The sequence below is a fragment of the Zingiber officinale genome, chromosome 8A (assembly GCF_018446385.1).
Source record: "Zingiber officinale cultivar Zhangliang chromosome 8A, Zo_v1.1, whole genome shotgun sequence".
In the NCBI taxonomy this organism is placed as follows: Eukaryota; Viridiplantae; Streptophyta; class Magnoliopsida; order Zingiberales; family Zingiberaceae; genus Zingiber; species Zingiber officinale.
Window position 1 is genome coordinate 43,684,964 of NC_056000.1, and position 68,165 is coordinate 43,753,128.

At 40.9% G+C, this 68,165-nt stretch overlaps 9 protein-coding genes and 1 pseudogene across 13 annotated transcripts; all 10 read left to right on the forward strand.

Moving 5' to 3' along the window:
- The first annotated feature begins 10,278 nt into the window (after positions 1-10,278).
- LOC122008726 (remorin 1.4-like) lies at positions 10,279-11,828 on the forward strand. The gene is made up of 6 exons (XM_042564560.1): positions 10,279-10,487; positions 10,563-10,627; positions 10,686-10,943; positions 11,022-11,301; positions 11,360-11,441; positions 11,534-11,828. Exons 3-6 carry the CDS (start codon positions 10,733-10,735, stop codon positions 11,723-11,725), a joined length of 765 nt encoding a protein of 254 aa, XP_042420494.1. The 5' UTR covers positions 10,279-10,487; positions 10,563-10,627; positions 10,686-10,732; the 3' UTR covers positions 11,726-11,828.
- Positions 11,829-11,915: 87 nt separating this feature from the next.
- LOC122008723 (rho guanine nucleotide exchange factor 8-like) lies at positions 11,916-15,849 on the forward strand. 2 transcript variants are annotated; one of them, XM_042564555.1, is made up of 12 exons: positions 11,916-12,550; positions 12,632-12,748; positions 12,851-13,005; positions 13,091-13,165; positions 13,242-13,430; positions 13,597-13,972; positions 14,058-14,174; positions 14,307-14,431; positions 14,515-14,589; positions 14,666-14,938; positions 15,038-15,358; positions 15,445-15,849. In XM_042564555.1, the coding sequence occupies exons 1-12, from the start codon at positions 12,310-12,312 to the stop codon at positions 15,448-15,450; spliced, it is 2,070 nt and encodes a 689-aa protein (XP_042420489.1). In that variant the 5' UTR covers positions 11,916-12,309; the 3' UTR covers positions 15,451-15,849. The 2 variants fall into 2 exon arrangements, with proteins under 2 accessions (XP_042420489.1, XP_042420488.1); XM_042564554.1 differs by having other exon boundaries at positions 11,917-12,550; positions 15,451-15,849.
- Positions 15,850-16,284: 435 nt separating this feature from the next.
- Positions 16,285-23,511, forward strand: LOC122008724 (cyclin-A1-4-like). Of its 2 annotated transcripts, none has more exons than XR_006119356.1 (11): positions 16,285-16,663; positions 18,081-18,447; positions 18,659-18,789; positions 21,932-22,024; positions 22,111-22,244; positions 22,319-22,394; positions 22,470-22,546; positions 22,628-22,661; positions 22,772-22,889; positions 22,995-23,129; positions 23,205-23,511. XR_006119356.1 is itself a non-coding variant. In XM_042564556.1 (11 exons), exons 1-11 carry the CDS (start codon positions 16,463-16,465, stop codon positions 23,316-23,318), a joined length of 1,512 nt encoding a protein of 503 aa, XP_042420490.1. In that variant the 5' UTR covers positions 16,285-16,462; the 3' UTR covers positions 23,319-23,511. The 2 variants fall into 2 exon arrangements, 1 of the variants encoding a protein (XP_042420490.1); XM_042564556.1 differs by having other exon boundaries at positions 22,740-22,889.
- Positions 23,512-24,184: 673 nt separating this feature from the next.
- Positions 24,185-28,755, forward strand: LOC122008725 (sulfoquinovosyl transferase SQD2-like). 2 transcript variants are annotated; one of them, XM_042564559.1, is made up of 11 exons: positions 24,185-24,522; positions 25,729-25,795; positions 26,000-26,070; positions 26,988-27,105; positions 27,188-27,261; positions 27,378-27,433; positions 27,505-27,588; positions 27,667-27,754; positions 27,826-27,903; positions 27,972-28,028; positions 28,110-28,755. In XM_042564559.1, the coding sequence occupies exons 1-11, from the start codon at positions 24,398-24,400 to the stop codon at positions 28,621-28,623; spliced, it is 1,332 nt and encodes a 443-aa protein (XP_042420493.1). In that variant the 5' UTR covers positions 24,185-24,397; the 3' UTR covers positions 28,624-28,755. The 2 variants fall into 2 exon arrangements, with proteins under 2 accessions (XP_042420493.1, XP_042420492.1); XM_042564558.1 differs by having other exon boundaries at positions 27,505-27,754.
- Positions 28,756-31,633: 2,878 nt separating this feature from the next.
- Positions 31,634-34,301, forward strand: LOC122008727. Its single transcript, XM_042564561.1, has 8 exons — positions 31,634-31,775; positions 31,851-32,175; positions 32,807-32,974; positions 33,050-33,114; positions 33,173-33,430; positions 33,509-33,770; positions 33,830-33,911; positions 34,004-34,301. Exons 3-8 carry the CDS (start codon positions 32,949-32,951, stop codon positions 34,193-34,195), a joined length of 885 nt encoding a protein of 294 aa, XP_042420495.1. The 5' UTR covers positions 31,634-31,775; positions 31,851-32,175; positions 32,807-32,948; the 3' UTR covers positions 34,196-34,301.
- On the forward strand, positions 31,694-32,101 carry LOC122010736 (Bowman-Birk type trypsin inhibitor-like). The gene is made up of 2 exons (XM_042567228.1): positions 31,694-31,775; positions 31,839-32,101. The coding sequence occupies exons 1-2, from the start codon at positions 31,694-31,696 to the stop codon at positions 32,099-32,101; spliced, it is 345 nt and encodes a 114-aa protein (XP_042423162.1).
- Positions 34,302-34,451: 150 nt separating the features above from the next.
- LOC122008728 (rho guanine nucleotide exchange factor 8-like) lies at positions 34,452-35,448 on the forward strand. Its single transcript, XM_042564562.1, has 2 exons — positions 34,452-35,013; positions 35,095-35,448. Exons 1-2 carry the CDS (start codon positions 34,773-34,775, stop codon positions 35,259-35,261), a joined length of 408 nt encoding a protein of 135 aa, XP_042420496.1. The 5' UTR covers positions 34,452-34,772; the 3' UTR covers positions 35,262-35,448.
- LOC122010737 lies at positions 35,265-36,892 on the forward strand (annotated as a pseudogene).
- A 393-nt stretch (positions 36,893-37,285) lies between these two features.
- LOC122011913 (cyclin-A1-1-like) lies at positions 37,286-39,875 on the forward strand. The gene is made up of 3 exons (XM_042568345.1): positions 37,286-37,656; positions 39,068-39,434; positions 39,645-39,875. The coding sequence occupies exons 1-3, from the start codon at positions 37,456-37,458 to the stop codon at positions 39,854-39,856; spliced, it is 780 nt and encodes a 259-aa protein (XP_042424279.1). The 5' UTR covers positions 37,286-37,455; the 3' UTR covers positions 39,857-39,875.
- Positions 39,876-44,510: 4,635 nt separating this feature from the next.
- Positions 44,511-45,155, forward strand: LOC122011448 (Bowman-Birk type trypsin inhibitor-like). Of its 2 annotated transcripts, none has more exons than XM_042567840.1 (2): positions 44,511-44,663; positions 44,739-45,155. In XM_042567840.1, the coding sequence occupies exons 1-2, from the start codon at positions 44,579-44,581 to the stop codon at positions 44,987-44,989; spliced, it is 336 nt and encodes a 111-aa protein (XP_042423774.1). In that variant the 5' UTR covers positions 44,511-44,578; the 3' UTR covers positions 44,990-45,155. The 2 variants fall into 2 exon arrangements, with proteins under 2 accessions (XP_042423774.1, XP_042423773.1); XM_042567839.1 differs by having other exon boundaries at positions 44,555-44,663; positions 44,727-45,155.
- The last annotated feature ends 23,010 nt before the right edge of the window (positions 45,156-68,165 follow it).

The following is a 68,165-nucleotide window of genomic DNA, read 5'->3' on the forward strand; positions in this document are numbered from 1 at the left end:
CTTGTTGGAATCATCCAAAAGTGTCCCAAGAATATTATCGCAAACATTTTTCTCAATGTGCATAGGATCCAGATTATGTCTGATCATATTAAATTCCCAGTACTGTAAACTAAAAAATATGTTTTTTTTTCTCCACATTTGTTCGATCGACCCTGTTTTTACTCGTGTAGATGGTTTTGATGCATTCCTCTTACCATAAACCATATTTATGTTTTGGGTCATTTGTAGAACTTCAGTTCCAGACAATGGCTTCAAATCTAATTCACGTCGCTCTGGCTTACCATAACTTGCCATTGTTCGAATTTCTGCTTTTGGGGGTAAGAACCGACGATGCCCTCTATATGACCATTTCTTGACATGCTTTAAGTATAATGCATCTGTCTTATCAGCACATGTTGGACATGCATTCTTGGCATATGTGTTCCATCCAGACAAACATCCTAAACCAGGAAAGTCACTAATGGTCTAGAGTAAAGCTGCCCACATTTGAAACATTTCTTTCTTGCATGCATCATAAGTTGCAATCCCATTTTCCCACAAGTCTTTCAATTCAGTCAATAAGGGAGACAAGTAAACATCAATGTCATTTCCTGGTGCTTTTGGACCAGGAATTAAGGCGGATAGAATAATAGAATGAGATTTCATGGATTCCCAAGGCGGCAAATTGTACGGCATCAGAACAATAGGCCAAGTACTATGCGAAGTACTTTGATTTCTAAATGGATTAAACCCATCTGTAGCGAGCCCCAAACGTACATTTCTAGGATCAGATGCAAATTCATGATGTCGTTCATCAAATGCCTTCCATGCTGGTGAATCGGCTGGATGTCTTATATTCCCATCCTCAACTCGCCCCTTAAAATGCCATTGCATACTTTCAGACATCTTAGATGACATGAATAGTCGCTGCAATCTTGGTTTTAATGGAAAATACCAAAACACCTTGGCCGGAGTTTTCACTAAAAGATGCTTTTTTCCACCGGTACGTGACCTTTTGGGTTGTTTCTGTAAGTTTTTCCATCTTGAAAGGTTACACACTTTGCAAGTCTGTTCCTTCTCATTCCCCCCCCCCAATAAATCATGCAATCATTCGGACATGCATGTATTTTTTCATAATGAAGTCCTAATTTAGAAATCATTTTCTTTGCCTCATAAAAAGAATTAGGCACTTGTGCTTCAGGTGGTAGCACTCGTCGCAGAAAATCCAATAATGCTGTGAAGGATTTATCACTCCATTTCCCACTCACTTTTAACTGAAATAACTCAACAAGAAATGTCAATTTAGAAAACTCAGAGCATCCGACATATAGCGGTTGTTTCTCTTCATCTATTAATCGATAAAAATCTTCTACATTTGACTCCATTGGCATATGACTTGTCGATGCACCAGAGTAATTTTCATTACTTGTAAATAAACTTCAGGCATCCCAAATGCTTCAACTAATGTTTCTTGTGCCATGGGCATATGGTTAGTCATCATAGGAATATGTTCCAACGAAGTCTGAAGCCCACTGTCCATGCTTTCGTGAGATGCTGTAACAGGTGATTTTTCTCCGTGATAATCCCAAATATGATAATCTCGTAGTATACCATTTATAATCAGATGTTCATGTATTGTTTCGCGATCATGATTCAATGAGTTTATACATTTGTAACAAGGACATGGTTGCGTGCCTGCAAGAGTTGTATCAGCAAATGCGAAACGTAAAAAGTGTAGTACTCCCACTCGGTACTCAAGACTATCATGGTGGCATTCCATCCATGCTTTCGACATTATGCAATCCTCTTCAAATATTTTTAAATTAAAAGAATTATAAATTAACAAATAATTTCAACAACAACTAAATAATCTAAACTATTACTCAAAAAACTATATATATCTACATTATGAATTTCATGTTCGATTACAAGAACAACTACCATAGATCTCATGTTAGTGTCTTCGTTTCTTAAACCAAAACATGCAAGGTAACAAAATTTTCTTCCTATAAAACCATCTCTAAAATCAAATATTTGTTATAAATGGGAGAATTTATTTTCATTTTTTTCAGATAAGATAATACAATTTCACCTACAATCACTAATAACTGAAAAGCATGAGATAAAACTAAAAATACAAAATTTGGTGCATGTATCTAGGTACAAAAGATCAATTCATGGTAACTAATAAAACAATAAATCTCATAATCTTTACTCTTCAAATCATCAAAATACATTAATTCAAGATTCAAGTACGATTGTTATTCTTGGTCAAGATATACAATAAATAGATAAATAAAAAATTTACTTGCTAGTCCTAATTAAAAGAAGCCATAATAAAATGTTCATAGATTATTTTCATTTCGTTTAAGTATAAATTGGCAAGTGTTATTTGAGTTTGTAAGGATTAAATTTATTCTTACTTACATTAATTGACATTCTTATTTTAAATTTTAACTAGATAAGTACTCAATTTGATCCTTGTCTAGTATCAATTAAGATCCATTAAGGCTGAATAGGTCATCTTATAATTTCACTATTGTTTCTATTACATTTATTTTGTCTAAGAAAAAAAAACTCACGTGAAATCAGATACAACAAAGTAATATACTAATATATAATATAAACGAAATGATTCCTGTGCTTACAATTTTCTTCAATGTAAAGAGGAAGAAGAAACACTGGATTCTTGGGGTCTCTCGGCGTCGCTGCTTCTTGTAGCGATTTCAACTCACAGCTGTGAAGAGAGGAGTTGCATATTAAAAAAAAAATACAGATAAGTACGCTAAGCCTTAGCTTCCAGAACCCTAAACCTTAGGATTCCAACCTTGTTGTTTATTCAAATAAGTGCACAGAAGGCACAAACGCAAAAGGATATTCATCAAATTAAAAGGAACATTCAAAAACCAAAGAATGGAGCGAGTGATAATTGCAAGGAATGACTATACCTTGTTCTATACCTTGTTCGAACGAAGGATTAACGGAGATTTAGAGCTTCTCTGTGTGAGTAGAGGAAGAAGAAGGGTTTTTCGGCGGGAATAGAGGAGAGGAAAGGTCGCGTGAGATGGGTTTGCGTTGAGGAAGTTTGGGAAAAGAATCCTAAGGAGAATAAAAATAAAAAAAAGAAAGAAATAAAATGATATAAAGAAAATTAAAAAAAAAATTAAGTACGGCTATATTAAAATAAAACAAACAATTATAAACTCATTTTAATTATTGATTAACAATTAAATAATTAAGTTGGTCATGCGTTGATTAAAAGTTTAATTATATTATAATAATTATTAACTAAATTTTTTATTTTTTTCGACAAACAAAATTAAATATTACCATATAAATTTAACTATTACGGGTAAAAAATTACACATGGTCAAATACATTTGGTTAGTAAAAAATTAATTATTACTAGCCAAATCAAATTTTAGTTAGTAAACAAATTAAATATTACATACGATCTAATTTTGATAGGTAAACATTACTTACCATATTAAACTTGCGTCAATAATAAATTAAAATTGCCTGCCAAATAAATTTTTGTCGACAATTAAAATTATTTATTAGCCAAAGTACAATTTAGCTGGTAAATCTTTTATTTACTAGTTAAATTCAATTTAGACGAAATATTTTCGCTAGTAAACACAACTTTTCCCATAGTCAAGATTGTATAGGCAGGGATGCAATCGACCCATAAAATAAATATTTAAGGGTTTTTCTGATATAATTTTTGCCGCAGTTACATACCGCTACTAATTAAATGTTCTCGTTACAGCTGTAGGAGCGGTTATAGAAACCGATTCTAAAATATGCCTTTTGTCGCGGTCACAAACCGCTTCTAATATTGATATCATTTAGCGACCACATTTGGCAGCTGCAAATTATATAATTTAGAGTCGGTTATGTGAACCGCTGCAAATCAAGATATATAGCAACGGTTTCTATAAAACCGGTTCAAGCCATAAGAGCGGTCATTTGACCGGTTCTAAAAAAACGATGCTGAAACCTCCATTTTTTTTGTAGTGAACTTCCTCGAGGAGAGAAGCTACGAGCTTGTCCTTTCGAATGGACTCAATGAAAATGTCGGCAGATAAGTGACCATCATCCTTCAACTGTTGGACGGTGCTTGTTATACCCAGGTGAAATAGCCACAGAATCTGATCGGAGAAGAGTTAGTTGAAGCCTCTGAGCGGAGGTATTTGGCCCAGAAGTCTTCAAGCCGGGCAAACTCATCCTCCTTATATTTGGCCAGTTAGGCCTTGGACGCCTCCAGCTTAGTCTGCAGAGACTTCAGCTCGGCTTCCTGATCGGCGATTTTCTACTGCTCTGCCAATCGACCCAATTACTCTTGGGCCAGAGTTGTCTCCGTCTCATTGAGTTTCTTGTCTAAAGTGAGCATCCAGGTTTTTCTTCTCCAGGTCCTCTATTGCGCAAAGTTTGCAGGTATTGGCTGATTGAACCTTAGAGTCAAAATCCTTGGCTTGCTTGTTGAGCTGCTGAGCTTGCTCCTGGCTCTTATCCTTCTCTACAGACAAAGCCCGCTTGGATCCCACTAGCTATTCGGAGGTCTTCTCCAGGTCCTCCTTCAGTCGAACAACTTCAGCGGAGAGTGCTTTAGCAGCAACCCGGGATACACTTGCTCCGCCGATCGAATCCCGCAGCAACTTGTTGCCATGCTCGAGGAACGCCAGCCTCTGGCACAACGCCAAGCTCTCCACCCAGTACTGCACAGGATATAAGTCAGAACGGCCTCGTACAGGAGGATTGTTGGTGCAACCTTAGGTCAAGGTTGACCTGGTTGACCTGACTCGAGTTGACCTGACTCGAGTTGTATTTTGATGTTTGACGAGAATAGAAAAGCTCTATTCTGATGTTTGATGAGAGTAGAAAAGTTGTATTCTGATGTTTGACAGAATACAAACTTGGGAGATTGTGGGTGTAATCTTTGGCCAAGGTTGACCCGGTTGACCCGAGGTGAGTCGACCTGATTCGGGAAATCCTGGTGAGTGAAGCCAGGTGAAAATCCTGGTGAGTGAAGCCAGGCAGTTGGAAAGTCCTGGTGAGTGAAGCCAGGCAAGGGAAATCCAGATAGGTCAAGGTTGACCTGGTGAAAAGTCCAAGCAGGGAGCTTGGCACGAGAAAAGCCCAAGTATGGAGACTTGGCACGGGAAAAGTCCAAGTATGGAGACTTGGCACGGAAAAGTCCAAGCAGGGAGCTTGGCATGGGAGAAGTCCAAGTATGGGAGCTTGGCATGGGAAGTCGGAGAGGGCTCGGCAGCTCGTTCTCCGGACTAGGTCAGAGAGGGCTCGGGAGCTCGTTCTCTGGACCAGACGAAGTCGGAGAGGGCTCGGCAGCTCGTTCTCCGGACTAGGTCAGAGAGGGCTCGGGAGCTCGTTCTCTGGACCAGACGAAGTCGGAGAGGGCTCGGCAGCTCGTTCTCCGGACTAGGTCAGAGAGGGCTCGGTAGCTCGTTCTCTGGACCGGATGAAGTCGGAGAGGGCTCGGTAGCTCGTTCTCCGGACTAGGTCAGAGAGGGCTCGGTAGCTCGTTCTCTGGACCGGATGGAGTCGGAGAGGGCTCGGTAGCTCGTTCTCCGGACTAGGTCAGAGAGGGCTCGGTAGCTCGTTCTCAGGACCAGGTAGGGTTTAGGGCTGGGAGCTCTAAACCTGGATCGGTCTGGTGATCGATCCAGTGATACGCTGGTTGACTGATCGGTCTGGTGACCGATCAGTAACCAAACAGTGTGTTTCTGTGAATTACCTGATCGGTCTGGTGACCGATCAGAAGCGAAGAAGATCGGGAGAAGAAAGAGGGGGATCGGTCTGTGGACCGATCCACCTGAGTCCTGATCGGTCCACAGACCGATCAGATAATTGGGCAACTCTCTGTGAAGCATGCTGATCGGTCTGGGGACCGATCAGCATAGGTCCTGATCGGTCCCAAGACCGATCAGAGAAGGTCTGGACCGATCAGGGTGGTGCCTGATCGGTCCGGGCCCTAGCCGTTGCGACACAACGACTAGTTTATGTGTCTTCTTCTTCGCAGGTTATATATCAAGGTCGAGGGCCTCTACAGTGACATTCTTGCCTCTTCCTCACTCTTGCGATCTGAGCTTTGCTGAGCTCCCTATTCCTGAAGCTTCGTGTGAGCTTCCCTCGACTGGGTGATCAGCTGCTGTTGACATCGTGAAGTTGCTGCTTCATCGAACTCCAGTTGAAGAGAAGGCAAGCAAAGTGTTTTTACATTCATATTGTTCTTGTTTTCCTTTCTTTATTGGTTGTACTCCATTCTTGCTGTTGCAAGAAGTTTGTGGCGAGGTTTCTCCACCCAGAAGGAGTTTCTATTAGCCGGTTTTCCGGGGTCTCATCCACCGACGGATTGATAGGCTTCGTCCACCTTACGGGCATGCCGAGGAGTAGGAGTTTCATCTCCGAACCTCGTTACATCGCTGTGCTTGAGGTTTGATTTCTCCATTTACGTTTCTGTTGTTATTTTTCCGCTACGCTAACTTGATTTGTAGAAAGAAACGAGAATTTGGGGTCGACTATTCACACCCCCCCTCTCTAGCCACGACCGTTGATCCTAACAAGGATAACTATATTTAGAAAGCATACCATGGTGAATTTCCGCGTAAAGTCGCCAACTAACTCCTCGAGTGGAATTGTCAAGGCCATGCGTTGAGCATCCGCCCAAGTTTGAGCTAAGGGACCCTGAATGTGAATAGTGTGCTCAGGCGCCCGGAGTGTGGCGTCCTCGGGAGAATGCTAGGTATCAATGGGCAGGCGGATCAGAGCGGAGATGTGTCGGCGGCCGACTTGATCGTGAGACTCTAAAGTTGCCTGACCCTAGGAGTGGGACTTCGAGGGATGGATGGTGGAGACTGGGGTCTCCATACTAGCAGGTGGTGGAAAGAAGGATACCGGTTGTGCCAAAAGGGGGCCGGTTGATAGTTCCAAAATTGATAGAGTCCGATTGGATGACGGGGACGTTGGTAAAATGATCGTCCTCATGGGAACGACAAAAGATGAGCTCTCGCCCCGCTCGGCCGGAGGTCGAGAGGTAGGTACTTCCATTGATGCTGGTGCCGAGGCGCTCGAGCGGGAGGTCCCTTTTGAGCGGAGCCTCTTCCTCCTCTGTCTCTGAAGCAGCAGTTGCCCTGAACCTGCCGAGTCGGTCGGTTGCGACTCCAAAGGCATGGTCACTGGGACCATGGTGGGTTGAGCAGACAGAAGCTCACCAGTATTAGCGGCCACACTACTTCCAGCCGCTCGACTCGCCTCATCAGCGTGGTCTGTTGAACTGCCAACCGATGAGATCCTGTAACTTTCTAGCTCGGCGGCACCACGAGCTTTGATCTCAGTGGCAAGGAGTTTGCTCTTGCCGCTCAGCAGATACTTCAACATGACTTTGGGTGCAAAAATGAAACTAAAATCAGTTAGATTTTAAGGCAATAGAGGAAGAAACATTTTAGCTAACGAGCCAGGCAGCCTTGAGCGATGGGGGCTCAGTCTAAAAATCTATAGAACGCCTTCGTGTAGCAGCTTGTGTATATGATATTTTTGATCGACCAAGTGAGCGACAACCTCTAGATAGGTCGGCTCTCAGCGATACTTGCGTAGAGTGGGAGGCCTCATTAGCTCAATCTGCCAGCCGATCGGGAAGGATTGTTGCTCGAGAAGGCGAACAAAAAAATAATATTCCTTCCAGTGCTTGTTGGAAGTAGACATCTTCTCAAAGTACATAGAGCCCACTCGGGCCTATAGTAAAAAGGTCCCCATCTAGGAAAGTTTGGGGTAATAGAAATAATGGAAGACACGAGATACGAGCAAGATACCGTATAGGCAGAATAAGATTACTACACTGCATAGGAGCCTGAAAGTGTTCGACACTAACTGGGATAAGGGAATGTGGAAGTATATATAGACAATTGAGAAGAAGGGGTGGACTGGGAAACGCAGACCGGTCAAAAACTAGTCATTAAAAAAAGTAAGGCAGTTGTCCGGCGATGTATGTGGTCGGGCATGTGCTATGGGAATAATTATTTGATGGTTATCAAGCATATGGTAGGACATTCGCATTTGCATTATCTCGTCATCATTAAAGTCGAATTTGGTGGATGTATACCATAGTCCGGTGATTGACAAAGGAGGAGGAGAAGAGGCGGCCATGGAAAACAGCAAGAAATAGAAATCGGAGGTCGACGGTCAATCAAGGAGCAAACGGAGAGTAGGAGAAAGAGGTTACTATAAAATATCGAGGGCGAAAGGTGGCAAAGAAGGAGGACGACGAAGAGCTCGCACGACAGAGAGGAAATGCGGTCCAGATGACATACGACAGTGAAGAAAGGTTTATAAACCTTGGGGGCGGCCGCTCTGGGCCATTCGATTAAGGGTTACGAAAAATAAGGACAGGATCTCGCCATGGAATTTGAAAAGGCGTCTATCATATCATTAGTGGATATCCATCTGTCATGTCAAGTGTACGGCAGTAGAGAGTGTGACACATGGCAGCCGGCTACGTGGAAGCATTAATGGGGCGTAATTAAAAGGCATGGGCGGCGTGCTCACCCATAATGATCGGAGATTTGTATAGTCTTCCAGAAATTGAGATGGTGTCAGCAACCATCAAAGGGCGCTCATCCGAGAAAGTGCCGAAAAATGGAAAATTTGCTAAGTGTTGTCGTTAGCCATCCTGATCGACTAAACTCAGACTAAGACATAGCCGAGCGAGGGCTATAAATCCATATCATATGATAGACGAGCGATGACTATAAACCCATGTCATATCACAACCGAGTAGCGGATCAAAACCCATGGAAGTCAGTGGTAGCTGAGCAGCACGTCTAAACCTAGAATGTCTGATCGAATGTGAAAGTCACCTAAGACACTACTTGTTCAGTCAGTCGGATTTCCAACCTCCTTCGACTAGATTTGAGGGAAGACTTATGATACGGTGATAGAGGGGGGCCTACCAAGTGCGGGTCAAGGGATGAGATAACAGCCAACGTGAAGGTCAAAGTCAGGACAGTCAACACCAGAGAACCGATGGGCTTGCCAAAGGTGGGGCGAGCAGAGGTCTACTGTAGTTGCCAATCGAGCATGAAGTGTCTGATCGGCAAGTTGTCCGAGCGAAACGCTTGGACAGCCAAGAGCACTACGTCCAGAACATCAAATGCTCATTAGGAAGTGGAGGAACGCTAAGGTGACCAGAGCGCTTGTTCGGTCGGGCAGAAATAATCAACTGAGCTAAGAAATTATGGAGAAGATCGTCAGGGAGGGGATCTTCGGCCGAGCGGCTCTCCTTCCCGGCTAAACAGTGGGATCCTTTTTATATCTCTTAATATTCCTTTGGAAGATAATGTCGCTGACAACGAGGCATGGTCAACAGGCAGATCGTACGACGAAAACTTCTACTGTCTCATCAAGGAGTTGCATGTCTTGTTAAGGTAAGATGTCAGAGACACTTTTCTGACAGATCCTTTTGTAGGACAATTAGGGAAGCATGCTCGCGCCTTGAGGCGCGTGCACATCGTTCACTGGGGTGCTATATAAAGGAGAATTCATGTACCGACAGAGGTATGCATTATTCACTATTCACGTCTGTGCTTATTGTTCCTCTGCTTTCTTCTATTTTTCTGATGACGGACTTGAGCGTCGAGGGTCAACGTCGGAAATCCCTTCCCTGATATTTTTTGTATTACAGAGTGAAACGAGGTTTATATCCGGTCAACTCAAAAGTTATATTCTCAGTAAATTTTCTTCATGATTTTTGGACAAGATAGTTATCTCCTGATATGAATCTAATCAGAGTCTGTCAGCCATGCACATTCATAGCCTTGTGGTGAACACAATTTATATCAGCATTGTTGTTTAGCACTCCTTTTAGCTCTTTCATCCTAAATATGCTTTTAGTTCTGATAAATTTGTAGAACTTCTGAATATTCATTTTCCCTGAATTCTTCTTGTCTACCTTAAAGTAGTTAGTTCGCTGTAGAAAGTCATCGCCGGAGCAGCTAACTTCATCCGATGCCTCCTTCCACTGCCACCGGCCACCGCAGAAGAGGAAGAAGGTGACATGAAGAGCTGCGTTGAAGACCCTTCAGTGCCCAGTGGCGGGAGCGGCCCGGACGCCCTCGTCGGCATCGGAGTCGAGCCTTCAGCTTCGACTATGATAGACCCATACTAGTTGAGGAAATACTTGTATTTCTCCAACCTTTTTGTAACATATTCTGTTGCTCCAAGATTCTAAAGCGACACACTCAAGGAACCATCTAAATATCGTAGACTGAGATTGAAAGCTATTCTGTGACAGAAACTGATGCTTTTATTCTTCGTGAAACTTGCAGATGCTCGCGAGGCCTTCCATGGCGAAGCAATACCTTGCCTTTCTTGTCCCTGAAGCCTGCCCAAATTCTAACTGACTCGATCGCTAAATAAACTTCCCAGATTTCGTCTCTAATAACAAGCTCGAACTACTGTAGCACCTGAATGGACAGTCTCTTCAAGCAAATAAGGTCGGCTTTCTTCCCAACCGCTCAAAGGTTAGATCAGAATTTCAACTGAGTTCTCCTCCTCTTGTTCATTGCCAGGGTGAGATTTTCTGACTCAGGAGAAGAACGGATAGCACCGGAGAAGATTGCATCACTTAAAGAAGGTAATCCATGTTGCATATCACCAGCTTTGGAGGTTCATCCATGGTCGTTGTTTTGTAGGGAAGAAGAGGAACCGTAACTAGTTCCAGAGGCCATTTCCTGGGGAAATGAGCGGCATCGACGAGACTGCCGATATTGAGTTTGCAGCTGCGGCTGCAGCGGCTACTTACGCTGTCGCTTTACTGGACGAAGAAGAATCGCTCGATCAGAACAAGAGAACCATGAAGGTAGAAGACAACATGAACAAACCCCCTGAATACAGCAGAATAACCAGATGGTTGACTGGTAAAGATCAGAAGGAAGATGAAATTCAATCAGGTACTTTTTCTTGTTCTATGCTCCTCCAATTTTTCAGAGGTGAAGAAACTTAAAATTTTCTCACGTTATCCATGTCAGGAGGTTCTTCAATGAGAATCGGAGTAAAGATGCAGGATGACTTTGGCATTGGCCAGAATCTATCAAAGGAACCCAATCTTTCCTTGAAAAAGAAGCCAACTTTCTCTGACAAGACAAGCAGCAAGAAACCAGAGCAAGAACGAAGTCAAACAGGTCCGAAAACCCTCAGACCTATAGACTCGATTTCTAGAAATGCAAGCAGGAAGACAACTTATACCCCCAAAGACGAAACGAAAGTAGATGCATGGGAGAGAGCGAAGATGGAGAAGATAAGGAAAAGGTAAAGTGTACCTTTATTTTTCTGGCGAATGTATTCTGTTGATGTATCTGTTTTTCAGGTATGAAAAACTGAAGTCCTCGATTGCGGAATGGGAGGACGAGAAGAAGATGAAGGCAAAACGTCGACTGGAGCGCAAAGAGGTTTACGATTCTCATAAAATCCTAAAGCACTTAAATAATCTACAGAGAAGTATGAGGCAACTTACATGGTTTCATGTGGGATCGATCTGCAGGGGTATCTGGAGCTGCAGCGTGCGAGAGCGGTACAAGAACTTCGTGATGAGATGGCGAGAATAGTCAAGATTGCTGGTGGAGCAAGAGCCCTCGCAGAAGAAAGGAGAAGAAATGATGAACAGAAGACGAAGGGAAAGGCGAGGAAGATGCGATCCACTGGGAGTTCTCCTCGTTCCTGCTTTGGTTTCTGACGTATCCTTGGATGCGTGAAACGTCGCTCGCTGTAAATCTGTATAGTTTGTATAAAACAGCAAGAAAAAGGAAAATAAAAAATAAAAAATAAAAAATCAGTAGTTGGAAATGATATTGCTATTTCTTCTTTCTTTTTCCATTTTTAGAACCACATCGGTCGCTCCTCTTACCAGGCTTCCCCTCCGATGAGCGCCACCCGTTCGATTTCTTCCTGGGAAAGCGCCGCACCTCAAATCTGCAAGATACCTTATTTGGAAGCTAAATCTATCTTCTTAATCCATTTCCACGTGATTTGGATCAATTTGCCTGCATCTTCGTCGACAAAGATGGAAGTGCATTGATCGTTTTGCGCCGGAAAAGATTGAATCTTTGCCGACGTTTTGAGTCGGCAAGTTGCAATCTCTAGCTTCCGTTAGGCGTCTCTGATATCGGATTTTAGGGTTTTCAGCAATCCGTCAAAATTCCGCCGCGAAGGCGATCGGCGTGCTCCCCTTTCCTCCACCCTCTGATCTCCCGGAGAAGCGGAGATGAGCTGGTGCACCCCCGGCATCTGTGGACCAGGGTCCGCACGCTGAGCCTGCTGATGGTGCGGTTCCTCAAACGGGGGCACGGCGCCGGGAAGCCCTACGATGAGGAGCGCGACGAGGGGTGCGGCGCTGCCGTGCGCCAGGCGGAAAGTCCGATACTGGAGGACGCGAGCTGGGATGTCCCGGCTTTCGACGACTACGACGACGACGACTACGGCGTCCTCTTCCAGGACCAAGGGGAGCCCGCCGCCGGCCGCCCCCGCAAGGCGCCGCTTATCGGAGATGAAACGCCTTCGGGTAAGCCTCAAAGCTCCGGTCAAGCTGAATCTCGCCGACGATCAAATATCACCATCCGTTTCCATTGCTTCTTTTCTTCAGAAATCGAACTGTTTAAGGACAGGTACGCAAAGCTGCTGCTTGGCGAAGACATGTCCGGTTGCGGCAAAGGAGTTCCATCGTCTCTTGCACTGTCCAACGCCATCACCAACCTCGCCGGTGCTTTCCTGTTCCCTCGACCATCATTTATGCAAAAAGATTTCTTGTGAGTGATGGCAACAGAAGAAGTAACATTTTCTGTTATGCTTCTGGATCAAACAGCATCTATTTTCGGCGAACACTCGCGGTTAGAGCCGATGTCTGCTGAAAGGAAAGCGAGGTGGAGGAGGGAGATGGACTGGCTTCTATCTGTTACTGATCACATTGTTGAGTTTGTTCCTTCCAGGCAGACATCAGAGGATGGAGCTACCATAGAGGTCATATGACACTCTGTTTCGAATTTGTCGATCGATCGATCGTTCAAGCAAGCTTAGCTCATTTGTTCTTCTCCTCCAACTGCAGATTATGATAACTCAGCAACGCGGAGATCTTCAAATGAACATCCCCGCGCTTCGCAAGCTAGATGCGATGCTCATTGTAATAAGAATTCTCCCGCAATCTTTGGTAGAATGGATTGTTCTAAGCTTACAATTCTAAGTTCGTGGCCTCTCAGGGCTCCCTTGACGACTTCGAGGACCAGACCATGTTTTCGTATGTCTCAAGAGATGCTGATGAATCGGAGAAGGGAAATGCTCGAAGGGACGGCGATAAATGGTGGCTTCCTACAGTGAGAGTCCCTCTCGGTGGATTCTCAGAGTCATCCAGGAGATGGATTCAGTTACGGAAGGATTCAGCTACACAGGTACACAAGGCAGCCATGGCAATCAATGCTCAAGTTCTCATGGAGATGGAAGTGCATTGATCGTTTTGCGCCGGAAAAGATTGAATCTTTGCCGGCGTTTTGAGTCGACAAGTTGCAATCTCTAGTTCCGTTAGGCGTCTCTGATATCGGATTTTAGGGTTTTCAGCAATCCGTCAAAATTCCGCCGCGGAGGCGATCGGCGTGCTCCCCTCTCCTCCACCCTCTGATCTCCCGGAGAAGCGGAGATGAGCTGGTGCACCCCCGTCATCTGTGGACCAGGGTCCGCACGCTGAGCCTGCTGATGGTGCGGTTCCTCAAACGGGGGCACGGCTGCGGGAAGCCCTACGATGAGGAGTGCGACGAGGGGTGCGGCGCCGCCGTGCGCCAGGCGGAAAGTCCGATACTGGAGGACGTGAGCTGGGATGTCTCGGCTTTCGACGACTACGACGACGACGACTACGACGTCCTCTTCCAGGACCAAGGGGAGCCCGCCGCCGGCCGCCCCAGCAAGGCGCCGCTTATCGGAGATGAAACGCCTTCTGGTAAGCCTCAAAGCTCCGATCAAGCTGAATCTCGCCGACGATCAAATATCACCCACCATCTGTTTCCATTGCTTCTTTTCTTCAGAAATCGAACTGTTTAAGGACAGGTACGCAAAGCTGCTGCTTGGCGAAGACATGTCCGGTTGCGGCAAAGGAGTTCCATCGTCTCTTGCTCTGTCCAAAGCCATCACCAACCTCGCCGGTGCATTCTTGTTCCCTTGATCATCATTTATGCAAAAAGATTTATTGTGAGTGATGGCAACAGAAGAAGTAACTTTTTCTGTTATGCTTCTGGATCAAACAACATCTATTTTCGGCGAACACTCGCGGTTAGAGCCGATGTCTGCTGAAAGGAAAGCGAGGTGGAGGAGGGAGATGGACTGGCTTCTATCTGTTACTGATCACATTGTTGAGTTTGTTCCTGCCAGGCAGACATCAGAGGATGGAGCTACCATAGAGGTCATATACCACTCTGTTTCGTTTGTCGATCGATCGATCGTTCAAGCAAGCTTAGCTCATTTGTTCTTCTCCTGCAACTGCAGATTATGATAACTCAGCAACGCGGAGATCTTCAAATGAACATCCCCGTGCTTCGCAAGCTAGATGCGATGCTCATTGTAATAAGAATTCTCCCACAATCTTTGGTAGAATGGATTGTTCTAAGCTTACAATTCTAAGTTCGTGGCCTCTCAGGGCTCCCTTGACGACTTCGAGGACCAGACCATGTTTTCATATGTCTCAAGAGATGCTGATGAATCGGAGAAGGGAAATGCTCGAAGGGACGACGATAAATGGTGGCTTCCTACAGTGAGAGTCCCTCTCGGTGGACTCTCAGAGTCATCGAGGAGATGGATTCAGTTACGGAAGGATTCAGCTACACAGGTACACAAGGCAGCCATGGCAATCAATGCTCAAGTTCTCATGGAGATGGAGGTGCCTGAAGCCTATGTCGAATCTCTTCCTAAGGTTAACACTAAACGTAAACGATGATCCTTGGTTTCAAAATGAGTTCTGAAACAATTCAAGTTAGTATCTGACTGTTTTGGTTTTTACATCATGTCGTAGAATGGGAGGGAAAGCCTAGGAGATACGATCTACCAAAGCATCATAGACGATGTCTTCGACCCAGAAGAATTCCTCGGAAGGATGGACTTGTCGACGGAGCACAAGATTCTCGACCTGAAAAACAGAATCGAGGCCTCGGTTGTGATATGGAAGAGGAAAATGCAGGACAAAGAAAGCAAGCCCTCGTGGGCTTCAGCAGTCAGTTTGGAGAAGAGGGAGCTGTTCGAAGAGAGAGCTGAGATAATCTTGATTCTCATCAAGCAAAGGTTTCCCGGCATCCCTCAATCGGCACTCGATATAAGCAAGATCCAATACAACAAAGTAATTCAAAAAAAAAAACGCACTATGAAATCTCTCGATCTTCTTTGAAAATGTTCCTAGTGTTGGTTCTAATCGATTTCTTCAAGATGTAGGACTATCGATCCAAGAGAGCTACTCGAGGATCTTGGAAAGCTTAGCTCTCATGTTGATTTCAAGAATCGACGATATTCTTTACGCGGATTCTATCGCTAGGGGTCCAACCACCAAATGTCAAAAGGGAAGACGATCCCCGCCTAACGTGGAGGCAAAGACGGGACATGCGAAGATGCCCCCCGAAGTGAAGGTCGGCAAGAAGTTTTCTTACACGGAGCACGTAGGAGTCGCTAGAAGTCCTACCGCTCGCCATTGAGGGGGTACAAGAACCTCTTGATTGTGTTCATGGTAGATAGAGCCTTTGTAGGTCTTACGATTTCATTTACTCTTCCATGCTTGTCGGCCCACTACTGAACTGTGATGCATCATTCAATCCATTGCATCGAATGTTTTGATTTCGATTCTAGTTTATTGTTCCTTGTTTGTCAAGGGGATCGACTGAGACTTCAGCAGAAGAACTTCCCTCTTCTTCTCTAATATCCATGAAACAATTAACAATTTAATTTTCACCGATATTAAAAAAAAATTGCACCTTTTGATTTTTACCCAAATAATTTTTTCCTATTTTTTTCACATAAAAATATATGTAAAAAATGAAAGTTCATTATTAATGTGTTAACTAAAATTCTGTGGTCAGATGGACGGTTGAGATCTATTTTTGTTCAAACTAACTCTTTCCCTCCAAAATAATAATAATAATAATAATAATAATAATAATAATAATAATAATAATAATAATAATAATAATAATAATGTTTTCTGACTAATTTGGAAAGTAGCGTTTTAATAAAAGCTCTTCGTGTTCTTATTCTCGCCCTTCTCATTTTATCCACCAGACGGAGAAGGAAACTGGTACGCCTTTCCCGATTCCCTCCCTCCAAACCTAAACACTCAAGATTAGGTTTCCGAATGATCTGGTGATCGATCCTTCCTTGCTCTCCCTATCCTTGTTGCTTGATATTGACGGCTTCTGTTGTTGTAAGAATAGAGTATTGTGAGGGTTTCCGGAAGATGAATCGCCGGTCGTCCGTTTCGTCTTCTACGTCGGCAGCGATGGCCTCGTCGAAGAGAACAGAGGCGATGGAGGTTTCAGCCAAGTTTACGGCTGCCAGAGCGGCGCAGGGGAAGAAGAGGGTCGCTCTTCGGGATATCAGCAAACAGAGCAATGTGTTACGCGGTACTTCTAGCCTAGTAGGCGCTAAGGGGGCCAATGTGGGTATCCTTTCTTTTGGCTTTCTTCTTCTTCTTCTTCTTTTGGCTTTCTTTTCCTTTTAACTTGTTGGGGAAAAAAGATGCGATCTTTGAGCGGAATCTTCACGTTTCGTCATGATTTCACTGAGTTTTAGTCTTGGCAATTGTTTTTATCAAGTGATTTTTTTTCTTCAACATCAAGAATTTCGTAATTTAGTATTTCTGACCATGGTTAATCTAGTGATGCTGTAGTTTTTTTTAATGTTTTATTCGCTTTGAAAATTTCTTTTTAATAACTTTTACATACGATAGTATTTTAGCATGTCATTTTGAACAAGAACTATGAAAAGTGACTTTCCAAAATTGTTCTTAGGTTCAACTCTTATTCCATTAATTTTTGCATGATGTAACACGCACTATATATTGTTGAAAAAAAAAATCAAAGATAAAAACAGCATGAGTTCTAATTTATACGAGCAAAAAAGTAAGTAAGAAATTTGACTTTAATGTGCCAAAATATAAGACTTGAAACATCGATGGCTTTTTTTTTTCCTAAAGAATATTTTTCCCAATTAAATTACATACTCCGTGATAAGCACAAAGTAAGCAAAATATGTTATGTATAATTATTTTATTCCTCACTAAAGTCACGTGAATTTTTTACTCAGTGGAAAGAGGATCCTAGTAGAGGGGCAAAAAGTTTTAACAATTAAAATATATGTAATATTGACAGAAACTATAGTCTCTTCATTATTATCTATAAGCTATTCTATGGTTGTTCCTAAAAAGTACTTGTGAATGACTTTGATTAAATATAAGTATGGGAAATTTTTAACTTGAAGTGCACACTATTTTAGCCTGATTAAAATTCCTTAGCTGCTATTGTTTTTGAGTCCAATAGTATAGCTTGTTTTAAGTGCCTAGTTGTTCACTTTTGATGACGCTGATTTTACGATGGCATTATTTGCTTTGAGGTGGTTGTGTCAACTGTCAAGTTCAATATTTTGGAATTTTGGATACAGTCAAACTCATTCTGAACATATCTTGGGATCCTCTAATGCTGCAGAAACTGCATATATTGGCTAACTAAAATATTAAATGAGTTATTGCAGTATCTTTTTGGTGGAGGAATATTTGACTGAGCCATGATAATCACCTTTTTTTTTACATGTTACTCTCTTTTCATTATTTTTTTGCTTCTTGTTCTAAACTTTTTAATCAAAAGTCTGTTGTGGCTTAAGATGTTTCTATTTTCAATTACATTGCTTGGAAATGCCATTCTTCTTTATTTTTCTTCTATCTCTCTAGTTGATCACTAACTACTATTGTGCTTGCTTTCAATGATTGAGCATGAGCATAATATTTTTGTCATATTTTCTTTGTCCACACGTTTCTTAGTAAATAGCTAATCAGTTTTATCATGGCTATTCATAAGCAGATCAATGCTACAAGATCAATTTCAATGGTCAAGAAGGGGTCTTGCACTACTTATTGTGATTCAAGATTGAGTCAAACCTCTTCAGTTCTTTCAGCTACTATCAAACCAAATGCTATTGAATCTAGCAACAAAAGTTCCCTGCCACACAGCAGTGTGTCTAAACCTGCAGTTGTTACCTGGCTAGTACCTTGCACCGCCCTCAAGTCACCTAACTTTTCTGGGGATTCTGTTTCATCAATGTCCACATGCAACTCAATTCAAAGCCCTGAATTTGAGTATATAGACAATGGAGATTCTCAGGCTACAACTTCTTTGGAGAGGCAGGCAAATGAGGATCTAAACATCTCTGAGCATGTAGCTGTAGCAGGTGCATTTTGATTAGTTGAATTATCCAATTATGTTTGAATGCTCTTTATTTAAGGTTCATGATTCTATGAAATGGAATCACCTACTATCTATTTATGTTTTTTAGTAAAGCTCTACTTTTTTGGAGTTTTTGAAACCAAGTAGTTTAGAAATCAATCTCTAGCTGGGTTTTGTTTAATTTGTCTATTGATATTGTTGATAATATTTATCAGAGTCAAAATCAAAGAGTAATAGTTCTATGCTGATGGAAGTTGAAGTTGTGGGAGTTGATACAAACCATAATGATCCTCAGTTTTGCACTACACTTGCTTGTGATATTTACCAAAATTTACAGAAGGCTGAGGTGATATATTCCTCTTTGTTATTTATTGTTTTTATTCTGTTGTCTTTTATCCTCTTTGATATTTCCAAATATTTTCAATAATTAATGATATATACATATCTTCAGGACATTATTGTTTCTTATTGATTACTAATGATATTTTGGTATTTTAGACCACTGATGTTGATCTTGGTCATGTATGATATGCACCCTGCAGATTTATTATGATTTTTCTTGCTAATTCTCTGGATTAGTTCTAAAATTTTAATATTAATGAATCAAGGCTTTTAATTTTCAATCCGAGTGTGTAATTTGTTCATTGGATTGCCAGAGTATAAGGTACTAAGCTTTACAGGATATATATGTAGGACCGTTTAATTTACTAACAATCTTTCGATCACAATGATATTATAAGATGTGCAATTAAGTATAATATTATTGACAAAGGAATGGTAGTAGATGAAGCGTTTTGTTGGTGTTGCTCTCGATGCGGAGACTTGCTCGAAGACGATCTTGGTGTAGATAATGAGAGCACAATGTAGAAGAGTTGTTTGTTCAGAAGAGTGATCCTTGACTCTGTCCTCGAGCCCTCTTTTTATAGCCGAGCTACCAGCCGATCAAATCCCACTGATCTGGCTGAACTTCCGAATTTGGACTTGATCCGTCAATTGATCTTGATGATTCGTCGACGAAATCCATGAACCTCCCCGAGTTCGCGCCCAGCTTCTCGATCTGATTCACTGCAAAATCAGTTTGATCCGTCGACTAAACCTCTTTATCCGTCACTGCAAAATCAGGTTGAATCTCGTCACTTTAAATCTTTTCTTTTCTTTTTAAAAACTTATCGAGTATGCAGCGAAAATTGAAATAAGAAGATTAAAAGAAATGACACTTTGATTTTTACTTGGTTCGGAGCTCAACCGTCTCTTACTCCAAAAACCCATGACCCATCAGATCGTATCGATGGGTTAATTTACTAACAATCTTTCGATCACAATGATATTATAAGATGTGCAATTAAGTGTAATATTATTGACAAAGGAATGTTTGTAGATGAAGCGTTTTGTTGGTGTTGCTCTCGACGCGGAGACTTGCTCGAAGACGATTTTGGTGTAGATAATGAGAGCATAATGTAGAAGAGTTGTTTATTCAGAAAAGTGATCCTTGACTCTGTCCTCGAGCCCTCTTTTTATAGCCGAGCTACTAGCCGATCAGATCCCACTGATCCGGTTGAACTTCCAAATTTGGACTTGATCCGTCAATTGATCTTGATGATTCGTCGATGGAATCCGGTGAACCTCCCCGAGTTTGCATCTAGCTTCTCGATCTAATTCACTGCAAAATCAGTTTGATCCGTTGACTGAACCTCTTTATCCGTCAACAGAAAACAAGTTTCCTTTTTGCTGGATCTGGCTGATCAAGTGGATTTCCATGAAATCTGTTGATCCGTCGATTGATCAAGTCTATCTGTCGATGGAACACTTTTTACCTTTTCTTCTATGATCCGATCTTAGATCCCTCAATTGATCAATAGGATCCGTTGACTGATGGAAGCTATCCATTGACTAATCCTTTGTTTAAATTTTAGAACTTTGTTTGCAAAACAAAGTTAGCACAGACAATATATAATAATAGAAGTCCTGTAAATAAAGTTAGAATAGATATTAAGACAGCGAGGACTGTTTTGATCTCAATTTAGAAACCTTCGTTAGTTTCTCCTATTGGAACAACGTCTAAGGTTTGTCCCTACCGGGACAAGACCTTACTGCACTCCCACTAGAAGCTTACCTCAACTCACTTGCCAAACATCTGGTCCTCTAGACTTGTTTGGACTTTCTCTGCTCAATGCATGATTACCTGATTCATTAAGACTTTTCCTGCAATACTAAATTAGTACAATAGTAAGAATAGTAATGCAAAATAGTATTAGTAAAATTATACTTAGGTTGACCAAAATTCACTAGTCTGGTCGACCTTGCGCGATCGACCGGAAACCTTTCGGTCAATCTTGCTTGGAGTTCACTCCTCCAAGACTTCTCATTACCTAGGGTTACCTCCCCTTTCCACTGCTTAGCTTCACTCACTAGGATTTTTCATTACCTAGCTTCATTTATCAGGACTTTCGACTACCTAGATTCAATCACCAAGACTTTCACCACCTAGCTTCACTCACTAGGACTTTCACTTTGCTTGGAGTTCACTCCTCCTAGATTTCTCATTACCCTTGCAATCATTCGGTAGAGTACTCAATCGACTAGGTCAACCTTGACCAAGCTCCATTAAACATATTGTCAAACAAACATCAAAACCTTAGAGGTCGATTGCACCAACCATATATAGTGATAGAAGCATCCAAATAATCAATATTTCTCCTAAGATTTATACAGTATATGTCGAAGGAAAAAAGATTTTTTAACATACCTAGCTTGCGTGCCTTTGGTCTTGAAGTTATGATGTTCGTGTAAATTTACTTCTCAAGTTGAAGACAATTGTGATCATTGATAAAGTGGGTTGATTGCATAGCACTTGCATTAAACATTTTCTTCTTCGATCTGTGAAATACAAACTGTACTATTTCCTTTTCAGTAGTTTCCTTAATCCTGTCCTTGATAATGAAGTAACCTAGCTATTCAGTTAATGTCGGACTGGAGCTTTACCTTTGTATTTGAACTGTCTGTAAGCTAGATCAATCATCAAATGCCTTCGGTTAGGCTGAAGCCCTTGAACTTGATGAAATATTTTTATCTTTAAATGCTATGCCTAACGCTTGTTTTGTTTATAATTTTAGTTTGTGTGATTAAACTAAGTGGAAGATTATATTACAAACTTGTAATTCCCATGCCTTACTGTTTGTCAGATCGGCAATTATACTTATATGGAACAAGTCGCTTATTTTGTGCTATTGTTCTGCTGAAAGGAAACCTTTTAAAATGTTTATGTAGCAACAATAATCTAGCATGGCAAACATTATAACTATGAACTGCAAGGTATGACAATTGTTTTCAATGTTCTTTGAGTCAATTATGTATTCGTCATAATTCAGATTAATGTTCTTAGGCTTCACACTAAGTTCCTTAGTTTGGACTTGCTATCAAAATAACATTTTCATTAAGTAAACACCTTTTTCTTTCTACCGGATAATGCAGCACTATTTTTTCTACAGACTAAGAAAAGACCTTCAATAGATTTCATGGAAACAATTCAGAAGGATATAACTGCAAACATGCGCTCCATTCTGATAGATTGGCTTGTAGAGGTACCTTTGCTCCAAATCACTCCCTTCTAATAGTATTTTTGTCTTCTAACTTAGGTTGATTAATTTCTAATCCCATTTGACTACAGGTTGCAGAAGAGTATCATCTCGTCCCTGATACACTATATCTGTCTGTTAATTACCTTGACAGATATCTTTCTGGAAATGAAATAAACCGAGAACGATTGCAACTTCTTGGTGTTGCGTGTATGCTAATCGCAGCGTAAGAACTATTCAATAATGTTATGGGAATTTAGACTTGTTTTGTTCATAATAATTTGAATTCGGTGTCAACAGAAAATATGAGGAGACATGTGCCCCGCAAGTGGAAGATTTCTGCTGTATGACTGATAATACATACTCAAAGGATGAGGTGGATGTCTTTGTAACTCTAATTTACGATTCTGTGTTGCATGTTTGGGCTGCCCATTCATAACTTGGTGCGCAGGTTTTGCGAATGGAATCGGAAGTGTTGAATTACTTGAAATTTGAAATGACAGTTCCGACTACCAAGTGCTTCTTGAGGTAATACTAAGACCGTTGTATTAGCTCTTAAATGTCTGTGAATAAGTTACTTATTTTCATATCTGATGTGCAAATGAAAAGGAGATTTGTTCATGCTGCTCAAGGATCCAATCAGGTAACTACATTGTTTGCGAATGTTCTTTTTAGTTTCTTCATTGAAACGAAGAGTTCATTGTCATATTTGTTTTTCCAGCTGCCTCTATTGCAACTTGAGTTTCTTGCCAGTTATGTTGCAGAGCTCTCATTACTCGACTACTCTATGCTTCGCTATGCCTCATCACTGGTAGCATCTTCTGCTGTCTTTTTGGCCAAGTTCATATTGCAACCAGCGAAAAAACCTTGGGTACTGATTCATGCTGCAGTTTTCCCAGAATTTTACTAAAGAGAAATACTCTGAACATCATGACGTCCTTATCTAAGATTAGTTACATTGTGGTTGATGATGCAGAACGCCACGCTGAGCCATTACACGCTATATAAACCGTCGGACCTTGCAGACTGTGTCGAGGCATTACACCGACTAGTCTGCACTAGTGCAGGGAACAGCTTGCCTGCTATTAGAGAAAAGTACAGTCAGCACAAGGTAAATAATTTGGTCTCAAAACCTTGTTTCGATTCGCAGTTGCCCTGCAGCAGTCTTGATTTGTTGTTCTTCCAGTACAAGTTTGTTGCCAAGAAGTACTGCCCTGCTTCCATCCCTTCAGAGTTCTTCCAAGATAACTTTCAAGACATCACAGCCAAAGTCCAGGAATTGAGTTCAGTCTCTGCGTGACCGATGATGAAGGTTGCTCGATGATGAATGCTCGCAACAAGATGTGAATAGGTGTTCATATCCTTTGATCTAAAAGATACACTGTTGCAATTGATCTCCTAGAAATAAATAGAAATTGTACTACTGATCCTGTGAGAATGAGCATTTTTGTTTGGGTATAGCTGAGTTGATAATCGGGCAGAGTTTACTATTAGTGACGTATGATTCGATTCCCGATAAGTGATAAGTGTAAATATTATTTTGGATTATTTCGTATCTCCTTGCTCAGGAAGGCCGCTCGACAAACGTTGAATAATTTTCTTAATTTATTCTCTTTTAGAATGTGTAGGATCATCCTCGAGGGTTGACTACGACGGTAAAGGGACTAAATTGACTTCACTTTTCTACCATCCGAGGATGAACATTATTGGTTGTGAATCTATTGATTTTTGAACCAAAAAACCAAAAAGTCCCGATGTTTTGTGTTACATGGGTCCTTAAGTACGCCATGAAATGAATATTTTTTAAAAGACAAAAAATTATATTATATAAGCTTTTTATTTTAAATTTTAATTTAAACAAAAGCAATATTTTTGCATGGGTGCTGGTGGGCCCGTTACAGATCGAACTGGCTGTCTCAAAACCTGAACTGGGAGTGGATCCCCCCCTCCTCTACTCCAAAGTCGTTTCTGATACGTGGCCATATCTGATTGGTCACAGCGCTGTTCACTGGTGACGCAACACCAAAGTAAAGAATTGGGACAAGAAAGGAGAGGCACTGAACAATTTCCATTATTGACGGGAAGGACAGGTGTCAGCTCCCAATTCGCGGATGGAGACTAAGCAGAGTTATGAAAAGTTACCCAATTTGCGAAAGCGAAGGAAGCATCAAGCATATACGGCATTCGTGATGCGGTTCTTCCCTCGGGAATATACTCTTGCCGAAGAATCGACGATGCGAAGATTACAAGCTTGAATTCCTCCGCCTCTGATTCGTTTTCTATAAATTTCTACTTCCAGATCGCGATCCTGGTGGCTTGTTTCCATTCGTGCTTTCGTTTGGTGGAGAGCTGAGCTGGGTGCTGGTGGAGTGGAGATCGATGATTATGGAGGAGATCAAGGAGGCTCTGGTGGGGGAGGAGGAGCTGCCTCCTCTGCTGCAGGATTTGGAGGCCGACGCCAAGCCTCGCCGCATTGCTCTCTTCGTCGAGCCCTCTCCGTTCAAGTTAGTAAAAGCTATATTTGTTTGCTATGGCAGTCGTACTTATCTTAGTTTTGTTTGTTTGTTTCTCTCTTTTAATGCTTAGCGTTGAGTTCATGTCAGAAAGATTAGTGTCCTTAGTGATCGGGTTCTTTGTTGCTCGGAGGAGTTGTATCTTGGTTTTGATGCGCTGGTCACGACAAAAAAAAAATCCCTTTTCTTAGAAGAAAAAATTGGGATTTTGGTGCTGGTGAAGCGCCTTTTAGGGATTCGGATACGCCTGGTCATTCAATAAGTTGATTTAAGGTCACGTTGCCTTGATCTCAGTAAATGGTTTTTATTTATTCTTTCCCTGTTGCCATAACTGTTATCTTTTGTAAATTTGTGGCGTCTTTCGGTGATTTGGGTCGTTTCTGCTTCATTTAATTCGCTTTTGCTCGATGCAGCACATAGGTAGTTGAGTTGTTGCCTTATTGGGTTGATTGGTTGAGGTAACTTTTGTTTCACTCCTTGGTTGAGGATCTCCCTTTTATAGTCTTGAAGTGGGTTGAGACGATCTGTATCTTTTTCCTTTCAAGGGTAACTTGGCCATAACATTTTTTCTCAGCAAAAAAACTTGGCCACATTCACTGGTGATGCCTTTTCACTTTTTTTTTTAGGAGTATTCTGGCCCTGAAGTGGGTTATATTGGTTAGGATGGTTATTCTTGTTTGGGTGAGTTGCCTCTGTGTTTTCTGATCTGTTGATAACTTTGTTTTTCCTGTTTAATTGAACATTACAAGTTACAACCTGTTCTATGTACCGTTCATAAAATAAAAGTTGTAACTTTGCTTGAATGCTTTCATTTGAGATTTTCTGGTATAAAGTTGTCGCCACCAGCCTTTCATTCTTCTATTTCTTCCCCAGTTTTACTATCAATTTGAATGGTAGTCTCTGATAAAATGTATATCATACTTGCGCCTAACGTCTTCTTTGAAATGAGGAACATTGGGACTTTCAAGCCAGTGACAAATTATTGTGCTAGACTAGTCTAAGCTAACCTCTGTCTAGTTAAATGGATAGACTTCTCCAAATAAGATTGCTAATCACTTATTGCAATCAGGAATTTTCCCTTGATCTTACAATCCAAATCTTGGTTTGTTAGTTTGTCTATTTCCTAGCAACTGTTTGATTTCAGAATTTTTAGTATGTTGCTTTAATAAACCTACCTCTCATTCTTATGTTTGACAGTTATATCTCTGGATATAAGAACCGTTTTCAGAATTTTATCAAAAATTTGCGTGAAATGGGAGATGAGGTGAATACTTCTAGTCCAAATTTATCCTGAAATTATTTATTTTACTGTTATATTGATGGGTTGTATGAGCATTTATTTCAAAGCATAGAGGTCAAATGGTATTTATTTTGGTCTTTCAACCCAAGGAAAAATGAATATGTTCAATGATCAACGAAGATCTGCTTAACAGAAATCCAATGAAAGCCTTCGTCATGTTTGTTACAGGTAATTGTTGTAACAAATCATCAAGGTGTGCCTCAAGAGTTTCACGGCGCAAAAATTATTGGTTCAAGAAGGTAAGCAAAAATAAGTACCTTTTTGGTCCATGTACAGAAATTTTGGATAAAAATGATGCTTCATGTCAATAGAAATTCTGTTTTTAACTGACATCTCGTTTTTCAGTTAACTTAGAGGTCCTCCTACTTCTTAGTGTGGAATATTTTTCCAGTATAATCATGTAATGCTTTCAAGAATTGTTTTTCCCTTTAAAAATAATACACACAGTCTTACTTAGGTTTCTCATTTACCTATTTTACTTGATGAGGTCTACAATGGATATTTATTCAAGTTAAAATATTTGCAGCCTCATTGATTATACCTGTCATATAATCAATCAGGTCTCAAGTACTAAGTCTATACGTTATTCCAATCCACCTGCTAATTGTTCAAATTTAAGCTGTAATCTCATTGATATACAATATAAATAATCCAGTAGACTAGTCCAAACACTAATCAATTTGTATTGTTACGTTGAATTATATTTTTGGGTTACTATTGCTTTTGAGATGATTTCTTAGACTTAGTGTTACATTGTTCTAATTTGATATTTCTGTCATATGATTTGCTACTTTATCGTGTATTGGTTCGTAATTGAGTGTTCTTGTTAGTAACCAAAAATTTGAGCAAATTGTTGCTTGGTTGATATGGTACCAAACAGAATCAGCCAAGTATATAGTGTAGGAAGACCTCTCCTCTAATAGACCTTTTAATTGTATACCAAACAGATCTTCAAACTGAAGAATTTCCTATTATCTGAAGTTAATTGAGACAATCCAGACACTATTGCACAATATTAGTTTCTCTGCAGTGAGAATTGACTTCAACATATTAAATTACACATTTGAAATCTAGAGATAAAGAATAAATCTCATAGAAAGCTCTCTGTTATTTCATTCTTTTGCTTCATTCTCACGGTTTCTAATTTGTTTGCCAGCTTTCCGTGCCCATTGTACAACAATGTTCCTCTTTCACTGGCACTTAGCCCGAGAATAATTTCAGAAGTTGCAAAGTTCAAGCCAGATATTATCCATGCATCTTCACCAGGAATCATGGTTAGTTTTACCTTAAAAAATCTATGTTTTGAAGACTTCAATACCTTTGCATATATTCCATTAAAACCTTCTGGTATTTCAGGTATTTGGTGCTTTGGCAATCGCCAAGATGCTCTGCGTCCCTATAGTAATGTCGTACCATACTCATATTCCAAAGTAAGTGACAATATGAAGTGCATTCACTGAAAATAATGTGAATAACAAGTCCAGCACTTGAATCAAAATGTACATGATAGTAATTATCGGTTCTGCAATTATACATTCTTGTTCAGATACATACCGAGGTATACATGGGGCTGGTTCGTAGAGCCAATGTGGATGGTAATAAGTAAGTTCTCTCCTTTTTCTCTTTATCCATGTCCAATATCATCTAACTTGCTGCCACTCTCTCTTCTAAAGGGTTCCTTCATAGAGCAGCTGATCTTACTTTAGTACCTTCAGCTGCCATTAGCAAAGATCTCATTGCTGCTAATGTAACAGAAGGTTTGAACTTACTCGGTTTTCAAGCTTCTCAAGTTTTGTTATCCTCCATCACTTTGCTATTGCTTTCTTTTCTCATAGCTCATAAGCTACGCCTTTGGAATAAGGGTATTGACTCCAAAAGCTTCCATCCTCGTTATCGCAGCCATGAAATGCGTGCAAGGCTCAGGTATCTATCTACTACCTCAAGCAGATAGCATACGGCAAAAATGTTATAAACTCTGTTCTCTCCTTTGGCAGTAATGGTGAACCAGAGAAACCATTGTTAATCCATGTCGGACGCATAGGAAAAGAAAAGAACTTGGATTTCCTCAAAAGGTAAAATCTTTACTTTCACCATCAATCAAGTACCAGAATCACTCCTCATTTGATCTTCGTTTGGTTAGGGTTATGGACAGGCTTTCAGGAGTAAGAATTGCTATTGTAGGAGATGGGCCATACAGGTAGAACACTACTTTCCCATTCTGTTTTTGAGCAATGAATTCCGCCGCTTTGTATAGCATGGCCTTCCGCTGCGTAAACAGGTCTGAATTAGAGAAGATGTTCGCCGGCGTGCCTGCCGTGTTCACCGGCATGCTCCAAGGGGAGGAGCTCTCTCAGGCGTACGCCAGCGGCGATGTGTTCGTGATGCCGTCGGAGTCTGAGACCCTCGGCCAAGTCGTGCTGGAGGCAATGTCCTCCGGCACGCCGGTCGTCGCGGCCCGTGCCGGGGGGATCCCCGACATCATTCCGGAGGAGCATGAAGGGAAAACGAGCTTCCTCTTCTCCCCGGGCGACGTGGACGATTGCCTGAGCAAGGTCCAGCGACTGATCTCCTGCGACGAGGTCAGAGAAGCCATGGCGACGGCCGCCTGGGAAGAGATGCAGAAGCACGATTGGGGGGAGGCTACGCGAGTGATTCGCAACGAGAATTACAACGCGGCGATCTGGTTCTGGAGGAAGAACGAGTCACACATCATCGGCCCATTGCAGGCATTTGCGAGATGGGTCTTTGGGTCACCTCAAAACAACCACAGCTCTGGACCATTGAATTATTAGGGTTTCCCCTTGATGACGATTGCCACTCTCGTAAATTTCCTCAAGATTCGTTTGTACAAAGACAGTAGACAGTGATTGGGTTTGATTCTTGCTCCAAGTAATTAACGGGGATTGCGCACGCAGGTTTAGAAATTTAGGGCGCATTATATCTTGATAATAACCAAAAAGTGCGTTTATTAGGCTGGCCTTCCATTTTCAATCATTAAAGTTTTAAATGATTTTTTTTAATGATTTCAATATGCCATATCAATATTATAAAATCTCGTGGATGTGTGATTAAAATTCTAAATGAATTTTTTTTATTATATAATTCATAGCATGTAGTTGTATGGTTCTATGTATATACATTAATTTAATACAAAAGAACAGATTTAAGTTTTCACTATTATTCTTGAACTATAACCTCAAACCTTATATCTACAATGATTTAAGCTTTTTTATTTAACTTTTTTAATTTTAAAAACCTCTCACAAACCTTGCATTAGAGATGCTCTTATCCCTCTCAACTTTTTAATCTCTTTAATTTCTCCGCAACTCAGAGCATCTCCAATGTAAGATTTGTAAGAGATCTTTAAAATAAAAAAAAATTGAATAAAAAATCTTGAACCATTATAGATATGAGGTTTCAAGTTTATAGTTCAAAAACAGTAGTGCAAACTTAAACTTACTCTTTTGTATTGAAATTGATGTGTATGCATGAAATCATGCAACTACATACTATGAATTATATCATACAAAAATTCACTTAAAACTTTAACTATTAAGGATATTTCAGTAATATTTTATAATATTAACATGACATATTAAAATCATAAAAATAAATTATTTGAAACTTTAACTATTCAAAATATCGTTAGGAGCTTTTTACCAGATATTTTTCTCTATCATAAGTGTCACTGAAAAAGCTGGGTGTGAAAAGAATCCCGCTCTCCTCAGTGACACCACCACCCACCACCACCACAGAGGTCTCATCGTCTCTGTAGGCTGTAGCCCTTGCTATGCACTTGCCATTTAGGTTTTTTCACTCTCTAAATTGATCAATAATTTTTTTTTTTTACCGAAATCAACTTAATAGGCATAGGCTATTTGAATTTTTATAAATTTATACTCGGATTGAGTAAGCAAAAAAAAAAAAAAAATATGATATCAAATCCTAATTCAGATGAAGGAACACGGTTTCTGTGGTGGGCAAAGACCTAATCTGAAAGAAGACAAGACCCAACTTGATCTTAATCAGGATTAAAAAGGACCTGGTCCCCACACCAAGCTCAACCTTATAGTTTATCTCTTACCCTCAAGAGGACCCTCACCAACGCCAACAAAGACAGAAAAACCACCAACTGATCAAATATTAAATATTAAAGTCAAACATTATGAAATTCAATTCAATGGCCTCCCATGAATACCAAGCCTTTGCAATATAGTTGATCAGTACCATGTTAAATAGATATGGTGTCAAATATTTTTGAAATTAGGGAAGTAAATGCAAAACTAACGCCATGTCCATAACATTCCTTAGTAAGAATTAGTATTTGACATCATATCTATCTCCATCTCGTTATTATTCAACCCTATAGGTGTCAATTTACAGATATTCAAATAATTTAGGTCAGTAAATTTCTGTCAAAACTCGACCTAAAAAATTTAAATTTTATCCATTTCAGATTTTATGAATTTATGTGGTTGCAAAATATCGTCCATTTATTTCAGACTTTTAAAGATGTTTTGAGTATTATATTAACTTTTAGCAGGATCTGATTCTATGTTGAGCCTGATCTTGAGTAGACCTGACATCTCCACCGCCACGTTGTGTAATTAAATTATGATATTAGTTTTTAAAAATCAAGATCATTATATTCATTCAGTAAATGAGAGAAAAGGAGATTAAAAAAGTAATTTGACTGAAGTTGGAATGGAAAGACCAACCAGATAAATGTATTCGTTATAGTTACCAAAATATAATGCGCTGATAAGTTCTTAAATATGCTTTCGTTGTAAATTCTCGAGTAATTAACGGAACTTCGAAAGAGATTTTGACTTTGGAAAATAGTCAGATTATTTAAGATCGACACGTCAGTATTGACCATGCCGTGCAAATCGCCACGTAGAAACCTCACCTCCTGCCCGCCCGCCACGCGTCTTCAATTCTGATTTAATTTTATTTGATCCTTTCGCCTGTGAATAAATATCTTAGGCATCGGACCGGCAAGCAAGAAATGGAGGGTGCGAAGGAGAGGAAGGAGGTGGCGTCGGCCGAAAAGAAGTCGGCGACTGAGCTGCCGACGGAGAGCAGCCCGTACGTGACGTACAAGGACTTGGAGGACTACAAAATGAAAGGCTACGGCGCGGCCGGCCACCGGAAGCCAGTCGACAAGCCAGGCGGAGGAGGCGGCACCGACGCCCCCACTCTCGCCGGGAAAGATCTCTCTGCCACCGCTGCCGACCGCTAAGGAACTGCGAATCTGGCGTGCCGTTGACTTCGTCGCTTCTTAATTTGTAGAAGGAAATAAAAAAGAGGGAACGTGCAATTTAGGTTAAATAATGGTGGGGCCCTTCCTCCACTTAATGAAGACTTCCACGTCGACCCCGAGGCGCCGCGCTGTCGAATCTATCTCTTTTTCTCCCCCTCTCAAAATCTAAACGGATAAGGTCGCCGCGTCATGTCAATACTCGGGATCGTGTAAAACGTGCGAAATTCTACGGGCAAAGTGCAAGTTCGCCAAATTTTTTCACTTTGATCCTCGAAAAATCTCCTAGTTTTTTAGTTTACATAATTCAGTAAATTATGTCTTACCCCCGAGTACAGTGAGTTTGTATCATGTCGATGAATATTTTAGACATAATTTTATAAAGTTGAGACTAATTAAACTTTTTTTAGAGTTTGTATATTTTTTAAAAATAAGTTAGCTTTCACATAAAACGTTTCCATGATAAAAATATAATTTCTTAACTTTTTGTGAGTAAAATGTAAAACATAGAAAAATTCAAGGGTCAAGGTGAATTTTGTTCCTTTTCCCCAAATTTGTGTATAAATCTTGCACGCCGTCGACTGATCGAAGTGAAAGAAGAAATGAAGCACAATCTAGCGGTTCTCGTCATGCTACTCTCTGCTGCGGCCGCGGCCGCCACCGCCACCCTCCCGGAGCTCAAAGGTCAGCATCCAACTTCGAAATTTAGTGACTGTCCATTTCCTATTTAGGCTTCAATTTCGTCAGGGCATGAAACAGGGGCGGCGGCGGAGCAGGCCATAAGAGTCCGGCGAACGTGGCCGTGCTGCGACCGCTGTGGCGGGTGCGCCACCGGTTCCGACGAGCCGGAGTGCCAGTGCCACGACCTGGTGCGGCGGTGCCACCCCTCGTGCCGGAGCTGCGTCCGGTCGCCTCTCAGCGTGGAACCTCCCCTGTTCTACTGCTCCGACCGCATCCCCGGCTACTGCCAGCGCCGGTGCAACTCCGGCGACAGCTTGCAGATCCACTGATCTTATTTGGCAAAACAAAAAAACTGCAATGTTTTTGTTGTCAAATTCGAGATCTCATGAAGCAAGATTACATGGTTAGTTTTTTAATCTTGTGCCATATTTCTAGGAACTGTAAGAACAGATCTGTGATTGAGATGAACAGATAGATCTCCAGTTATCGTTTAAATTGTTGATTACGACTCAAACAAAATCCTTTGCGTGGCCCTTTCAACAACAACCAAAAAAAAACAGAGTGGTTGGAATTAAGCCGATAGACCATAGACCATAGACCATAGAGTGGTTGCGTGGCCCTTTTAATACGTAATTTCTTTTCATGCCCTTAACAATTAATTATACATTTTTACGAAACTGCCCTCGGAAATTTGGATCTTCCATAATACGTCTAAATATTTTTAGGCACTTGTCTTTCCATCTTCTAATAATAATTATTTGTTAGGATTAATATCTTTAAGCACTTAATTTTTTTTCTTACATGATTAATTGAGTGAAGGGTTGTTTTAGTTAACTTGAGTTTTTAAGCTTCGACTATGATAGACCCATACTAGTTGAGGAAATACTTGTATTTCTCCAACCTTTTTGTAACATATTCTGTTGCTCCAAGATTCTGAAGCAACACACTCAAGGAACCATCTAAATATCGTAGACTCAGATTGAAAGCTATTCTGTGACAGAAACTGATGCTTTTATTCTTCGTGAAACTTGCAGATGCTCGCGAGGCCTTCCATGGCGAAGCAATACCTTGCCTTTCTTGTCCCTGAAGCCTGCCCAAATTCTAACCGACTCGATCACTAAATAAACTTCCCAGATTTCGTCTCTAATAACAAGCTCGAACTAACGCTGCACCCGAATGGACAGTCTCTTCAAGCAAATAAGGTCGGCTTTCTTCCCAACCGCTCATAGGTTGGATCAGAATTTCAACTGAGTTCTCCTCCTCTTGTTCATTGCCAGGGTGAGATTTTCTGACTCAGGAGAAGAACGGATAGCACCGGAGAAGATTGCATCACTTAAAGAAGGTAATCCATGTTGCCTATCACCAGCTTTGGAGGTTCATCCATGGCCGTTGTTTTGTAGGGAAGAAGAGGAACCGTAACTGGTTCCAGAGGCCATTTCCTGGGGAAATGAGCGGCATCGACGACACTGCCGATATTGAGTTTGCAGCTGCGGCTGCAGCGGCTGCTTACGCTGTCGCTTTACTGGACGAAGAAGAATCCCTCGATCAGAACAAGAGAACCATGAAGGTAGAAGACAACATGAACAAACCCCCTGAATACAGCAGAATAACCAGATGGTTGACTGGTAAAGATCAGAAGGAAGATGAAATTCAATCAGGTACTTTTTCTTGTTCTATGCTCCTCCAATTTTTCAGAGGTGAAGAAACTTAAAATTTTCTCACGTTATCCATGTCAGGAGGTTCTTCAATGAGAATCGGAGGAAAGACGCAGGATGAGTTTGGCATTGGCCAGAATCTTTCCATGAAAAAGAAGTCAACTTTCTCTGACAAGACAAGCAGCAAGAAACCAGAGCAAGAACAAAGTCAAACAGGTCCAAAAACCCTCAGACCTACAGACACGATTTCTAGAAATGCTAGCAGGAAAACAACTTATACCCCGAAAGACGAAACGAAAGTAGATGCATGGGAGAGAGCGAAGATGGAGAAGATAAGGAAAAGGTAAAAGTGTACCTTTATTTTTCTGGCGAATGTATTCTGTTGATATATCTGTTTTTCAGGTATGAAAAACTGAAGTCCTCGATTGCGGAATGGGAGGACGAGAAGAAGTTGAAGGCGAAACGTCGACTGGAGCGCAAAGAGGTTTACGATTCTCATAAAATCCTAAAGCACTTCAATAATCTACAGAGAAGTACGAGGCAACTTACATGGTTTCATGTGGGATCGATCTGCAGGGGTATCTGGAGCTGCAGCGTGCGAGAGCAGTACAAGAACTTCGTGATGAGATGGCGAGAATAGTCAAGATTGCTGGTGGAGCAAGAGCCCTCGCAGAAGAAAGGAGAAGAAATGATGAACAGAAGACGAAGGGAAAGGCGAGGAAGATGCGATCCACTGGGAGTTCTCCTCGTTCCTGCTTTGGTTTCTGACGTATCCTTGAATGCGTTGAACGTCGCTCGCTGTAAATCTGTATAGTTTGTATAAAACAGCAAGAAAAAGGAAAATAAAAAATAAAAAATCAGCAGTTGGAAATGATATTGCTATTTCTTCTTTCTTTTTCCATTTTTAGAACCACATCGGTCGCTCCTCTTGCCAGGCTTCGCCTCTGATGAGCGCCACCAGTTCGATTTCTTCCTGGGAAAGCACCGCACCTCAAATCTGCAAGATATCTTATTTGGAAGCTAAATCTATCTTCTTAATCCATTTCCACGTGATTTGGATTAATTTGCCTGCATCTTCGTCGACAAAGATGGAAGTGCATTGATCGTTTTGCGCCGGAAAAGATTGAATCTTTGCTGACGTTTTGAGTCGGCAAGTTGCAATCTCTAGCTTCCGTTAGGCGTCTATGATATCGGATTTTAGGGTTTTCAGCAATCCGTCAAAATTCCGCCGCGGAGGCGATCGGCGTGCTCCCCTCTCCTCCACCCTCTGATCTCCCGGAGAAGCGGAGATGAGCTGGTGCACCCCCGGCATCTGTGGACCAGGGTCCGCACGCTGAGCCTGCTGATGGTGCGGTTCCTCAAACGGGGGCACGGCGCCGGGAAGCCCTACGATGAGGAGCGCGACGAGGGGTGCGGCGCCGCCGTGCGCCAGGCGGAAAGTCCGATACTGGAGGACGTGAGCTGGGATGTCCTGGCTTTCGACGACTACGATGACGACGACTACGGCGTCCTCTTCCAGGACCAAGGGGAGCCCGCCGCCGGCCGCCCCCGCAAGGCGCCGCTTATCGGAGATGAAACGCCTTCTGGTAAGCCTCAAAGCTCCGGTCAAGCTGAATCTCGCCGACGATCAAATATCACCATATGTTTCCATTGCTTCTTTTCTTCAGAAATCGAACTGTTTAAGGACAGGTACGCAAAGCTGCTGCTTGGCGAAGACATGTCCGGTTGCGGCAAAGCAGTTCCATCGTCTCTTGCACTGTCCAACACCATCACCAACCTCGCCGGTGCTTTCCTGTTCCCTCGACCATCATTTATGCAAAAAGATTTCTTGTGAGTGATGGCAACAGAAGAAGTAACATTTTCTGTTATGCTTCTGGATCAAATAGCATCTATTTTCGGCGAACACTCGCGGTTAGAGCTGATGTCTGCTGAAAGGAAAGCGAGGTGGAGGAGGGAGATGGACTGGCTTCTATCTGTTACTGATCACATTGTTGAGTTTGTTCCTTCCAGGCAGACATATAGAGGTCATATGACACTCTGTTTCGAATTTGTCGATCGATCGATCGTTCAAGCAAGCTTAGCTCATTTGTTCTTCTCCTCCAACTGCAGATTATGATAACTCAGCAACGCGGAGATCTTCAAATGAACATCCCCGCGCTTCGCAAGCTAGATGCGATGCTCATTGTAATAAGAATTCTCCCGCAATCTTTGGTAGAATGGATTGTTCTAAGCTTACAATTCTAAGTTCGTGGCCTCTCAGGGCTCTCTTGACGACTTCGAGGACCAGACCATGTTTTCGTATGTCTCAAGAGATGCTGATGAATCGAAGAAGGGAAATACTCGAAGGGACGACGATAAATGGTGGCTTCCTATGGTGAGAGTCCCTCTCGGCGGACTCTCAGAGTCATCCAGGAGATGGATTCAGTTACGGAAGGATTCAGCTACACAGGTACACAAGGCAGCCATGGCAATCAATGCTCAAGTTCTCATGGAGATGGAGGTGCCTGAAACCTATGTCGAATCTCTTCCTAAGGTTAACACTAAACTTAAACGATGATCCTTGGTTTCAAAATGTGTTCTGAAACAATTCGAGTTAGTATCTGACTGTTTTGGTTTTTACATCATGTCGTAGAATGGGAGGGAAAGCCTAGGAGATACGATCTACAAAAGCATCACAGACGATGTCTTTGACCCCGAAGAATTCCTCTGAAGGATGGACTTGTCAACGGAGCACAAGATTCTCGACCTGAAAAACAGAATCGAGGCCTCGGTTGTGATATGGAAGAGGAAAATGCAGGACAAAGAAAGCAAGCCCTCGTGGGCTTCGACAGTCAGTTTGGAGAAGAGGGAGCTGTTCGAAGAGAGAGCTGCTGAGATAATCTTGATTCTCATCAAGCAAAGGTTTCCCGGCATCCCTCAATCGGCACTCGATATAAGCAAGATCCAATACAACAAAGTAATTCAAAAAAAAAAAGGGACTATGAAATCTCTCGATCTTCTTTGAAAATGTTCCAGTGTTGGTTCTAATCGATTTCTTCAGGATGTAGGACTATCGATCCAAGAGAGCTACTCGAGGATCTTGGAAAGCTTAGCTTTCATGTTGATTTCACGAATCGACGATGTTCTTTACGCGGATTCTATCGCTAGGGGTCCAACCACCAAATGTCTAAAGGGAAGACAATTCCCGCCTAACGTGGCGGCAAAGACGGGACATGCGAAGATGCCCCTCGAAGTGAAGGCCGGCAAGAAGTTTTCTTACACGGAGCACGTAGGAGTCGCTAGAAGTCCTACCGCTCGCCATTGAGGGTAGATAGAGCACGTACAAGAACCTCTCGATTGTGTTCATGGTAGATAGAGCCTTTGTAGGTCTTACGATTTCATTTACTCTTCCATGCTTGTCGGCCCGCCGAGAAGAGATTCTACTGAACTGTGATGCATCATTCAATCCATTGCATCGAATGTTTTGATTTCGATTCTAGTTTATTGTTCCTTGTTTGTCAAGGGGATCGACTGGGACTTCAGGAGAAGAACTTCCCTCTTCTTCTCTAATATCCATGAAACAATTAACAATTTAATTTTCACCGATATTAAAATAAAAAAAAATGCACCTTTTGATTTTTTTCCCAAATAAAATTTTCCTATTTTTTTCACATAAAAATATATTTAAAAATGAAAGTTCATTATTAATGTGTTAACTAAAATTCTGTGGTCAGATGGACGGTTGAGATCTATTTTTGTTCAAACTAACTCTTTCACTCCAAAATAATAATAATAATAATGTTTTCTGACTAATTTGGAAAGTAGCGTTTTAATAAAAGCCCTTCGTGTTCTTATTCTCGCCCTTCTCATTTTATCCACCAGACGGAGAAGGAAACTGGTACGCCTTTCCCGATTCCCTCCCTCCAAACCTAAACACTCAAGATTAGGTTTCCGAATGTTCTGGTGATCGATCCTCTCCCTATCCTTGTTGCTTGATATTGACGGCTTCTGTTGTTGTAAGAATAGAGTATTGTGAGGGTTTCCGGAAGATGAATCGCCGGTCGTCCGTTTCGTCTTATACGTCGGCAGCGATGGCCTCGTCGAAGAGAACAGAGGCGATGGAGGTTTCAGCCAGGTTTACGGCTGCCAGAGCGGCGCAGGGGAAGAAGAGGGTCGCTCTTCGGGATATCAGCAAACAGAGCAATGTGTTACGCGGTACTCCTAGCCTAGTAGGCGCTAAGGGGGCCAATGTGGGTATCCTTTCTTTTGGCTTTTTTCTTCTTCTTCTTTTTTTCCTTTTCCTTTCAACTTGTTGGGGGGAAAATGATGCGATCTTTGAGCGGAATCTACACGTTTCGTCATGATTTAACACTGAGTTTTAGTCTTGGCAATTGTTTTTATCAAGTGATTTTTTTTCTTCGACATCAAGAATTTCGTAATTTAGTATTTCTGACCATGGTTAATCTAGTGATGCTGCAGTTTTTTTAATGTTTTATTCGCTTTGAAAATTTCTTTTTAATAACTTTTATATACGATAGTATTTTAGCATGTCATTTTGAACAAGAACTATGAAGAGTGAATTTCCAAAATTGTTCTTAGGTTCAACTTTTATTCCATTAATTTTTGCATGATGTAACACTCACTATATATTTTTGAAAAAAAAAATCAAAGATAAAAACAGCATGAGTTCTAATTTATACGAGCAAAAAAGTAAGTAAGAAATTTGACTTTAATGTGCAAAAATATAAGACTTGAAACATCGATGGCTTTTTTTTTCCTAAAGAATATTTTTCCCAATTAAATTACATACTCCGTGATAAGCACAAAGTAAGCAAAATATGTTATGTATAATTATTTTATTCCTCACTAAAGTCACGTGAATTTTTTACTCAGTGGAAAGAGGATCCTAGTAGAGGGGCAAAAAGTTTTAACAATTAAAATATATGTAATATTGACAGAAACTATAGTCTCTTCATTATTATCTATAAGCTATTCTATGGTTGTTCCTAAAAAGTACTTGTGAATGACTTTGATTAAATATAAGTATGGGAAATTTTTAACTTGAAGGGCACACTATTTTAGCCTGATTAAAATTCCTTAGCTGCTATTGTTTTTGAGTCCAATAGTATAGCTTGTTTTAAGTGCCTAGTTGTTCACTTTTGATGACGCTGATTTAACAATGGCATTATTTGCTTTGAGGTGGTTGTGTCAACTGTCAAGTTCAATATTTTGGACTTTTGGATACAGTCAAACTCATTCTGAACATATCTTGGGATCCTCTAATGCTGCAGAAACTGCATATATTGGCTAACTAAAATATTAAATGAGTTATTGCAGTATCTTTTTGGTGGAGGAATATTTGACTGAGCCATGATAATCACCTTTTTTTTACATGTTACCCTCTTTTCATTTTTTCTTTGCTTCTTGATCTAAACTTTTTAATCAAAAGTCTATTGTGGCTTAAGATGTTTCTATTTTCAATTACATTGCTTGGAATGCCATTCTTCTTTATTTTTCTTCTATCTCTCTAGTTGATCACTAACTACTATTGTGCTTGCTTTCAATGATTGAGCATGAGCGTAATATTTTTGTCATATTTTCTTTGTCCACACGTTTCTTAGTAAATAGCTAATCAGTTTTATCATGGCTATTCATAAGCAGACCAATGCTACAAGATCAATTTCAATGGTCAAGAAGGGGTCTTGCACTACTTATTGTGATTCAAGATTGAGTCAAACCTCTTCAGTTCTTTCAGCTGCTATCAAACCAAATGCTATTGAATCTAGCAACAAAAGTTCCCTGCCACACAGCAGTGTGTCTAAACCTGCAGTTGTTACCTGGCTAGTACCTTGCACTGCCCTCAAGTCACCTAACTTTTCTGGGGATTCTGTTTCATCAATGTCCACATGCAACTCAATTCAAAGCCCTGAATTTGAGTATATAGACAATGGAGATTCTCAGGCTACAACTTCTTTGGAGAGGCAAGCAAATGAGGATCTAAACATCTCTGAGCATGTAGCTGTAGCAGGTGCATTTTGATTAGTTGAATTATCCAATTATGTTTTAATGCTCTTTATTTAAGGTTCATGATTCTATGAAATGGAATCACCTACTATCTATTTATTTTTTTAGTAAAGCTCTACTTTTTTAGAATTTTTGAAACCAAGTAGTTTAGAAATCAATCTCTAGCTGGGTTTTGTTTAATTTGTCTATTGATATTGTTGATAATATTTATCAGAGTCAAAATCAAAGAGTAATGGTTCTATGCTGATGGAAGTTGAAGTTGTGGAAGTTGATACAAACCACAATGATCCTCAGTTTTGCACTACACTTGCTTGTGATATTTACCAAAATTTACAGAAAGCTGAGGTGATATATTCCTCTTTGTTATTTATTCTTTTTATTCTGTTGTCTTTTATCCTCTTTGATATTTCCAAATATTTTCAATAATTAATGATATGTACATATCTTCAGGACATTATTGTTTCTTATTGATTACTAATGATATTTTGGTATTTTAGACCACTGATGTTGATCTTGGTCATGTATGATATGTGCCCTGCAGATTTATTATGATTTTCCTTGTTAATTCTCTGGATTAGTTCTAAAATTTTAATATTAATGAATTAAGGCTTTTAATTTTCAATCCGGGTGTGTAATTTGTTCATTGGAGTGCCAGAGTATAAGGTACTAAGCTTTAAAAGATATATATGTAGGACCGTTTAATTTACTAACAATCTTTCGATCACAATGATATTATAAGATGTGCAATTAAGTATAATATTATTGACAAAGGAATGGTAGTAGATGAAGCGTTTTGTTGGTGTTGCTCTCGACGCGGAGACTTGCTCGAAGACGATCTTGGTGTAGATAATGAGAGCACAATGTAGAAGAGTCGTTTGTTCAGAAAAGTGATCCTTGACTCTGTCCTCGAGCCTTCTTTTTATAGCCGAGCTACCAATCGATCAGATCCCACTAATCCGACTGAACTTTCGAATTTGAACTTTATCCGTCAATTGATCTTGATGATTCGTCGACGGAATCCAGTGAACCTCCCCGAGTTCGCGTCCAGCTTCTCAATCTGATTCACTGCAAAATCAATTTGATCCATCGACTGAACCTCTTTATCCATCATTGCAAAATCAGGTTGAATCTCATCACTTTAAAATCTTTTCTTTTCTTTTAAAAAATTTATCGAGTATGCAACGGAAATTGAAATAAGAAGATTAAAAGAAATGACACTTTGATTTTTACTTGGTTCGGAGCTCAGCCGTCTCTTACTCCAAAAACCCATGACCCGTCAGATCGTATTGATCGGTTAATTTACTAACAATCTTTCAATCACAATGATATTATAAGATGTGCAATTAAGTATAATATTATTGACAAAGGAATGGTAGTAGATGGACCGTTTTGATCTCAATTTAGAAATCTTCATTAGTTTCTTCTACTGGAAGAACGTCTAAGGCTTGTCCCTACCGAGACAAGACCTTACTGCACTCCCACTAGGAGCTTATCTCAACTCACCTGCCAAACATCTTGTCCTCTAGACCTGTTTGGACTTTCTCTGCTCAATGTATGATTGCCTGATTCACTAAGACGTTTCCTGTAATACTAAATTAGTACAATAGTAAGAATAGTAATGCAAAATAGTATTAGTAAAATTATACTTAGGTTGACCAAAATTCGCTAGTCCGGTCGACCTTGCGCGATCGATCGGAAACCTTTCGGTCAACCTTGCTTGGAGTTCACTCTTCCAAGACTTCTCATTACCTAGGGTCACCTCCCCTTTCCACTGCTTAGGTTCACTCACTAAAACTTTTCATTACTTAGTTTCATTTACTAGGACTTTCCACTATCTAACTTCACTCACCAAGACTTTCACCACCTAGCTTCACTCATTAGGACTTTCACTTTGCTTGGAGTTCATTCCTCCAAGATTTCTCATTACCCTTGCAATCATTCGGTAGAGTACTCACTCGACTAGGTCAACCTTGACCAAGCAACATTAAACATATTGTCAAACAAACATCAAAATCCTAGAGGTCGATTGCACCAACCATATATAGTGATAGAAGCATCCAAATAATCAATATTTCTCCTAAGATTTATACAGTATATGTCGAAGGAAAAAAGATTTTTTAACATACCTAGCTTGCGTGCCTTTGGCCTTGAAGTTATGATGTTCGTGTAAATTTACTTCTCAAGTTGAAGACAATTGTGATCATTGATAAAGTGGGTTGATTGCATAGCACTTGCATTAAACATTTTCTTCTTCGATCTGTGAAATACAAACTGTACTATTTCCTTTTCAGTAGTTTCTTTAATCCTGTCCTTGATAATGAAGTAACCTAGCTATGCAGTTAATGTCAGACTGGAGCTTTACCTTTGTATTTGAACTGTCTGTAAGCTAGATCAATCATCAAATGCCTTCGGTTAGGCTGAAGCCCTTGAACTTGATGAAGTATTTTTATCTTTAAATGCTATGCCTAACGCTTGTTTTGTTTATAATTTTAGTTTGTGTGATTAAACTAAGTGGAAGATTATATTACAAACTTGTAATTCCCATGCCTTACTGTTTGTCAGATCGGCAATTATACTTATATGGAACAAGTCGCTTATTTCGTGCTATTGTCACACATCATCGGCCCATTGCCGGCATTTGCGAGATGGGTCTTTGGGCCACCTCAAAACAACCATAGCTCTGAACCATTGAATTATTAGGGTTTTAGGGTTTCCCCTTGATGATGATTGCCACTCTCGTGGATTTCCTCAAGATTCGTTTGTACAAAGACAGTAGACAGTGATTGGGTTTGATTCTTGATCGAAGTAATTAACGGGATTGCGCACGCAGGTTTAGAAATTTAGGACGCATTATATCGAGCGCGGATCCTCTTGCCGGCAAAACGAGACTGAGGATGTGCCATTGATGGAGAGTGATAATCCCACTTAATTTACATGTGGGGTTATCATTCTCCATCAATAATACTTGCCATTTAGATTTTTTCACTTTACCTCCCTTTAATTAATTAATTATAATAATAATAATAATAGTGGGCTCCCTGAGAGTTGACAGATTCACATTTTCTCAGTGACACTATGTTGATATTGATTTTTTTAAAATAAGAATCACGGTGATCAGGATCAATTTGATTTTAGTCTGGATTGGATCCAATGTGGGTTTGATCTTTAGGAGATTAGGCCTAATATGTGTTTAGTCTCTAGGAGAGTAAATATAAATTAATTAACTGAAAGTTAGTATACTACTAAAGCACTTCTAGATACTCTGAAATAAATAATGAAAGAAAACGTGGGACTCTTTATAATTTTAGAAATCTATCGATCCAGAAATGAATGTAATATGAACTTATTAATTCGATCAATAATTTTTGACCGAAATCTACTAATAGAGATAGGCTATTTGAATTTTTATAAATTTATACTCGGATTGAGTAAGCAAAAATAAATAAATATGATATCAAATCCTAATTCAGATGAAGGAACACGGTTTCTGTGGTGGGCAAAGACCTAATCTGAAAGAAGACAAGACCCAACTTGATCTTAATCAGGATAATTAAGAAGGACCTGGTCTCCACACCAAGCCCAACCTTAGTTTATCTCTTAGCGTGATGACATCCTTCTCAATCATTTCCCTGTTACCCTCAAGAGGACCCTCACCAACGCCAACAAAGACAGAAAAACCACCTACTGACCAAATATTAAATATTAAAGTCAAACATTATGAAATTCAATTCAATGGCCTCCCATGAATACCAAGCCTTTGCAATATAGTTGATCAGTTCCATGATAAATAGATATGGTGTCAAGAGATCTATAAATTATTTCCCCTATTTTTAAAAATAGGAAAGTAAATGTAAAGCAAACGCCGTGTTCCTAGTATTCCTTAATCACAATTAATATTTGACATCATATTCTTTATCTTGTTATTATTCAACCCTATGAGGTAGATGTAAATTTACATAAATTCAAATAATCTAGATCTATCAGTATATTTTTATCAAAACTACTGTATTCGTTATACTTACCAAAATATAATGCGCTGACAAGTTCTTAAATATGCGTGCGTTGTAAATTCTCGAGTAATTAACGGAACTTTGAAAGAGATTTTGACTTTGGAAAATCGTCAGATTATTTAGGATCGACACGTCAGTATTGACCAAGCCGTGCAAATCGCCACGTAGAAACCTCACCTCCTGCCCGCCCGCCACGCGTCTTCAATTCTGATTTAATTTTATTTGATCCTTTCGCCTGTGAATAAATATCTTAGGCATCGGACCGGCGAGCAAGAAATGGAGGGTGCGAAGGAGAGGAAGGAGGTGGCGTCGGCCGAAAAGAAGGCGGCTCCGCCGCAGGAGGAGGCGACGGAGCTGCCGACGGAGAGCAGCCCGTACGTGACGTACAAGGACTTGGAGGACTACAAAATGAAAGGCTACGGCGCGGCCGGCCACCGGCAGCCAGTCGACAAGCCAGGCGGAGGAGGCGGCACCGACGCCCCCACGCTCGCCGGGAAAGATCTCTCTGCCACCGCTGCCGACCGCTAAGGAACTGCGAATCTTGCGTGCCGTTGACTTCGTCACGTGAAGGAAATAAAAAAGAGGGAGCGTACAATTTAGGTTAAATAATGGTGGGCCCCTTCCTCAACTTAATGAAGACTTCCACTTCGACCCCGAGGCGCCGCGCTGTCGAATATATCTCTTTTTCTCCCCCTCTCAAAATCTAAACGGATAAGGTCGCCGCGTCATGTCAAAAATCGGGATAGTGTAAAACGTGCGAAATTCTACGGGCAAAGTGCAAAATCCCCAAATGTTTTTCACTTTGATACTCGAACAAGTTTCGTAGTTTTTTAGTTACAGAATTCAGTAAATTATAACTTAACCCCTAGTACAGTGAGTTTGTATCATGTCGATGAATATTTTAAACATAATTTTATAAAGTTGAGACTAATTAAACTTTTTTTAGAGTTTGTATATTTTTTAAAAATAAGTTAGCTTTCACATAAAACGTTTCCATGATAAAAATATAATTTCTTAACTTTTTGTGAGTAAACTGTAAAACATAGAAAAATTCAAGGGTCAAGGTGAATTTAGTTCCTTTTCCCCAAATTTGTGTATAAATCTTGCACGCCGTCGACTGATCGAAGTGGAAGAAGAAATGAAGCACAATCTAGCGGTTCTCGTCATGCTACTCTCTGCTGCGGCCGCGGCCGCCGCCACCGCCACCCTCCCGGAGCTCAAAGGTCAGCATCCAACTTCGAAATTTAGTGACTGTCCATTTCCTATTTAGGCTTCAATTTCGTCAGGGCATGAAACAGGGGCGGCGGCGGAGCAGGCCATAAGAGTCCGGCGAACGTGGCCGTGCTGCGACCGCTGTGGCGGGTGCGCCACCGGTTCCGACGCGCCGGAGTGCCAGTGCCACGACCTGGTGCGGCGGTGCCACCCCTCGTGCCGGAGCTGCGTCCGGTCGCCTCTCAGCGTGGAACCTCCCCTGTTCTACTGCTCCGACCGCATCCCAGGCTACTGCCAGCGCCGGTGCAACTCCGGCGACAGCTTGCAGATCCACTGATCTTATTTGGCAAAACAAAAAAACTGCAATGTTTTTGTTGTCAAATTCGAGATCTCATGAAGCAAGATTACATGGTTAGTTTTTTAATCTTGTGCCATATTTCTAGGAACTGTAAGAACAGATCTGTGATTGAGATGAACAGATAGATCTCCAGTTTTCGTTTAAATTGTTGATTACGACTCAAACAAAATCCTTTGCGTGGCCCTTTCAACAACAACAAAATAAAAAACAGAGTGGTTGGAATTAAGCCGATAGACCATAGACCATAGAGTGGTTGCGTGGCCCTTTTAATACGTAATTTCATTTCATGCCCTTAACAATTAATTATACATTTTTACGAAACTGCCCTCGGAAATTTGGATCTTCCATAATACGTCTAAATATTTTTAGGCACTTGTCTTTCCATCTTCTAATAATAATTATTTGTTAGGATTAATATCTTTAAGCACTTAATTTTTTTCTTACATGATTAATTGAGTGAAGGGTTGTTTTAGTTAACTTGAGTTTTTAAGCATCGAGGACTTCTTATATTCAAAATCTAATTTTATTGATCTAGAGTTGACAAAGCGCCGACAAGGAATCAAGAGCTTAAAAAAAATTAGGTAATTTAACCCCTTTAATTTTTTTTTAAAAAAATTATCCACTCTTAATCATCAACTCAATCATAGCTCATCTAATTCTCACGTAGTTTTATTTATTAAAATTGATACGGTGATGGCATGATCGGCTGACATACAGGTCGATTATTTATAATCGAAGTTAAATAATTATAAGTGACAGAGTCGGACGACTTAAAGATTGCGGACTAGGTCGGGTTGGCTGAGTAGGATCTTAGTGCCGGACCGCCGGTCGGTAGGTCGGGTTGGCTGAGTAGGATCTTAGTGTCGGGCCGCCGGTCGGATGTCAAGGGCCGACTAGACCGATCTATTGATCGCCCTCCATCACTTATAAATGAGATTCAACCAAATACTAAGTTATTTGGATCACCGTCCTTATCGATAGGACAGAAGGACTGATTGGACACGGTGTGCCTCTCTAATAATATGAAAACCGAGTAAGAAATAGATCAATAGTTGCATGTTATATGGCTTGGCTAGCGATATATCGGTTGAGTGATCGCTAGTCGATCTATAGCGGAACTTATATACTTGTCATTGTTATATCATATTATTTTTAAAAGTTTGTGTCGGAAATGAGAGAGAATATCTTGTCAACAAATCGTCCTTTAGAAACTTATAACCTATCAAGTCACAGCGATTTACAGATTTATTTAAGAAAAAATATCAAAGATACTTTATTACTATCATTTCTTAGGAAAGTTTTGGGAAACGAACTAATACGGTGAGATGTGTGCATAATGTAATAGTAGGAAAGTTTTGGGAAATATGTTAATATTTTGAGATGCGTGCATAACGTAGCATAAACATTATAAAAGAAGTCTCTATCTATAGGTAAAGATATGCGATGTTTCTTATTTGCACACGTCTTTTGCTATATTTTACTATTTTCTTCTAAGATCGAGAGCCATGAACGTCGGAGGACCAATGTCAGAGACCCCTTCTTTGACTCGGCACTAAGACTCCTTGTATTATAGAATAGTGTGGAGTCTTGTCATCGCTGACTTCGAACCGGATCAAAAATCATTTAAAAAAAACTCTCTTTTTTATTTATTATTAGACCCACACGGTATCCATCTCAATACATTTTTATTTTTAATAATATTCTTATTTTAGATATTGTATGACCGTTATAAAATCAAAACCGTAGGACAGTTTAACTGTGATATTTTATAACTGTTACAATATAAAATCAGTATTATGTTAGAATAGGTACGAGTATTCTATTATAAAATAGTTGAAAATAAAAGCAAATTGAGATATTATTTTAATGATATATATATTTTTTATACGATCAATATAAAAAGGAATACTACGTAACTTTTTGTCGTGTTTCCCCAGTAATAGGATTTGAGCATTATGAATTTTAAAAAATATCTCTAGGTCCGGTTGTCCTATAATAGCCAGATGATTAGATTAAAAATTTAAAATTCAAGATTTAATTATAACATATTATTAAAAAATTTCTTCTTAAGGAATAGTAAATTTGAAATTGTTGATGAAAAATTATGCGAATATTATCTGCTTCCTAATTTTTTCTCTCTATTATATTATTAGTTGCCCCTTCGTTAGCACCAAAGGTTATAAGCATATTTCTTAACTCTCATGGTCCCCCCTTTTATTGTTGTCGATTGAGAAAAAGCCTAGAAGGATCATGAAAACGACCTTTAACAAACTGTTCAAATGTCTTAGTCTTTAATCTTGCTCATTAATTATATCCACGTCCATTAATACCAACTGTATTATTATTATTGTCGTCCTAATTGATTAGAGGGTGGCCAGATGGGAGACAAGCTTAATGACATGTTACTAGAATGTATTATTATTATTGCCATTTTTTTATATAAATGATCATAATGGACCCATGCTAATTGCTAGTGGCCAATAATTGCAAAAGACCGAGCACTCGAATGGAAAAAAGTCTAGGGGGCTTTTATTTAGAAGTGTCTATCTAGAAGAAAAATCTATCGTCGATAGAGAGAGATTGAAAAGATGAAGAAAATAAGAAAAATAAAAATAAATTAGACTCATACCGTTTTATTTTTTAAGATGGATAAAAAAAGTAAATTGATTCTCTTTATAATTTGAGTTAGACGAAGGACAGTTGAGATAATATTGATATTGATGGAGAGATGATTTAGGTACATCTAGCATATGTGCATCAGAAAACGAACCCTCAAGTGGTACTCCTAGACAGTGGCAACGAGATTGGCGGTACTTTGGCTCTGCGCACACTCAGACAAGCACACAGAGAGTTAGAGAAATAAGAAAGAAAAAAGAACTGTAGAAGACGAGTGCATATGTACATGTATCCGGCTAAGGGAGAGGACCTCCCTTTTATATGATGTTGTGCATCTTCAGAGCCTGCATGTTGTTAGAAAATGTTGGGTGTCAAGACTTGTCGGGTGAAAAAGGATGTACGGTGGCTTCCTATTGGTGGAAGGAAGGTTCCATTTGCAGGCAATAGCAGACCACTGGAATATTCCCTGACGCATGACATTTATTCTCTGACAAGAAGTTATAATTCCTTGACATTGTTTGTCGCTTAGCGCTTTCTGTCCTACCCGGGTTTAGCTACGAACAGCTCGGGATGATCGTTCGGGTGTGCCCCTGGCTTGTGTCTTGATGAGGGAGATGAGTTGTGGCGAGGGCCCCATCTTTCACACTTGGATCGTTGAAGGGTCGACCGGGAGTTGTCTTACTGAAAGTACCAGGCCTGGTTATGCGGCCCGAGCTGAGGAAACCCGATCAGTCGGGATAGGTCAGACGCTACTCCAGGCTACGTCTCATGTCTCATATCTAGGACCCTTTTTCTATCTATACTCGGCTAGGAATTATGTGGCTGGTGACATGAGGCGGTCTAACTCCTTTCTGCTAACTGTTAATTGTCACGTCCCTTTGACTTCTAACCACCACGCCCCCTTGACTTTGGATTGTCCTTGACTATCATGTGCCCTTGACTTCTGACTACCTGGCTTTATTGGGCCCCACCTTTATGCACCGTGTCACAAGTCTCCCCTCCAAGTCCAGTCGAAGGAGGCTCAAGTTCGACTGACTAGACCCAAACTCAAGTTTCACTTACTTCGCCTTTATGACCATAAATGCTATTTCTTTTCCCAGACTATTAGTATTTGTAACCTGTTTAATTGCTCAATTAATCTTGGGCGAAGGGCCACTTTAATCTTTGCAAAAGTCGACTTTTCCCATCTTCCTCTTTAAAAGGGGTTGACCCCTACCCACAGATACATAGTTTCCTTTAACTGACATCCACTAATCATGGTGTTGAACCCCGAGTTTAGTGAACTGCAACACCTTCACCAGCAACTGGCTCATATGACTCAACTGCTTGCCTAGAAGGATACGACTTTAGTTGAGATGACGCAGGAGAGGGACCTTCAGTCTTCCCTTGGTAGGGAAATTGAATAACTTTAGCTAGTTGCTAAATCACGAGCATGTGCTAAGGTAGCGTTGAAACATAAAGCTTATTCAGACTTGGAGAGCCAAACTCAATTCATGATCTATTTGAAAGAGAAACACGTCTCTTCCATGTCCCTAATGCAAGAAGAAGTAGAGATTAAAGATGAAACGATTGCTCAACAATGACACATTCTTCAGTTGACTCAAGCTGAGCTAGAAAAGGCTCGTATCCATCTCGAAAAAGCAGGTCAAGCAGCATTCTTTTGCCTGGGGTGCCGACTCCCCACTGGCATCGAAAGATAATTTTAAGCACTTAGATGACCTTTATGTTCTTATTGATTTAAGAAAGAGATTTTGAGGGGTGCTTCCCTGTAATTTATCAATTGAATGCAGATCTGATCGTGTTTCAGTCTTTTTTCCTTCCGTTTTACCTTTTTCACCCTAGAACTCCTTTGCTTCATGCAGATGCCTTTAATAAAAAAGATGTTTTTGAATAGAAGACGCTCCATGAATTGAGTGACGGTAGCGACATTAATTGCTCCCGAGAGGTAGTTAGTGAAGGCCTCGCTTACTTATAACCCACGTAGGGACGAGAGTATAAAACGCCGACCGAGAGGTTGTTGGTCGTGAGAACATGCTCACTTATAACTCGCGTTGGGGCGAGAGTCTGGAATCCCGACCGAGAGGTCATTGGTCGTGAGAGCATGCTCACTTATAACTCATGTTGGGTCAAGAGTCTAGAACACCAAACGAGAGGTCATTGGTCGTGAGAGCATGCTCACTTATAACTTGCGCTGGGACGAGAGTCTGGAACATCGACTGAGAGGTCGTTGGTGTTGGATTGAGTAATTCGCTAGAGGGTGGTGAATAGCGATTTAGAAAATTATTGTAGAAATTCGAGTACGCAGCGTAAAGATAAAAGCGAGAACAGAACAATGCTAACACAACCAATTTTACTTCGTTCGGAGCCTTCGTCGACTCCTACTTCAAGGTCCGCACTCGTTGAGTGCTTTCATTGGGCAATCCACTAGCAGTTCGAAAATGTGATTATAAAATTAAGGTAAAAGATCTTTGGAAAAGAAATACCGACAATAGTAAATGAAATAAAAGGCATTATGTTGTCGGAGTAGCTTCACAACGTCGTAGGAGCATAACACAGCAAAGCAAGCGTTGGAAGATCTTATTGTTGTTGAATTATCATTTACTCCAGGGCTCACCCTCCTTATATAGGAGGCTCCGAGCACCCAGATCCCTTCCGGGCGCTTGGAGTGTGATGTAGCCTAGCCAACCATGAAACTCCACGTGGCAAAGCGGCGATGAGGATAGAATTTACATTCCGGGTGCCCGGAGTCCTTCCGGTCGCCCGTACCCCATTTTCCAGTAGCTTCAACTCCTTGCAGGAAGACATTAGCCCGAATCACAAATGCAAATGATATATACTGTAAAACAAAGTGTTGGCACAATTTATAGTCAAAAAGAGTATTGATTACATTTCATCTCACCGAGATCGGAATCTAGTCAAAATGTCAACTTAGAGTTCTGAAATGGTTCTAAGTTGGATCGGCGCCTAAGTTCCCTTTCCAGGAACGCGTCCTCACCATCACTCCCCTCTAATGACTTACCTTAACTTATCTGCCAGAGGTCCGGTCAGCCCTTCGACCCGTCTGGACTTCGTGCCAGACATTCGGTCAACCCGTCGACCTATCTGGACTTCGTGCCTGACATCTGGTCAGCCCGTCGACCTGTCTGGACTTCGTGCCAAATATCTGGTCAGCTTGTCGACCTGTCTGGACTTCGTGCCAGCTATTAGGGATAGTAATTTCACCCGAACCCGATGGAGGATCCGACATTTGACCCGAATGGAGGAGGGTATGGAGGGACTATCAATACCCGATACCCGACCCGAATACCCGATTAAATAATATATATACATATATTAAAGAAAATTTTATTTTTCCAAAATCAACTTACTATTTTTGTTGATATTAGGAGGAGACTATATAGATGTTTAATCTATTTTTTAATTATATATATATATATATATATATATGATCCTGTCCGAACGCTGAATCAACGGACGCTGGGCACGTGGCGCTCTCCGGGTCGCCGATGTAGATCTCCGGCTAGTCTCACGAAGCTCCGGCGAACCTGCAGAGAAGTCGGGCCGGGAAGGGGTTCCCGGCGGTGACCCTCCGACGCTCAAGTCAGGTAAGCAAGTGGTGGAAAAAGCAGCTCCAAATCTTGTAGAACGCGTACCTCCGGCGAAGTCTGCTACTCCTTATATAGAGCGGTGAAAGAGCCTCTACACGCTCACCGAGGCGCGTACGTGTCCGCAGCCCATACCTCGGTATGTGTTTGTCAGAAAACTTACCTGACGCCATACTGCAACAGTCCCATCGCGCCTTCGATGGGACAACAGGACACCCCGTTGTCAGCCTAGGAGTATGGCCTAGCTATACGACTTGACGGCTGTCAGCAGATGTTCCTGTCCCTATTTACCCACCGCCGGCCAGGACGTCCGCCCGGCCGGCTAGACGGAGAGCGCCGTCCGGACGACCCTAATTCCCTGCGCCGGCCCGGCCGGGCGGCGCGCCCATTACGTCCTGCCTTCTCTTAAGCCTTCCGCTAGGTCATTATTTACTGTTTCATTGAGTGTCGGAACCTCGATCCCTGTCAGGGCGCCTTTTACCATCAGATGTTTACCGTCAGACCGATCGGCCTGCCCTTTTCTCATGAGTCCGGTCGGCTCACCCTTCTTCGACGGACCACCTGGCCCTTTGACCTCCACGTGGCGTTGGCCCCTCATTAGGGGGTCCCGGGCTTTTACCACTGGATCAATATATATATATATATATATATTTTAATAGGTTGTTAATTTTAATATATTTTTGTTGAATGATAATAGTTGGATAGAAAGAAAAAAAATTATAACTATAGAAGATATCCGATCATTTAATGGGTATGAGTATACCTAATGGATATGGGGACGAACGATATAGAATCCGACCCGAACCCGACTCATTGTCATCCCTACCAGTTATCCGGTCGCCCCGTTGGGCTTCTCCTGCACACTTGGTCAAAGTGTTAGATCACAATGAAACTAACTTAACTTACTTTGTCATTCATCAAAACTTGAGTTAGACCGTTAGTGCTAACCGCACCAACAGTTGGTCATGAGAGCATTCTCACTTATAACTCGCGCTGGGGCGAGAGTTTGGAATCCTGACTGAGAGGTTGTTGGTCGTGAGCTCACTTATAACTCGAGCTGGGGGTGAGAGCTTGGAACATCGACGAGAGGTCATTGGTTGCGAGGGCATGTTCACTTATAACTCATGCTGGGGCGAGAGTTTGGAACACCGATCGAGAGGTCGTTGGTCGTGAGGGCATGCTCACTTATAACTTGTGTTGAGGTGAGAGTCTGGAATACCGACTGAGAGGTCGTTGGTCATGAGAGCATGCTCACTTATAACTCATGCTGGGGCGAGCGTTTGGAATCCCAACTGAGAGGTCATTGTTCGTGAGAGCATGCTCACTTATAACTCGCGCTTGGGCAAGAGTCTGGAACACCGACCGAGAGGTTATTGGTAGTGAGAGCATGCTCACTTATAACTCGCGTTGGGGCGAGAGTCTGGAATACCGACCGATAGGTCGTTGGTCGTGAGAGCATGCTCACATATAACTCATGCTAGGACGAGAGTCTGGAACACCGATCGAGAGGTTGTTGGTCATGAGGGCATGCTCACTTATAACTCGCACTGGGGCAAGAGTCTGAAACACCAACCGAGTGGTCGTTGGTCGTGAGAGCATGCTCACTTATAATTAGCGCTGGGACAAGGTCTGGAATCCCAATCGAGTGGTTGTTGGTCGTGAGAGCATGCTCACTTATAACTAGCGCTGGGGCAAGAGTCTGGAATCCCGACTGAGAGGTCGTTGGTCGTGAGAGTATGCTTACTTGTAACTAGCACTGAGACGAGAGTCTGGAATCCCGACCGAGAGGTCATTGATCGTGAGAGCATGTTCACTTATAACTCGCGCTGGGGCGAGAGTCTGGAATCCCGATCGAGAGGTCATTGGTTGTGAGAGCATGCTCACTTATAACTCGTGCTGGGGTGAGAGTTTGGAACACCGACCGAGAGGTCATTGGTTATGAGAACATGTTCACTTATAACTCGTGCTGGAGCGAGAGTCTGGAATCCTAACCGAGAGATCGTTGGTCGTGAGAGCATACTCACTAATAACTCGCGTTAGAGCGAGAATCTGGAACACCAGTCGAGAGGTCGTTGGTCGTGAGGGCATGCTCACTTATAACTTACGCTGGGGCGAGAGTCTGGAACACCGACTGAGAGGTTATTGGTCGTGAGGGCATGCTCACTTAAAACTCGCGCTTGGGCAAGAGTCTGGAACGCCGACTGAGAGATCGTTGGTCGTGAGAGCATGCTTACATATAACTCGCGCTGGGGTGAGAGTCTAGAGCACCGACCGAGAGGTCGTTGATGATTAGGAGAAATGAACTCATAGACCCACCCTCTGCGACCCTTGGAGTAATCTATGATCATGACTCCTACCTCCCTACCTCGCCATTAGGCCTTGACCAAATTTAAATCTTTCTCTGAATTTGAGGTTGGGGTAAGGCACCAAACTTTGATCAACGACTCCCACCACCTTCTATTCCTTTTTTCGAGGTAGCCGCATGGAATTTTCGATCCTCGAGGCATGATGCCACTACTCCCATATAAACACTATGATTTCCTTGTCCTATCCATCATAAATGTCATTTCATAGAAAATCACCACGTGTCCCACTTACTCCCTCTAACACGACACCTGATGCACGTTTTTTGCATGTGACCCGATGACGCTTCTTTTCCCTTGATCTGATGGCTGCCATGCGTCATGCTATTTCGATTGTTTGGTTCGAATCCCGATGTCTCTTAAGGGTTTTGGTTTAGAACCCCTAAAGGCCACAAGCGGCTATTCATCGGTGCTTCTTCTTCCTTTGACCTTTCTTTCTCGACCTGTCCTTCGTGGATCTCCTTTGTAAGTGCTTCTTCTCCCTCGTCTTCCGCTCTAGCGTTTTTCAATTTGGTAATGGCCGGAGAAACAATAGCCCCCTGGTACACATACTTCCGTTCCGATTTGGATAAGAGTGACCTTAAGTCGAGATGCTCTAGCCTGCAGCTTTTCGAGGCATACAAGCTTTACCTTCCTAGTCCTGATTACCATCTTTGTCCTTCTCCCCACTACTTCATGACTTTCTTCAAGAACCAGCTTCTTGACGGTCTGCGCTTTCCTATCCCTTCCTTCTTTTCACACTTGAGCCGGTATTTTGGTATCCCTTTATCTCAGTTTACCACAATGTCTTCCGTGCCATGTGCGGAAAAGTAATTCTATGTCACTTGTATGAGATTCCTTTAACTCTCCAACTCTTTCACCATTTCTATTCCCTCAAGTGATTAGAGCCGAGTGTGTTTATGGTGTAATCTAGGACCGAGTATAAGTTTTTTGAGGGTATGCCTTCTTCCCACAAAGGCTGGAAGTCCTATTTCTTTTACGTACAATTGCCTGAGTCTGTGACTTGGCCTATTTATTGAATGGCATCCCAGTCTTCCTTCTCCTTTTGAGTTGAGTGACTATCAGCACTGGCTAGATTGCTTCATTACTTTTGAGAAATTGGCAGGGGGTGTAGCTCTGACTTCCCTCCTTGATGCGGGAGAGTGTGTTGTACACCTCTGGGTTGAGCCCTATCCGGACGCCTCTGACTGCGCCTTTTGATAAGATTAAACCACTCTCCTTTCATATATTCACTAACTGAGGTATTTTCTTTTGCCTGAAAAAGTCATCATGTTCAGAGCTTTTGCCCTTGACTCCTCTGCAATGCCCAGCAACATCCTGAGGAAACGTGGGAGAGAGATTATGGCTGACCAGGAGGTTCCCCCGGCCAGCGCTTTAGCGGGAGCCTCTTCCCAACACACAGGAGGACACGAGATTCTTAAAGAAGAATCTCGCCCCACAGCATAACCTTCGGCCACAACTGTGTCTGGTGAGAGGACTTCTTCTCCAGCGGTCGAGTGTCCCTTGCGTCTTGAACGTAAGAGGTGACACATGACTCCCTCAGTCCAGTCCTCCCCCAGAGGCCGCCTCTGTCACGGGTGTCCGGTAAGGCCAAGACTCCCGCCCGGGATAGTACTCCAGTTTCTTCGGAAGCTGGGGCCTCCTCTCCTGTTCCTACCTTGGTCCAGGAGCAGACATCCTCCCGAGCGGAAAGCCAACCCAGGACTTCTACAACTCCTATTCCTCCTCTGAGCCAATGATCACCCCCAGCTCCTATGCTCCCTTCTAACCCCAAGGAGTGATCTAAGGGACGATATGTTTTCACCTCTTCGTTTCAACTACCATCCCTTCAAGTGCTGGGTCCAATCCCCTCTTCTAGTAGCACTCCCAACTACGGCCAGGTGCAACTTCATGGTACCTTGGTTAATTCGTGGAAGAGCACTGCCGACTAGATTTTGGAATATCCTCAACTAGACTTGGTCGACCAGTTCTCCCAACGAATAGTGTTGGTAAGTTTCATCTACTTCCTTTCTATATCCTCTCCTCTAGACCTCACTCACTTTATGCTCTTTACAGACCTACGTCATGGGCCTAAGCTTGTCCCAATACGTGGTTGATCTGCATCAGAAGAATGAGTCCTTGAGGGCTCGAATTCAGGAATTGGCGTCTCCTGTGACCACAAGTCATACTTTTGATTTGACAACCCCCGAGAGCCTGATTCAATCCCATTTGTGGATGGCGGAAGACCAGACTCGAACCGCCCAGGACTTGGCACATGCTGTGTCTGAGCAAGTGAAGTCCCTGGAGGTTGCCCTAAAGACCAGCATATCCAAGCTTAAGTCTGAGGACCTGAGGTGTGCTCAAATCCTAGCAGACTTGGAGGCGAGGGACATAGAGGTTACCAACCTATCCTCTCAACTGTAGGACCTCCAAAGGGCACATGCCTCCTTGCAAACAGACCTGACTACTAAAATGGTAGATTTGTTTGCCAGCACTGATTGGGAGGTCACTCTACAGAAGCAACTGGATGCTGCTCAGGCATCTTTCAAGTCTGTGCAGGTGGAGCTCTCGGCATTAAAGGTGGAGACAGCGACTGCTCGCCAGGAGTTGGCCAGTGCCCAGGACGATGCACACAAGGCCCGGGAAGAGTTGAAGGAATATCGGGCAGGGGAGGGCTCTCGCCTTGCAGCGCACAAGACTTTCTTCTTAGCTTCCAAGGATTTTGGAGCTAAGCTAGGCCACCTCATCGACCAGATGTTGTGTTATGGTGGCGAAGGGGCTTTGTTGCAGCTACATGAGAAAGGTTTACTCCGATCGACTCCTCCTGAAGACTTCTTGGACCAGACCCATCTCCTCAACGAGCTCCCCGACAAAGCCTTTCCCACCTTTGACTAGTCTGTGATGTCTTGTTGTAACTGTCTTTATTTTAGACAACAATGCAATGTCACCAACCTCCCTTTAAACTTCGAACTTGTAGTTATAAAAAATGTTGGGTTCATGAACATGCTGCTCATGCGTAGTGCTGTGCCTAAGTGTCTGTTAGGTTCGCTCAGGACCCTCTGACATTTCCCCTTATACAACTAAGTGTTAGGTTAAATAACCAACCCTCTTTTAGATCCCTGATCGGCTTATCACCTGGGCAGGCATCGTTGAAAGAAGGGCTAGCTCTCCCCGGTCATGCATTATCGCTTGTTATTACTAGACACTTCCTTTTCCCGAGCAGGTCACCCCTTATCGATACCAACTATCCGCCCAGTCGCGAGTCGCAGTGATTTCAGAGTCATCCCACCTACCCAGGCAAGGATAACTGTAGCATCGTCTATTTCCGAGGTTATAAAGACTTTCATTCCTTTTGTACCACGTGTCCCTTGATCCAGCTTTTTATGACAAGACCACTTTTGCATAATATTCCGAGACGATCCAACAACCAACCTCGCTCCTATGCCTGTGGTCGACGCCAGCTACCACGTCTACAGATCGCATAATTGGCGCTGATGTCGAGGCATTCTTCCAGGAGTCCTCCCAGATAGCTATAAATAGTCTACTTCGACCTCTCACTTGGACTTCATCCTCCCCTCTCTTCCTTCTTTCGTACTTCTGCTTCCTTGCCTTCATGGATTCCCCAGCGCCCAAGTATGCTCCAGGAATCTCGACCTTCACCGGTGTAGATCTGGATGATCTTTGCTTTGCGTATGAAGTATCCACGGTCTCTGAGGTCCATCGGGTCTCCCAACCCCCTCAAGGTTATGTGACTTTTTTCAAAGAACATATTATAACTGGTCTTTACTTTCCTATCCACCTCTTCTTCTCCAATGTGAGTTTCTACTTCCGCTTTCCCCTTTGTCAGTTTACTCCCAATTCCATGCGGATCCTGTGCGGGTTCGTTCTCCTTTGCGAATTGTGTGACATCCGCTAGACCCCTCGCTTGTTCCATTGCCTTTTTACCCCTCGACACTATAGTGAGAATCTTTTTCGCTTCCAGGCTCGCACCCGGACTACCCTTTTTGCTCCCCTTCCATCTTTAGAGCCAGAGTGGAAAGATAAGTATTTTTTCCTTCGCTTTCTCTTTACCGTTGAGTAGCCTACCTAGCGCCGATCATCCCTTCCTACGGTGCCGTATCTGGGAGACTACCGCACGGACCCCACTTTTATAGAGGTGTCGTCGCAACTAGAGGGCAGACGCTTTGATCTGCTCGTGCTATTGATGAAAGACGTATTGTTTCTATTTAGGCTGAGCGTCATCCCTTCAGAGCTATCGCACTCTCAGGTAAACATTACCTTGCCCTGACATGATTTTGCCTTCTTATTATGACTCTTGCCTTGTCGTAGCGGGCACTCTTGCCCAAGCGTCTTTGATCAAGCCTCTCCCACTAAGCGCTTTGGAAATAAATCACCGAGGGTGCATAATCTTAGGTAGACGGGGCCTCTCGCATTCCACTCCAAGTGCACCCGAGATGGCTACAAATAATGCCTCTCATCCTGCCGCTCCTCAAGCGACGTCGCCTACCCGCTCTGTTCTTGAACCTGCTTGGTGGACTCATCCGGTTCCCCCTGCTCATCACCCCTTGACTCCAGAAGAGGGATCAGATTCGGAGGAGCAACCACTTTCACGTCGGCCGAGGCACAGACCTGCTGAGTCTCGCCTGGTGGCCGAGGACTCCGTTGCTACGCAGATACCCAGGTCACCATGGCCTCCGTCTTCCGTTCCGGAGCCACAAGTTTCTAGCGACCCTACTGCTGTTAGGATGTATACTAAAAGCCTAGCTTTTGGTATAAAACATTTATCTAGAAATAAGAATCACATTGGTCAAATATCTACATTTGTGATAAATGTAGTTGTTCAATTAATTTATATTGTAGATAACATGGTGTGTGGTGTCACACACAGAAGATCATGTTATCAGTACTTTATAAATTATAAACAGTAGCTCACGACCATGATGGAAAGGAATAAACCATTGGAAGGTCGTAGTGTAATTAGGTATTAGTTTATCTTAACTATATAATTACACTAGTACACTTAAAGTGTATTGAGTAGGACCATTTGAGGTCGTTCCTTTTATACTGACTTAATAAAGGAACAAAGACCTCAGTTATTATGGAAGCGTGTGCTCTTAATCCTAATATAATAACAAGCACATATATTTGATATTTATTTCTTTAATTTATCAATGGGTGAGATTTAGTTCGATAAATCAATAAGCCCGATAAGTTGGGAAATGATATCACTTATAGTGTGTGTTGTTGATTATAGAAGGAAACTGTGTCCTAGTAATCTAGGTTGAGAATGTCCCCAAGAGGAGCTCATAAGGATTGTCATGTTAAACCCTGCAGGTGGACTTAGTCCGACATGACGATGAAGTTGAGTGGTACTATTCTTGGAGCTAGATATTAATTAAGTGAGTTGTCAGTAACTTACTTAATTAATGGACATTTATTATCTTAAACACAGGGAGACTGACACACTCATAATAAGAAGGAGCCCAAAATGTAATTTGGGATTGGTGCGGTAGTTCAATAATAGTTCTTTAGTAGAATGAATTATTATTGATAAAATTAAGTTGTGTGTTCGGGGCGAACACGGGATGCTTAATTTTATCGGGAGACCAAAACCAATTCCTCCTCTCGGTCCCTATCGTAGCCTCTAGTATATAGAGATTTATACCCACCGCATACCCACCTTCTTACCCATTCAATGGGGCCGGCCAAGCTAGCTTGGAACCCAAGCTAGGGCCGACCAAGACCAAGTGGATGAGCCATGTACGTGGTCGGCCAAAGCTTGGGTCCCAAGCTTAGGTGGCCGACCAAGCTAGGGCCGGCCAAGACCAAGTGGATGAGCCATGTAGGTGGCCGGCCAAAGCTTGGGTCCCAAGCTTAGGTGGCCGGCCACTAGAATATTAAAAAGGATTTTTATTAAAATTATTTCTTATGTGGATATCATGATTTTAAAAAAGAGTTTAAAAAAATTAAAAATTTCCTTTTATAGCTTTCTACAAAAGATTAAGAGAAGAGATTAATCTCTTTCCTTATTTGTAGTTTAAAAGGATGGTTTTAATTTTTGGTAAAAACTTTCCTTATTTGTAAATCATTTACATGTTTAAAAGAGAGTTTAAAATTTGAAATCTTTCCTTATTTGTTGATTAAAGGAGGATTTTAAATTTTAAGAAAACTTTCCTTTTTAACCATGTTCATGATTTAAAAGAGAGTTTAAAATTAAATATTCTCTTTTATAAGTTTCTACAAAAGATTAAGAAAAGATTTGATATCTTTCCTTATTTGTAGATTAAAAGAGATTTTAATTTATAGAGATAACTTTCTTTTTATCCACATGTTTAAAAGAAAGATTTTAATTTATTAAATTTCCTTTTTATAAACCAATCATGAAGGGATAAAAATTATTGGAGAAATTTTTATAAATTTCCGGAAATAAATAAGGAAGTTTTAATTGTTGTTTAAAATTTTATTTGCTTGAAGAATTTATGTGGTGGCCGACCATTACAAATTGAAAAGAAAAATTATTTTTAATTAAATAAATTTTCCTTTTCAATGGCAAAAGAATTAAGGAAGTTTTTATTAAATTTTCCTTATTTGCCAAGACCAAGGATTATAAAAGAGGGGGTAGAGGAGGCTTCAAGGCTAAGGACTCTATTCTATTTTTCTCCCTCTTTTCCTTGGTGTGGTGGCCGACCCTTCTCTTTCTCTTCTCTCCTCTTGTTGTGGCTGAAATCTATCATCTCTTGGAGCTTGGAGGATGTGGCCGGATCAAGGAAGGAGAAGAAGGAGAGAAAGCATGCATCCCTTGGAGCTTGGTTGGTGGAAAATTCTTCATCTTTTGAAAGTTCTTGTGCTTGGCCGAAACTTGAAGGAAGAAGGAAGAAGGTGCCTAGGTGGTTCTCATCTCGGAAGATCGTTGCCCACACAACGTCCGAGGTTAGAAGAGGAATACGGTAGAAGATCAAGAGGTTTTTCTAAAAGGTATAACTAGTCATTTTTCTTTCCGCATCATACTAGTTATTTTTGGAAATAATACTAAATACAAGAGGCATACGATTCTAGTGTTTCGAATTTGTTTTCGATACAGTGTTCTTTTATTTTTTTTCCTTGTGATTTGATTGTTCTTTTCGGTTGACCTAAAGTTATTTTAGGAAATTAAATATTAGCTTTCCTTAAAAGGTTTTGTCTAGTCGGTGGTGGTTGCTCCCATATCCAAGAAGGCCATGTGCCTCGCCACGTCAGTACTGGGAACCAATTTTGGAAATTAATATTTAATGGAATTAATAACTTAGGTGATTTGGATCAAACGTGTTAAGTTTCACAGAAGATCCAAGTCAAAACCTAAAAGAACAAATAGATTAAGTTTTGGATCAAACGTGTTAAGTTCCGCAGGCGATCCAAAATTTAATTTAAAAGAACACATGGTAGCTAGGAAAAGGTTCAGACCTTTGTACAAAATTTTTGTACAGTGGAACCTCTAGGTTTTCCGAGTAGCAACCAACAATTGGTATCAGAGCTAGGGTTTTGCCTCTGTGTATTTGGTATTAGTTTAATTATGCACATGTCATACATAATTTAGGCAAGATAATAGTAGGATGTGCTAACTTTGTGGATGCAGGATCCAACTATTATGACTTATAGTTATTATGTGTGTGATTGGACCCTTGGACATGTCAAGGGCATTTATTGTGTGTGTATGATTGTATTATAAAATACAGCAGGAGCTGTATTTAGTTTTATTAGGATTTTATTTTTTGATCTAGTTTACATGTACATTCCTTCGAGGAATATAGGATCGAAAAATATAAAATTCTATTTATGTCGCAGATCGAATCTTGCAAGGCGTGGAACCTTTTTGAGGACCAGAGGCGCAGCGGAACAAGGAGCAAGATGGATGCGACAACTAGACCCGGTGGCGGTGGCCAAAGATGGTAGCAGCTAGGGCTGGCGACACACGGAGGATAGCAATAGATAAAAGCCATAATAGTTGAAAATTAGTTTTTCTATTTATTGCTTTTTATGCTGTGTTGTGTGTGCTTGTTAGTATGCATGTTAGGTAGGCTAGCATAGTCAAAATTCCTCACTTTAAATAACTAAGTGGGAGAGAGATTTATTTTAAATAAATTCCACGGTCTCCATTACTGGTTTATAAGTGATGTAACAAGTTTGCGCGTTGGCTCTGAGTGCCTTCCTCCATATCGGATGAGCTTGTTTGCAGATCACTAGATTAAACTTCCATTTTGGATGACTATAGGAAGTTAATTAAGAGCGTGTGATCTTCCCCATCGGAAGGGGCATAATCTTATTAATGGACTTAGTGTTAAGTAATGGTATACACTTAGGCACGTCTAATAGTATCCTCCCCATCAGAGTCACTGCTATTATTTGTGTGACCGAAGAAAACCAACTATTAATTTGTCAAATAAATAGGTTGACAAGATAATAAAATTAAAAATCCCTCTTATGAATGTTTGATTTTGTATACGTCCACACTATCGTGGCATACAAAATTCACGGTGTTTGAGGTAATTTTATTTGTCAAAAAGATTTATTGACAAGGTAATTAATGGGTAAACCCCTCCTCTTACAAATGTTTAATTTTGTATACGTCCACACTATCGTGGCATGCAAAATTCACGGTATTTGAGGTGTTGGTGAATTTAAATAATATTGTTTGAGGAATCAATGTTATTTTAAATTCAAAAGTTTTTGACCAAATATTTGATCAAAGAAAGATCAACTATTAATTTTATTTGTCATAAAGTAAAGTTGACGAGATAATAAAATTAATGGATAAAATCTCCTCTTTGATTTTGTATACGTCCACACTATCGTGGCATACAAAATTCATGGGATTTTAAGGAATTGATCTTGACCAAATATTTTTGTGATTATTAGGATTTAAAATGTTTGTCAATTCCCTAGTTGTTATACTATAGAAAAGACTTAGTAGTCTCAATTGTAATGATTGGAAATAGGACTTGGACATTAAGGTATTCTTAGAACTAAGAACAAATTAGGTGTATTTAATTCATTAGTTGAAACATGTCTAGTGGTGTTATCTACCAGAACCTGGAGTGTAGATACAGATACCATTAATCATGTCTATAATTCATTGCAGGGTTCCAGGAAACCCGACAACTAAATGAAAATAAAAAACACCGTCCACATGGACACTACTGCAAAAGTAGCAGCTGTTGCAGTGGGAGAGGTTTATTCTCTAATAGGAATAAAATTTGGATTATTAGAAATTGTCTTTACATACTAAGTTTAGAAAGAACCTGATTTCAGTTTCTAAACTATTATAGAATAGATATTGTGTCTCTTTTAATAACAAAGTTGTTATTAAGAAAAAGAGGGAAGTTATCTGTTCTGGTATGTTGGTTGGCAATTTATAAATCCAATAACTCCCACGATGCAACAAATGGAAATTAGTAACACATCTTCTAACTTTAAGAGAAAGGAACCTTAAAAAATGAACCAATTATATCTTTGGCATCTAAGGCTATGTTATATTAACTTAAGTAGGATTCATTGGTAGCTGATGAACTTTTGGGTTCATTGGTAGTGGAAATCTTTCCAACCTGTGAGTCTTACTTGGAAGGAAAAATAACCAAGAAGCTTTTAATTCTAAGGGGTTTGGAGCCAAAGATATATAGAAATAGGTTCATTCTGATTTGTGTGATCCTATGACTATCCAGACAAGAGGTAATATTGAATATTTCAACTATTCAAGATACAAATACATGTGCCGCAAGACTAAGTACTTTGATTAGTTCAAAGAGTACAAGGCTGATGCGGAGAAATGTTAAAGTAAAAGTCACTATGGTAAGATCGTAGTGGCAAGTACCTCTTAGGAGAATTTAGGAGTCACTTATCAGAAGTTGGGATTCAATCCCGACTAACTGCACCTAGTACACCCCAACAGAAAGGTGTAGTAGAAAGAAGGTATAGGACTCTTATGGAAATAAGTAGATTGATGATGAATTATTACCAAATTCATTTTAAGGATATACTCTGGAAACAGAAGTGAACATAGTATCTTCCAAAGTCAGAACTCTCTACTTATATAGAATTACTGAATAGGCGTAAGCCTATTTCAAAGCATATTCGGATTTGGGTAGTCCAGCACATATGCTGAAGAGAGACAATGATAAGTTGGATAGAAATTCACTTGTTTGTGGGTTATCCTAGAGAAATGAAAGTAGGTTTATAGTCTTTAAAATCAGAAGGTCATTGCTAGCATCAATGATCGATATTTAGAAAAGGACTATGTAATAAACCTCGTGCCCATAAGAAAATTTGTTCTTAAGGAAATAATAAAAGACATGTCTAATCTAGTACCAACTGTACAAGATGAGATACCACAAGGAAACTGCAACACGTATCACAAATGATACACAATTGCAGAAAGTGTCTCGTCGTAGTGGGAGGGTTGTTAGGCAACCTAAAAAGATTCATGTTTTGGTAGAGTTTTTGGACTCGATCCCTGGAGGACATGAACCTGATCTCCGGACATATGACGAAGCACTCCAAGATAAAGATGCAGCATCTGTTGGAGTGTATACTGAAAGTCTAAGCTTTGTAAACATTCATTATGAATAAAGAATCACATTTGGTCAAATTGTCTACATTTAGTTGTAGTTGTTCAATTAATTTATACTGTAGATAACATAGTATGTGGTGTCACATACAGAAGATGATGTTATCAGTACCTTATAAATTATAAACAGTAGCTCACGACCAAAATGGAAAGGAATAAACCATTAGAAGGTTGTAGTGTAATTAGGTATCAGTTTATCTTGACTGTATAATTACACTAGTACACTCAGAGTGTATTGAGTAGGACCATTTGAGGTCGTTTCTTTTATAATGACTTTATAAAGAAACAAAGACCTCGGTTATTATGGAAGTGTGTGCTCTTAATCCTAATATAATAACAAGCACATATATTTGATATTTATTTCTTTAATTTATCAATGGGTGAGATTTAGTTCGATGAATCAATAAGCCCGATAAGTTGGGAAATGGTATCACTTATAGTGTGTGTTGCTGATTATAGAAGGAAACTGTGTCCTAGAGATACTAGGTTGATAATGTCCTCAAGAGGAGCTCATAAGGATTGTCATGTTAAACCCTGCAGGTGGACTTAGTCCGACATGACGATAAGGTTGAGTAGTACTACTCTTGGACTAAGATATTAATTAAATGAGTTGTCAGTAACTCACTTAATTAGTGGACATTCGATATCTTAAACACAGGGAGACTAACACACTCATAATAAGAAGGAGCCCAAAAATGTAATTTGGGATTGGTGCGGTAGTTCAATAATAGTTCTCTAGTGGAATGAATTATTATTGATAAAATTAAGTTGTGTGTTCGGGGCGAACACGGGATGCTTAATTTTATCGGGAGACCAAAACCAATTCCTCCTCTCGGTCCCTATCGTAGCCTCTTATTTATAGAGTACTATACCCACCTATACCCACCTTCTATACCCACCAATAGGGGGCCGGCCAAGCTAGCTTGGGAACCAAGCTAGGGCCGGCCTAGGTATAAAATTGGGTGGCCGACCCTAGCTTGAACCCAAGCTAGTGGGGGCCGGCCAAATTAATTTAAAAAGGGATTTTAATTTTAATTTTTATTATGTGGGAGATATAATTTATTAAAGAGAATTAAAATTAAAATATCTCTCTTGTAAAAGATCTACAAAAGATTAAAGAAAGAGATTAGATCTCTTTCCTTATTTGTAGATTGGTGAGATATTTTATTTTCTCTTTAAAAATTATTCACATGTTGTAAAATTAAAATTATAGAAATTTCCTTTTATCAACCATGAAGATATTTTGAAGAGAAATTTTATTTTTTAAAATTTCCGGAAACAAATTAAGAAGTTTTAATTGTTGATTGAAACTTGTCCAATTTGATTTCATTGATGTGGACGGCCATAAGATTTCAATTTGGGAAATTTTATTTTATTTTTCTCAATTAAATCATGTCAAGGAAATTGAGGAAATTTTATTGTAATTAAATTTCCTAATTTGCCTAGGCCAAGGAATATAAAAGAAGGGGTGAGGGTGACTTCATGAAACAACCTCTATTATTTCTCTCCCTCTTTTGTTCCTTGGTGTGGCCGGCCATCATCATCCTCTCCCTCTCTTTCTCTTGTGGTGGCCGAAACTCTCTATTGCTTGGAGCTCTTGTGGAGGCCGGATACTACTTGGAGAAGAAGAAGAAGAAGGAGAGAAAGCTAGCATCTCTTGGAGCTTGGTTGGTGTTTTGATCTTCTTCTTTGGTGAAGCTTCCTTGTTGTGGCCGAACCTAGCTTGGAGGAGAAGAAGGTGGTTGGTGGTTTCTCATCTTGGAAGATCGTTGCCCACACAACGTCCGAGGTTAGAAGAGGAATACGGTAGAAGATCAAGAGGTCTTTCTAGAAGGTATAACTAGTAGTTTTTCCTTTTCCGCATCATACTAGTTATTTATGGAAATAATACCAAATACAAGAGGCTTACGTTCTAGTATTTCGAATATGTTTTTCGATTTTGTGTTCTTTTGTTTTATTTATCCTTGTGATTTGATTGTTCTTTTCGGTTAACCTAAAGTTATTTTAGGAAATTAAATATTAGCTTTCTATAAAAGGTTTTGTCTAGTCGGTGGTGGTTGCTCCCATATCCAAGAAGGCCATGTGCCTCGCCACGTCAGTACTGGGAACCAATTATGGAAATTAATATTTAATGGAATTAATAACTTAAGGTGATTTGGGTCGAACGTGTTAAGTTCCGCAGGAGACCCAAGTCAAAACCTAAAAGAACGAATGGATTAAGTTTTGGATCAAACGTGTTAAGTTCCGCAGGCGATCCAAAATTTAATTTAAAAGAACACATGGTAGCTAGGAAAAGGTTCAGACCTTTGTACAAAATTTTTGTACAGTGGAACCTCTAGGTTTTCCGAGTAGCAACCAACAACTGGTATCAGAGCTAGGATTTTGCCTCTGTGTATTTGGTATTAAGTTAATTATGCACATGTCATACATAATTTCGGCAGGGTAATAGTAGGATGTGCTAACTTTGTGGATGCAGGATCCAACTATTATGACTTTTAATTATTATGTGTGTGATTGGACCCTTGGACATGTCAAGGGCATTTATATGTGTGTGCATGATTGTATTAAAAATACAGCAGGAGATGTATTTAGTTTTATTAGGATTTTATTTTTTGATCTAGATACATGTACATTCCTTTTATGGAATATAGGATCAAAATTGTAAAATTCTATTTATGTCACGGATCAAATCTTGCAAAGCGTGGAACCTTTTGAGGACCAGAGGCGCAGCGGAACAAGGAACAAGATGGATGCGACAATTAGACCCGGTGGCGGTGGCCAAATTTTGCAGCAGCTTGGGATGACAACACACTGAGGACAACTATAAAAGTCATAATAGTTGAAAATTAGATTTTCTATTTATTGCTTTTATATTATGCTGTGTGTGCATGTTAGTATACATGACTAGTAGGCTAGCATAGTTAAAATTCCTCATTTATAAATAACTAAGTGGGAGAGGGATTTTTAAATAAATCCCATGGTCTCCATTACTGGTTTGTAAGTGATGCAAACAAGCTTGCGCGTTGGCTCTGAGTGCCTTCCTCCATAACGGATGAGCTTGTTTGTGGATCACTAGAACAGACTTCCATTTTTGGATGACTATAGGAAGTTAATTAAGAGCGTGTGATCTTCCCCAACGGAAGGGGCATAATCTTATTAATGGACTTAGTGTCAAGTAATGGTATACACTTAGACACACCTAATAGTATCCTCCCCATCGGAGTCACTGCTATTATTTGTGTGACAAAAAGATACCAACTATTAATTTTATTTGTCAAAAAGTTAGGTTGACAAGATAATAAAATTAATGGGTTAAAACCCTCCTTTTACAAATGTTGAATTTGTATACGTCCACACTAACGTGGCATACAAAATTCACGGTGTTTTGAGGTGTTGGTTAATTTAAAATAGTATTGTTTGAGGAATCAATATTATTCTAAATTTAAGAGTTCTCACCAAAAGTTATTTGTGATTCTTAGGATGACTTTAAACCCACTGTCCATCATACTTCAATAGAATAGACTTACTGGACCAAACTACAAAGATTGGAAAAGAAACCTAGATATTGTTCTTACTACTGAAAGCTATAAATTTGTTGACCGATTGCTCAAGCACCCATGGTGAATCTACTCAAGAGGAGATTGAATATCATAGGAAATGGGTAAAAGGCGATGAGATGGCGCGGTGTTACATTTTGGCTTCAATGTCAAATGTATTGCAACATCAAGATTTTACCAACAGCTTATGATATTATGAACAATCTCAAGGAACTCTTTGGTCATCAGGATAGGGCTTCTAGGCAAGAAGCCATGAGAAAGATAATGACAGCCACCATGCAAGAGGGTACTCCTGTAAGGGATCATATCCTAAAAATGATGGCTTATCTAAACGAGATACAGATCCTTGGAGGAGAAATTGATGGGGAAACCCAGATCGATATGATCCTCCAAACCCTACCTAGAAGTTTTGAGCAGTTTCGCCTGAACTATAATATG

Bases quoted from the DNA above. Each gene is read 5' to 3' on its own strand.
- LOC122011913 (XM_042568345.1), top strand. From the start codon at position 37,456: ATGAATCGCCGGTCGTCCGTTTCGTCTTATACGTCGGCAGCGATGGCC. The intron at 37,657-39,067 runs GTGGGTATCCTT...ATTCATAAGCAG, and splicing joins TAGGCGCTAAGGGGGCCAAT to ACCAATGCTACAAGATCAAT. The intron at 39,435-39,644 runs GTGCATTTTGAT...AATATTTATCAG, and splicing joins TGAGCATGTAGCTGTAGCAG to AGTCAAAATCAAAGAGTAAT.
- LOC122011448 (XM_042567839.1), top strand. From the start codon at position 44,579: ATGAAGCACAATCTAGCGGTTCTCGTCATGCTACTCTCTGCTGCGGCC. The intron at 44,664-44,726 runs GTCAGCATCCAA...CAATTTCGTCAG, and splicing joins CACCCTCCCGGAGCTCAAAG to GGCATGAAACAGGGGCGGCG.
- LOC122008724 (XM_042564556.1), top strand. From the start codon at position 16,463: ATGAATCGCCGGTCGTCCGTTTCGTCTTCTACGTCGGCAGCGATGGCC. The intron at 18,448-18,658 runs GTGCATTTTGAT...AATATTTATCAG, and splicing joins TGAGCATGTAGCTGTAGCAG to AGTCAAAATCAAAGAGTAAT. The intron at 22,547-22,627 runs GTAATACTAAGA...GCAAATGAAAAG, and splicing joins ACTACCAAGTGCTTCTTGAG to GAGATTTGTTCATGCTGCTC.
- LOC122008725 (XM_042564558.1), top strand. From the start codon at position 24,398: ATGATTATGGAGGAGATCAAGGAGGCTCTGGTGGGGGAGGAGGAGCTG. The intron at 24,523-25,728 runs GTTAGTAAAAGC...TATGTTTGACAG, and splicing joins GTCGAGCCCTCTCCGTTCAA to TTATATCTCTGGATATAAGA. The intron at 25,796-25,999 runs GTGAATACTTCT...TGTTTGTTACAG, and splicing joins TGCGTGAAATGGGAGATGAG to GTAATTGTTGTAACAAATCA.
- LOC122010736 (XM_042567228.1), top strand. From the start codon at position 31,694: ATGAAGCACAATCTAGCGGTTCTCGTCATGCTACTCTCTGCTGCGGCC. The intron at 31,776-31,838 runs GTCAGCATCCAA...CAATTTCGTCAG, and splicing joins CACCCTCCCGGAGCTCAAAG to GGCATGAAACAGGGGCGGCG.
- LOC122008726 (XM_042564560.1), top strand. From the start codon at position 10,733: ATGAGCGGCATCGACGAGACTGCCGATATTGAGTTTGCAGCTGCGGCT. The intron at 11,302-11,359 runs GTAAAGTGTACC...TCTGTTTTTCAG, and splicing joins ATGGAGAAGATAAGGAAAAG to GTATGAAAAACTGAAGTCCT. The intron at 11,442-11,533 runs GTTTACGATTCT...ATCGATCTGCAG, and splicing joins GTCGACTGGAGCGCAAAGAG to GGGTATCTGGAGCTGCAGCG.
- LOC122008727 (XM_042564561.1), top strand. From the start codon at position 32,949: ATGGACAGTCTCTTCAAGCAAATAAG. The intron at 33,431-33,508 runs GTACTTTTTCTT...TATCCATGTCAG, and splicing joins GGAAGATGAAATTCAATCAG to GAGGTTCTTCAATGAGAATC. The intron at 33,912-34,003 runs GTTTACGATTCT...ATCGATCTGCAG, and splicing joins GTCGACTGGAGCGCAAAGAG to GGGTATCTGGAGCTGCAGCG.
- LOC122008723 (XM_042564554.1), top strand. From the start codon at position 12,310: ATGGTGCGGTTCCTCAAACGGGGGCACGGCGCCGGGAAGCCCTACGAT. The intron at 13,166-13,241 runs GTAATAAGAATT...GTGGCCTCTCAG, and splicing joins AGCTAGATGCGATGCTCATT to GGCTCCCTTGACGACTTCGA. The intron at 15,359-15,450 runs GTAATTCAAAAA...TTCAAGATGTAG, and splicing joins GCAAGATCCAATACAACAAA to GACTATCGATCCAAGAGAGC.
- LOC122008728 (XM_042564562.1), top strand. From the start codon at position 34,773: ATGGTGCGGTTCCTCAAACGGGGGCACGGCGCCGGGAAGCCCTACGAT. The intron at 35,014-35,094 runs GTAAGCCTCAAA...TCTTTTCTTCAG, and splicing joins CGGAGATGAAACGCCTTCTG to AAATCGAACTGTTTAAGGAC.